This window comes from Tachypleus tridentatus, chromosome 11 (genome assembly GCF_004210375.1).
Source record: "Tachypleus tridentatus isolate NWPU-2018 chromosome 11, ASM421037v1, whole genome shotgun sequence".
Lineage (NCBI taxonomy): Eukaryota > Metazoa > Arthropoda > Merostomata > Xiphosura > Limulidae > Tachypleus > Tachypleus tridentatus.
The window spans coordinates 692,140-756,570 of record NC_134835.1 but is presented as its reverse complement, the minus strand read 5'-3'; the positions used below and the strand labels follow the sequence as shown (position 1 = coordinate 756,570).

The window sequence follows — 64,431 nt, the reverse complement described above, 5'->3', positions numbered from 1 at the left end:
GACGTGCCAATATGTTATTCAAAACGAAACGTTCATCCTCGCCAGTCAGGCCGTTATTGCCTCCTGTAATCGTCGACGGCTTACCGCCGAACCTCACGCCGTACCAAGTCGCCACGTTGATCGCCCGAGCTAAGCCTGGGGCAACCATCGAACCGTCCAGGACCCGTATTTTACGCCGGGGCGGAATCCTCATCCAACCAGCCACTATTGCAGACCAAACCTATCTGTGCCAGCCATGGAACACTGAATTTAAAGTAAGTTGTTCCCCAACGAAAAGTCCAGTCAATCTTTATTCTGTATTCCTCAGGGGCGTCGACCCATCAATTCAACCAGAAGAAATCAGACAAACCATAGAACCCCAAATACAAGCCAAGGTATACGCAGTTCATCGAATTTATTCTAAGAACAGTAATCATCCCACACACTTCATAAAGATAGTGACAACATCGAAGTACAGTGCCGACTGTATTTTACGAGATGGCTGTTATTATCATATATTTCATTTTAGAGCCGAACGCCCACATCGACGACCACTCAAGAATGGTTCAAACCAAGCACCCAGATATCGCAAACAACCAACGGAAATCTTCCAACAGGAAAATACCAAAATACCGCCGAGTCCAGACCGTATTAGAAGAAACATGAAGACAGTTCAGACAACCCGACTCAGAAGACGACAACACCCATTGTTAGCAACACGCCAAGTTCCAGTAGTTCAAGAAAAGAAAAGGACAGTTCCTGCCAGACTTCAATCCTAGTTCCACAGAATTTAACAACCAGCCAGACTCAAACCATTACGAAAATAACCACTGACGTGACAGCACAAACTGAAAAACAATCTACCTCCACGCAGAAAACTCAAACCAAAATCTCGAGAAGAAACAAAGCATCACAGACCAGCGAAGAACAACTCACCGAAGAACAGCCAGTAGTTCCACCACCAAGACCACGTTTCTCAGTTGCACCAATGGGCTTCAAGTGTGGAAACAAGTTCATGATGAAGTTACCACCCGATCTACAAGACTGCAGCTAACAGTTTCCACGTACACCACCAACATAGTTCATCAGTTTTTTTTGTTTTTTTTTTTCCCAGCTACTTCCGGGCACGGTCTGGGTAGATTATTCGGCGCCCAGGCCGTGAAAGTGGGTTTTCTGGGGCACTCCGTTTCCTCCCACAGCAAAATTTCTGGCATTGGACCTGTAGGTCCCTGCCTCATTCTGAAAAGGGCCGTTTTCCCAGTCAAGGGTATCTAATCAATTACAGTAAATTTTAAAAACCAATTCGCCAGCCGCCAGTGTACTCCATCCTCGAGCCAAGGTCTGGCTCACTTCACTTTCGCTGCTTTCGTCCAGTTCTCCCGTCCTTCCTCTCACTCACAAATACACCACTACATTTTTTTTGAAATGTTAAAAATAAAGTAAAAATTCCACGGATATCTTAAAACATTTTCATGTAAGGGGACGAAGAGGAACTACAAAGTTCCTGAACACCCCAGTTCTCTCTTCTGATTTCTCTCTCTCTAAACTGAACCCCTGCCACGTTAGTTTAGTTTAGTTTAGCCCAAGTTTATTTTTCAACATGCCTCCACAACAAGCGTCTGGAAAAGCTGTGAAGAAGGCCGGAAAGGCCCAGAAAGCCGTACGAGCTGGAGACAAGAAAAAGCGAAAGAAGAGGAGGAAGGAGAGCTTCAGTATTTACATTTACAAGGTTCTCAAGCAGGTCCATCCCGATACTGGAATCTCCAGCAAAGCTATGTCTATCATGAATAGCTTCGTGAACGACATTTTCGAGAGAATTGCTGCCGAAGCTTCTCGTCTGGCTCACTACAACAAGCGATCAACTATCACGAGCCGGGAGATCCAAACTGCAGTGCGTCTGCTTTTACCTGGAGAATTGGCCAAACACGCCGTCTCCGAAGGGACCAAGGCTGTGACTAAGTACACCAGTTCAAAGTAATGTGTTCTTCTTCTATTTTCAATTCAAACGGCCCTTTTCAGGGCCACCACATCTTGAAAGGAGAAAGTCACATCGAATCTATTTCACTATTAACAGTTCAAGCATGCTTTCTCTATAACCATGCTTATAACGTGCGAGTAGAAATACACACATTATTAGAGAGTTTTGTTCCATTCCCACCTCTATGCTCTCAGTGAGTATTTTTCGTTTGTAGTTAAGTGAATGAAGACAGACAAACGAACGTATACACACCCAGCCAATACATGTCGTCACCGAAAGGTACAAGATAATTATGATAATAACAAGAAAACAACAGCTACTCATTATTTAAGAAAGCAAAAAGAGAGAATGACAGAGGTTTAATCGATACACGGAAAGAGTTATTTCATTTAGAGTGACATCCATTACATGTTTAATATCCATGCGCTTGGGAGAAAACGAAATAGTGTCTGAGGGACAGAGCAACAGAGAAATTGTCTCTATTAAGGAGCATAAATCATATTAGTTATTAATAACTAGTAAATCTAATAGTAAGGCACACTATTCAGCCGTATATGCATGTGCATACGGAATAGATTTCTCCATTACATTTGTGAAAGGCTCAGTACACTTCACTAACTAGTAAGGAGGCATACAATTTATATGGGTGGCTAGTAGTATAATACTGTTGCGAAAGAGTTAATTAATGAAGGAGCCCCGAGTTATTTTCCTTCGACCAATTGTGATTAAAACTAAAATGTAATTAAATGCAGTACTAATTGAAATTAAACTAAAGTTACGAATCATTAAGTATAATTTGAAAACGAGCATATCTATAACAGCACAGGGGAAGAAATAAATAAAGTCGCACTACATTACTTTCTTTTCTCGAACGTTCGTTAGACTACAAAGTTTATGAAACTTTATGAGCATGAAACGTTTTTAAGAATTTTTTTACCATTTCACTCGCTCGATATAACAAGTGTTGTTACGAGCGGAATGAGTGTTTTGTTTGTTTTTCTGTAACGACTTATATGGCAAACTCTTTATCAGGAGATGGTGGCCCTGAAAAGGGCCGTTGATTTTGTGATATCACACAAAATTGGAAAAGAAGCAGCTTACTTATTTCTTTCCTGCCACCTTCTTGAAGCAGCCTTTTTAGGGTCGGCTTTGGCCTTCTTGGGGGCTTTCGGTTTACTGGTTGCAGGTTTCTTTGCTGGCTTCGCCACTTTCTTTTGGTTTTGCCTTTGCCTTGGGTTTTAGCAGCTGTCTTTGCTTTCTTCTCAGCTACTTTCTTGGGCTTACTCGGGGCTTTACTTTTCTTTGCAGTCGTTCCTTCTTTCTTCTTTGGTTTTTTCACCACCTTCTCTTTGCTCTTTTGAGCACTCAGCTTGAAGGAACCCGTAGCTCCTCTTTCCTTTAGTCTGTGTGAGAATGCCACTATTTACTGCTGATCGAAGATACTTCTTGATAAAAGGGTTCATCCGCTCCACGTCGAGTTTATAGTTGGCAGCAATGTACTTTTTGATAGCCTGGAGAGAAGAACCTCCGCGTTCTTTGAGAGAAGTAATGGCAGTGATTACCATTTCGGATACCTCAGGATGTACGGGTGCCGTTCTCGGTTTTTTTCGCTTTTTGTTTGCTCACCTTCTTAGGAGAAGGAGCCGTGGTAGGCGCCGTCGCATCAGCCATTTTTTAAAGCTTTTTTATTTATTAATCTTTCTACTCGGTTGAAAAATACGAGCACAAGCACGTGAAGACCTTAAGTAAAGAGAGAGCGGCCGTAATTGAGAGCTTCATCTAACTGAGAGAAGTCAGCTGGGGTCGCCATTTCTCGCGTCTGAACGTATCATCCGGCTGTGTTTGTTCACAAAATTCTGGGTTCCTTTTGAGAAGTTTCGAATTTCCAAGATTTTTCCTAAGGTCTACTAAACGAAAGTTCGATCTTTTTTCTATAGATACGTCTATCCACGATTCGTCAATGGTGGCATTTTCTATTCCTTATTCAGAAATTGTTTTCGATCCTTATTATCGTAAACAGTGCATTACAAAGAATATTCAAACAGCAAAACGATTACAGGCCACCCTAAGCCAGTTTGAAAGCAAACTGGTGAGAGTTCGTGACAAATGAGAAACGAAACTAGTGTTCGTCGATACAATCATATAACACATATTCGATTTCAATAAGATGCCTTGAATCGTTAATTTATTTCTTTTTATACTTCCTCTGAAGGTTGATTAATATATATAATATTTATATATATAGAAATAACGATGCAGTTTTGAAACGCAGTGTTCTTGGCTTCGTCGACCTTTCTGACATCATTAATTAAGGAATATTTTATTGTAGAGTCTATGTTTACACACATTTTTCGGAGATAGAAAACTTTAGAGTGGTATTTAATAAGCTTGCAACTTTCATCTTTTGAATAGAAATTAACAATTGAGCAAGACATTCATTCGTCTCTCTAAGTGTATGTGTACTCAATAAGCGTAACGCTTCTTCATTGGCGAGTGTTATTTCTACACTGTTAGAAATTGTTCGTAATTTTACACTGCAATGTAGTAGCAGCAGAGTTGACGCTACACTGGGTGTAATTTTACGGTGCATTGCAAAACAAATCTTGTCATTTAACATGGCAATACACCGTAATTTTCATGCAAATACAGTGTAATTTTACATAGCAAGGTAGTGTAATTTTAATGCTGATAGGAGTAATTTTACATGGAAGGCAGGATAATTTTTATGCTGATGTGGAGTAATTTTACAGTAATATTTAGTGTATAATTTTTACGACCATGGTGGTGTTACTTTACAGAAAGAAATGCTCAATATGATAACATGCGCGGGGCCTGCATTTTAGCATAACATTAATAGAAAGAAAGAGACATATGACTTTTTTCTTGAAATAAAAAAACAGAGACTCCTGTTTATTTTCCATATTTATTGCAAACTGATGATATTTTGTTTTTCAAGAAAACATGAAATAATGGTATACAAGGAATGTCATGCCAATGTTCCTATTTATTAACTGGTTAAATTTCAATATTAGAAACCATAAAGTCTTGCAGTTGTTTAAACTTTTATTGTCCATCTTTTATTAAGCAGAAATAAAATCTCAGTAAATAACTGAGATATCATTATCAAAATCCCTTAGATTGTCTATCAACTTTCTAACTTTGGTACTAAAGGCAGGCCTCCTCTTGTCGGTCTTCCTCACTTTGGAGCCCCTCTGAGGATTTATGCCAAGGAAGATCCTGTTAAAATTGATAAGCATGGTTAAATGAGTCATAATATCCTGGAATTCTGTTTTATATATATATTTTTTTATAACATTTTGACAATTCAAATTATCTGCATTATAACAAAATACAATAAGGCCACAAGGAACAAATCTTTTGTTACTCATCCTTTTATTCCTTCTAGAGTGGGTTACAGGGCACTTTTTTTTTTATTCTGACCAGTCCACTGTTCAATTTGCAACAAAAATCGCTCAATTTTTCATACATGTCAATTCTCTTATAGAAAAAATTGTCATATTCTGCTGCAAATACCATGTACTTCTATTTCTGCCTACTGGTGACATAACTTTTTAAACTGAATATTCAACCAAATACTTCTAGCAAATATACATTTAATGCTGTTAACATATAATATTTTAAAAAATTTTATTCAGTAAAGCCATAAAAATGTTTATAGGGCAGCCAAGACTGGATGCAGATAGCGATGATTCACAAATCTGTATTTCTTGTGGCCTAAGCTTAAGTTTTGTATGGTGAAACAGGGCTGGGACATGTGAGAGAGGACCTGTGTAGTAAGACTAACTAACTACTTCAGCTGGCCTTGCATGTCGGCCAGTCTAAATACATGCAAATTGATTAGTACAAGTTTAAAACTTTTGAAAGACCAACTGTGAGTAGGGAACATTTAACCTTGGTCCTAAGAATGGCTCTATCAAACTGATGGGTAGCAACCAAAGTACCGGTATTCTTTTGCATAGGAAAGAACTATTCATATTTATCATCTTCATTTACAGGTCAAAAGAAATTATGTAAGTAAATACAGGTAAATTAAGAAAGTGCTATTCCAAACCTTTGAATAAATTCAAGAGTGTTGGCAATGGACTCTGGGTAGGTGATGTTCAAGTTATAATAAGCTGCTATGGTCAAACCAACTGCCATCCTTCTACAACTGCATAGCAGTTATTTTCAAATGGATGGTTTCCTACAAAAATATAAAACAACAAGAGTACATTTTGATGTTCTTGTGAGGCATATTGTCTTGTTAATACTGTTATCAAGTTTTCAGCCCTGATAATTCAGGTCAGACCAAAACCACATATGGAACCCTGCAGCCTGTAGTGTGTAGTTTTCTTTTATATATCTCTCCTGATGTTACAAATAAAACAAAGTACTTAGCAAACGGCCTAACAAGGAAATAATTACAGCTGCCCTCTTCTATCAGAGGCAGCTATCATATTTTCAGTGACGTCTGTGTGTCTCCCTGTGTGTGTGAGTTGCCCACATTTTTTGCCATGCAGGACTGTGTAACTTTGACCTTGAATGGTCAAAAATTAAGGTCTAGCAATTCACAGGTCTAAACTCTAAATTTACAGAAACATCAAGGAATTCTGAATATTGTATTATATAATCTGCAGTGGTGCCATATATTTTAAACATATCTCAAACTTTAGGCCTTCATTATCATTTTCTTGTTATTTTTAATATATTTAAAGAAAAACATGACTAATTGTTCTTAATGAAGGTTTTAGAGTTTCAAAAACACAATGAAGTCCATTAAATGGAAAAATAGGCATACAATGTGATGCACATACCCCCCCCCAAAAAAAAAAAAAATCCAAGTACAAAAACAGTATGCATAATAAGTATCTTACCTCTGATGACTACATGGGGGTGAGGTAGGTCATCATGTTGTTCTAAATCAGCAGATGTGATGATATCCTGTTGAAAAATTATATAATCCTATTACATGTATTTATAAATTAGTGTCTAATACTGGAAACATACAGCAGGTCAAGTGACAGCAAAAGTTGATTTGTAATCAGGATTATAATATGAACTTATCTGCAGCGCAGCCCTAATTTGACGGTCACATAAGTGCTTAATTCATTTGTATAAATTCTGCCAACTTCAGTGATCCATAATACAACATTCAAAATGGCTCATTTTGCTGGGGAAAATCTTCAAGGACTGGCAACATTGGTAAGGTTGATGAATATTTTCTTTAGTGAATATTTTCCTGTTTACAGTATAATCCTGTTTCAAATCTTATATAAGCGTTTTATGTTAATTATGTTAATGCTGGATACTGTCAGTCTACTAAATGTTTGTGAAAAGAACCTTGGTACTAAGTTAAATTAGGCAGTAGTATTAAAATGTACAGTACTACAGAGAACAGTATTTCCTTAAATAGTAGCCCTACCACAGGTCTCTGTTTTTTTCAAGCTTATATTTGACATAAATTTGCTAATCCCATTTTCTTATAATTAAACTAGTCAATATTTACAGAAATTAGCAAACATTTAAGAAAGATTTACCAAAATCTCTAAAACAGGAAGAGCATCTGATCACTAGAGCTTGATGTATACAAAGGTATTTTAACTGAAATATGATATCATTTTGCAAAATCTGCCAAAAATAAATTGTTCCTATTTTTCACTCATTATAAAAGCTGTAGTGAAAGCCTTACCTCTGCAGTTTTAAAGAGGTCTTCTTTATCTTCTCCAAAGATCAGAGGAAGCAGCAAGAGGGTGCCATACACCTTGGGACTAACATTTCCAACCACTTCGGCTAGCATTGTCAACTGGGCTGCTGCTGTTGCCACAGTTACATTTGTTTGTGATTGACAGTACCTCAGCATCTTGTCTGCCCTACTGCTCATCTCATGGTCAAGTCTTTCAAATAAACTGAAGTCCATAAGGTATTCAAAATGGCTTAGAAAGTATGCTGGCTGTAAAAGGAAAGGCCAATTTACTCTCACTGCTGACAAGTGAGCACCTTTGTTAATAAGGTAGCGCTGTGACGGGTAGGTGCTGGTCATACTTTGAATCACCCTTGGCGTGTCGGTACTACCACGGTGGTATTCTTCTACAAGCCAGCACCTCTGCTGTTCCTGGCTTTCCTCAGTCTCCCCGTCGGGCAGATCAGGCTGCCACCTGATACAGCCATAGCTATCCTGCTGCAGCACTGAGGCAGACTTTCTCTTAGCACTACCAGTTGTACCTCCATTTTCTTTTTCTTCCAGCAGCTTCCTGCGGAAAGAGTTGCCTCTGCTACAACGATTCAGGTTGTCAAATCTCTCAGAGAGGCGATTTGCGAGAGTAGCATACCCTTTCCCCACCTGGCCATATCGTGCTATAGAATCCATGAAGGTTCTAGGATGCGTATCCACAATCTTCTTGGCAATAGCATTTAAGTTAGCTTTCCCAGGTTTGGGATTTACCTTAGCTATTTCTTGGCACAACACTCTTACTGCAGCAAAGAGATCAGTCTTGGCTGGGGTTGTCCCTTTGGCACAAGCGTCTTGGACTGCATCAGGCAGCTTTTGCCAAGGGATTTCGAATCTCTCTCCCCAGCTTTGCGCCTCCCGTCTATATCCAGAACCTGAGGTGGTTGGTGTGATATTGTCCCTTGACAGTGACAATGGTGGGGGTGTGACACATTGTTCGGCTGGTGAAGCTGCTGCAGCAAGGTTTCTACTTTTTGGAGTCCCAACAACTGATGGGATACTTTCAGTGCCTTAAGAAAGTAGATTACAATAGAAAATTACAATAATATCTAAAGAGAATTAAAGTATTTGAAAAGCACTTGTACATTACCCATCAAACCAAGTTTCACCTGCATTTTGACAATTAAATGCAAAGTTCTGTTTAGCTGTATTTTGACAATTAAATACAAAGTATAGTTATAATATTAAAGTAGTATTGACATTTTCTTGCAAATTCATGCAAGTTAAGTCCCCAACTTGTGCCTCTCATTTTGATGGGTGAGGAAAAACTCTACACCCCTCTCTGACATGCAGAAAGGAAGACATATTAGATAAAGGGGTGGGTACAGGATTGGTCTTAAATCCCTCCCAAGTAAGAGGATTTTTTTACAGCTGGAAGGTAAAAGGGTTGCCTGAATTACTTGAGGGTGGGGAGATGTATATAATATTGTTATTTCAGTAAAAGAATCCTACTTTAGGGCTAAATTTTGCCCCTTCCCTTCCAAACATGTATACTTTACATAAAATTTTCCCTGTCCCCCCAAAAAAACTCCTCCATACATATTTAATCACATAAGTTTATTTCCCCACTTTAGTGAAAAAGGGCCCCAAGTTTGGAAACACAGAATAAACATTAAAATATTGCCTGCCAAAAAGGATATTTAACTAAAGTTATATGCATTTGTTCATTAAACTTAAAGAATACCATTTGCTGTGAAGTGGGCTTTCAGTTTGAGGGCCAGTTTTCTGCAGGCAAGCAGGTTTAGTGTCCCTTCAAGATCTTTCTCAGGATCAAGAAACTCAAAGTCTTCCAGATTTTCCATCCCAAATTCTTGCAGCTTCTCCTCTAGTGCTACCATCTTGTCTGCTGTAAGATGAAGAGCTGCTACAAGAAAGTTCTTCACTTCTTCTGACACAGAGGGCATCCTAAAGTCAAAGGACAACTAAATTAACATCTGATTAGACACAGTGCATATAAATAATGACACCTGTACTATTTTTTGTCCAAAACAAAAGCTTAGAGATGGCAAATAAGTCCCCAGGCTAGACCAGAAGCGGATCCATGGGGCAGAAGGGCTAGGATCCCCTTTCTTGGCTGCAGCAATTTTTTTCGGTTTCAAACCAATTTTGCCACCTGGACTCCTTTCTTGTTGGCACCTGAGGACCTTTCAATTTAGGATGTCTTATTGGTCATCATAGATTGGATCCCCCTTTACAAAAATCTTGGATCTGTTTCTTAAGATGGATGGACAGACAGAAGCTCACTATCTCCAACTTTCAGGCAGGAGACTGAAAAAACACCCAGTGCTAATGTACTACAAAAACAGGGTTTTAATGAAGGCTTACTAATAATTTTTTAGAAATCTTGTTTGCAATTGAATATAATGTAGAGGTTGTATTTAATTTTAATGAAATTGAGGGTGGGGTCAGCTTATACATGGAATACCAGTACAAGTTACAAAGCATAGGGGTGGGGGGGATAGGGGGGTGGATTCGTAACAACTGCCAAATGCTGCTCATGTGCCATTTACATCACACACTGTCAAAAGTGACTGGATTCATGAATGCAAACTGCAACTAAACTCAACTGAAAGGTGCATCCAGCTCAAAGTTGCATTTGCCTATCTTCACTCAACAGAAAATGTGCCTGGCTTCACATGCAGATGCTGCTTATGTGCCACTAGCTTCACTTACTGTCTAGTGTGACTGGCTTAATGCAATATGCTTGTGTACAATATTACAAATGCTGAAATTTGGGCCTGTCCTCTAAAAAATTCTGTAAGAGCAGACTAAGGGAGGTAGGCCAGGTGATTCAATGCACAAAGGAATTGTTAACAGTATATATTACCAGGACCAGGGACTCAAAAGACCAAAGAAGGGCACTGAATTAGAACTTGCGTGCTTGTGGCCAGTACTTATTGTATACACCGTATGCTTCACTTGTCATGACTGTGTATTATAGAAAAAATAAAAATAAAAAATAATTCTCCCCAAACCACTTGTTAGAAACCAGTAAGTTCATGTTGATTGTATTAGATGTAGGATGCTTTGGTACAACTGGGATAGCTCATGGGGTACCCAAAAACTTGGTGGGGGGGTAAAGGGAGGGGTCCTAGCTTCTCAACCAAAATATCATGGGTAGCAGGAAGGTTAATACTTTTTTATCTGATCATGTTATTATAGACCTAACACTGTACAGAACACAAAATAATTGTTTCCATCCCCTGCTAACTGGGTAGGCCTTGAACAGGCAAAATTCTTTGCCTGTTAAACAAAATTTCCACTTTATATTATAAACAGTCTTGTTCTTATTGGGTTCCATGAACAATTTATCTATTAAAAAGAACAATTTATCTATTAAAAAGTGGTTTGGTGCCTCAGGAAATACCACTTCCAACCAAATTTGCCTGAAATTCTGATTGTCTACATCAGTATTTTACACCATGCTGCACCATTTTAAAATGAACAAAAGTACCCAGATGGCACCTTAAGGATGAAGTGGGCTAGGCTGAGAACAGGGGTTATTCTAGGTTTTATAACTTGGGGCCCTTTCTTACTGATGTGGGAATTATTTAACGTGGTTTAATAGGAATGGGGAAATTTATGTTGTTGCAGAGGGGAATTTTGTACAAATAACAAAAAAATTGCCAGGGGGAAGAAATTCGGCCCTATAAAGGGTCTAGAATAATCCCTGGAGAACAAGGGAGACCAATATGAATATAGGCCTCATTGGAAGAATTCATGTCTTTGACATCCAAAAGAACACGTACCTGGATGACCTTAGTTATCCACCACAGCGTGTTTCAGAACAGCAAATACACTGGCACCAAATCTGTATAGCTCCAGGAGCCAGTAATCCAGTAGTTGGCTAAAAGGAACACATGTTGTTTTGAATTTTCAGATTCAAAAATTTTAAGCAATCAGATTCAGTTCTTTGTGTATCCTTATTCTGAACAACAAAATAAATATCAGTATCCTTACTGAGAAGAACCATGGTGATTTCACCACAAACAAGGTGATTATCAGCATCTTTGGACAAAAACACTACTTGTCCTTTATGGTAGTGGACACCATGCACCACCATACTCTGGCAAACTACAGTACTTGAACTATTTCTCAAGTGAGGGAATTTGTCAACAGCCTTCTGGATGTACTCTCCATACAAATCTGCATGGAATGCTAATGCTGACTTGTATGACACCGGTGGTCGAAACAATGATCCAGAACTATACAATGCTTGCAACAACTGATGTTTTTCTGCTAAGGACTTTGTTACATGTATATAATTTTGAGCTGAACGTGCACTCCTCTTGAAATAAGAGTGTTTACTCTCAAATCGTAATGTCCACAATCGAATCAGGGGTCCACATTTCAATGTAAGCTCAGGATAGTGAGTCAGAAAATGGTGTTTTGCTCTTAAGTTAATGTTTGGAAAAAGTTGCATTCTTTTTACAATATATTCTTCTATCAAGTCCAACATTATGGCAACCTGATCCTCAGATATCACTGGGGCACATATAAGTTCAACAATCTGTCTTAGTAATAACAGCAACTGCCACACTTCATTATTATGGTCATCAATTTTTCCATGTATTAGCAGTGGCAAAAATCGGAGCAAAACCCAGACCTGAACTGCATGCCCACTAACTGTCTTAGAGCTCAAAGTAAATGGGGGTTTGTCATTTGCATCAGATCCTTTGAATTTATAAGTCTGAATCTTTTTGTTCAGGTAATCATAATCAAACCACTCTGCTCGTACCAAGTAATTAAGAATCAAGTGTAGATCTTCCTTGACAATCCCTTCAAACAGGTCATGCCCAAGGCAAGGTGGGAGACCAGGGTTTGTAACATGAAAATGTTGCAATTTGTTCAATACTGAATCAAATTTAACCCCACTGTGATGCACCAGACCATTTGTACATACTTCTTGTACTGAGCTATTGTAATTTTCTTGAGTCCTTAAATCAAAGTCCCAAGGAAAAATATTTCCACCTTCAAGGTCATCTTTGGATATCAAACAGTATCTACAATTGTGAGAAACAGAACTGAAGTTTTCAACAAAACCACCTATCATATGACTACCTAAATTGTCCCTAGAACAAAGGCAACAGACCCTTTGCGGTTCCCAAATCTGCCTAAGTCTACACCATTTGCTTCCAGATCAAGCAAATCTGTCATGATAGGAGTCAGAATCTTTTCCTGACCATGTGTCTTAAAGTCCTCTTCCCTACAGAGCAACAATAGCTGCTGTACATCTATTAAAGTCCTGACAGCAGGATGCAGATTACCAATGGTATAGTAAATGGCCAAAATTTTGTGTTTTTTCTTTGCTGACCCAAGTGGATTCACTATTTCAAATGAATCTTGATACAAGAGTAGCTTTAAAGCATCAGGATTTTCTTGAAAGAAAACATTTTCATTGCACACTTTACCATCTGTAAAGTCTGTTAGCACTCCTAAATCTCCATTATTTTCAGATTTTTCAAAGTAGTGACTGATTTTTTCATCTCGAAATAGGGCCTGAAGTGAATCTTTTAAAGGCACATAGTAGCACAATGCCTTTGTATCATTTTTTTTGTGTTTAGGCTCTGGATGTGGAAGTGGTTCAACATAATCAAATTTTTCCTTGTAATACTTTTTTTCTGTAATATTTTGACCTTAAAGTGTCATGTACTGCTTTGAGGTTGTCATGTTCGTACCAGTGTATAATTTCCTGAATACAATCAGCAGAAAGAGTTGTTTTTTCTAGCTTTGCCTTCAATTGATGTTTTTGGAATTTCGCTTGCTCATTATGGAGGGAGCTGAATTCATCCACAATAACCTGAATAGTGCTCACTGGTAAGTGGTGTTTTGTCTGTATTGATAAGAGAAATGTAGCTAATTTTGTTGTCAAGGCACTTTCTATTTCTCGGTCTGATAAGAAATTATTTTCATCCTCATCACTATGGCAAATTTCAGTACATGGTTCTTCATCATTGCCTGTATTATTGTTTTCATTAGTCTGGTTCTCTAAATTTCTATCATGACCATCATGATCACCAATGGAGAGGATGGCTACATGCAGGTGATGAACTGAGGTGTCCTTGTGATATCTGCTCAAGTGAGAACTGAAACTTGACACAACCTCAAATCGCTTATCACATTGTTGGAAGGGACATGCAATTTTAATACCATCCTTTATATGTCCCTTCAAACGAGCAATAAAAGGTTTCAAACCCAAATATTTTGCTAAGCAATGCCTTATCTCACATTGCAGCTGTATACTATCAGAGTCAACATACTGTTTTGAATATTCTCCCTTATGCTGCCTTGAAATGTGTGATTTAAGAGAAGGAAATGTTGGCAAGTTTTCACCACAGTCAGTCACTGGACAAGATATAGTAGGATTTGGTAAAGCTGCATGGAATGAGTTATAATGACTGCCATACGTTCGCAGAGAAGATGTTCTAAAGTGACAAATAGTACAGCGATACATTTTGAGTTTCAGTTAAACTCTAACAAACAAGACCAGAATAGTGAAAAAAAATTGATATAGGAAATGAACTAAGCAGCAGGGCATGGTGAGATCTCCAAGATTAAGTGGATAAGTGATGGGGGGGGGGTATGGCACAGGAATTAAAAATCTTGGCTTTAACCAACACGCCAGGCCTTGTCTGTTGAAAGAACTTGCGAAACAACTGATCAATTCCTGCTCACTTTCACTTACTTTTAGAGAAGCAATTCAAAATTTTTGCATAACTGTTAATTACAGAAGGAATCACCTGCTAAAATGCACCAAACTGGGATTAATCATGTAAACCACTCAGGACCAAAAATGTGCCATGTTATATGATTCGCTCAAAAGTTGGCCCAAAATTTTAACATAATATCTTTATAATTTTGGAATACTCTAAACATCAGTAAAATTCTTGCCCTATAATTTCATGCCCAGCAGCCAGACTGATCATGCCATGTACTTGCTGTAAAACCCTAATATTAGCGAGCCTTTTACTTAGGCAAATTTGGTGACTGGAATATTGTTGCTAAATTAACTGGATGGTAATTTATCTAGCTAAACATACTGAAGAGTGCAATTTCATAAAAATGCTATGGCAGTTTTTAAAGAAAAACGTGAAGTTCAGCCTACCTACGATCTTTAGGCCTAGCTTCCATGCATGACTGAATCTAAGAATATGCTCTCACAAGGTAACCAGACGACCAGATCTGAAGAATCTACACTACTAGGACTTAGCCTATATCTATTATAGTATAAGGTTCATCAGATCATCAATCAGGAACCGTTTATCATCAAACGGTACCCAGGTACCGCCCATTCCCAAATACCTGATACGAATTGACCAGGCCTGACGTTAGATCGCTAGAAAGCTACAATTTTAGGCAACGCAATAGGCCTAGAATATAGTTTGTCATGAAGTAGACATTGGGCTTCACGTTAGTAGATTTATCTATGTACCAGTAATATCAATGGTTATGAATCAAATAAAATACAAACCTGCCTCCTGGAAATGCACAACACAAAGTTAATTTAAATTAAACTGAATCTGGATTGCGTAGGTCTAAACAAGGGGTAAATAAATTGATGAGGTGTAGACTGTTGACTGCTAGACTCTATTCGGAACAAACTGCATCCACGATCCACTGGCACTGCTGATTCCTTTGTGTGAATTCAAAATTCTCGCTTCCGGTGCCGCGAGCGACCTAGTTCATGACTCCGCATCCAGCACTGCGTCAGCAGAGTCCGGCTATAGCTGATAAACACGCGCGTACGCGCATCTAGCCCGCGCTAGCGACTTTGCAATGCCATGTTATTTGCGCCATGGGCTTGAAAGGCGGTGCCTGAGCGGGCCGCAGTGTTGATTACGTTGGTTAGCAGCGTGATTTCACGATGCTTACCAGCGTAGATCAGTAAACATGCGTATGTTCCGTAAAATAACGAGGCATTTCTTTGTTATAAAACGGTTATTTTTTACAGTGTATTAAAACCCAAATCAATCGAGTCAATAACCTTATCCGGCGTCTAATTAACGAACAAAAAAATTGGTCGGAGTTATGTGCGTCATAAGACAATTCATACATTCTGGAGAAAGTTCAAGAGCATAAGTAACGACAGTTCAACTAACAGCATTGCCAACTTAAAACTCGACTGTCTGTACTGTTTGGTCTCTACTTTTCATGTAGAGTCGCCTGAGTTTCCTGCGTTCTTTAATAAGATTATGTATTTCTGGCGTCAATGTCCAGTTTTGCTTGGGAGTATTCTTTTGTCTAGAGGGCATGACTGTATCCACGGCTTTTGAAATAGCATTCGTGACGTCGTTAACATACTTGTATACTTTGTTTGTTTGTAACGCTTGTAATTTCGTCTGGTGAGAGTGTGGTTAAGGTGTTATTGAAGGTTATCCAGTCAGTTTTTTGTATAATTATAAACCTGTGGGAGATCTGTTGGTAAATTCTGTTTGTTTTACGAGATTTTGAAAAAAACTGGAAAAGGGTCAAGGTGAACCTTGAAATTCCGTGAATAAGGTAAAACAGTGATGGCGAACCTTTTAGAGATTGCGTGCCTCAATTGTGACCCAAAATAATTTTGTCTATCCGAACGTGCCAGGATTTTCATAAAAATGACGGTTACTTTCCAATAAAATCCGACTTTTTGATGAGTATCTTTATTTTAAAAAAAAGTCAAATTACAAAAGTTTCAATGAAACTAATAAATAGCCTTGACTTAAAATTTGTATATTTTGTCTTGAATTTTATTAAATCAATGCGATCTCTGCTGTTGTGAACACTTGGATAACTTGTTTTGATGGTTCATATTTTGTTGATTTGAGAGCAACACATGCAGCACTCGGTTCATCTGTAAGCTTGTTTCTTCTGTCTGATTTGATGAAATTCAAAGTTGAAAACAGCTGCTCACAAGCGTAAGATGATCCAAACAAAGTTAGAAGAGCTATTCCAAGTAATTTCATTGACTTAAAATTAATTGGCAAAGAATTCCACACTTTAAGAATTTCATTTTCACAACTCTTTGCAACGTTTTCTTCCAAGATCCCTCCACACACTATTTTCTCAAGTGTTTTACGCAGGGCACAGAATTTATTAGTCCAAGTATAGTTTTTCTGAAATTCTACCAGCTCCATTTCTAGAGTTTTCAAACCCAACCAGTGCACACAGGAAAGATCGAGATCTTCAAATTCAGTTTTATCGGGAAAGGTAAGAAAATACAAAGTTTTTTTTTTCTATCTTTCGAAACTGTATAAATCTGTTACTAAAATTCTCCTTCGCTACTGCGATAATGCTTGAAAATTCTTTGGAGATTTCCTGTTTACTTAAGGAACAGTCTGCAAATGTTGTCGAGTTTTCTAAATGCATTTTCAGATTTGGAAAATATTTGAGTTCCCACCTTCGATGTCTTTTTCAAAACTTGCAATTTTCTCTCAAATGCCTTTATATCCCAGAACATTCTTTCTGCTGTTTTTCCTACTCCTTGTAGTTTTGTGTTCAGTGCATTGAAGTGTGATATAAAGTCTGTAAAGAACATGAGGTTATTAAGCCAAGCCACATCAGTGAGCTGTGGAATGTCTTGTCCATTTTCATGCATAAAAAATCTAATTTCGTTCAAGCAAGCAATAAACCTTTCCAGAAAACGTCCTCTGCTCAACCATCGGATATTGTTATACATAATTAAAGTACTATATTGTGCTTGAACCTCATCAAGAAGTGTTTGAAACTGACGAAAATGAAGCGCACGAGTCATAATGTAATTCACCATTTTTGTAACATCTTTGAGTATATCATCTAATTTTTTGCTACTTTCTTTTGCACAAAGAGCTTCTTGATGTATAATACAATGAAACTGGATGACTTGATGTTTTATTTTGTTCTCAAACAACTTTATGAAACCAGATGTTGACCCAACCATACATGGTGCTCCATCACTAGTGATCGAAACTGTCTTTTCGTGCTTAATACTTTGTGTCAAAAAACATTCCATCACAGCATTGTAAATATCTACTCCTTGTGTTCTTCCGGGTAAAGAAATCAGTTTCACCAATTCTTCCCTCATGGAGTCACCAACAGCATAACGCAAAGTTACTGCTAACTTTGCATGATTATTTATATCCGTACTCTCATCCAAACACATGGAGTAACAAGAAGCCTTTTGTAAATCAGTACTGAGTTGTTGATTGACATCATTTGCCATACGTAAGATACGATCTTTCACGATATTTCTGCTAAGTGGTACCTCACAGATTCGTCGTAAAATTTCACGTTTATTTGAAATCTCCATCAGATAGAGACTTACCATATTTAGCGATACATAATGAAATTTGAAAGCTGGCCTTCGTCAAACGATTAGGTTTAGAAAGAAAGTTTCCAAGAATAAGACAATGAGAATGATATTTCCTCAGTTCGTTTGCAAGAAATTTCTCCTTTTCTGTTTCATCAAGTTCAGCAACATTTTTGTGGTTGGTTTCAAAATGCCGTTTGACACTTGAAGTACGACACACAACACTTTCACCACATAACATACATAACGCTTTTCCGTTGCGTTCAATGGTTCCAAATTGTGTCCAATTTTCTTGAAATAATCGTCCACTATCCATTAGCTTTGCCTTCTTTGCATTCATTTTGGTATAACTTAAACACACAAAAGTAAAGTTTAATGAAACAAACTTTTAAAATTTACTTAAACAAAGAACAGTTAAATATTTAAACAAATTAAATTGGCCCGTTTTGTTACTGTAGCTTTTTTTAATGCCATGGTAATGTGGAGTGCAAAATTTAAAACTAAACACGATTGTTTGAAAAATATTCTCAAGTTAATCAATAGTTTATAATGTTTTGCATTTTTAGCTGCATTTAGCTTGTATTATATTCAAATTTTCAATAAAATTACAAAGAATGATTTATGACAAGTTTTCTGTTTTTTGTATAATTCTTCATGACTGCAGAATAATAAGTAACCGATATAATTATTTATTCATATTGGTTGAAAACCAATACGAATAGATGTAATGACTTACGATGCCACCCCCGTCGTTCAAAAGGTTCGACATGCAACCTGTAGGGATAATATCCCTAATATATCCCTGGGATATATTATAGTATTAATCCAACCCGAAGCAGAGACAAGGGCTGACGTTAAGGCGCATTAAACTGGGAACAACGATTTCCCAGGCTTTACCGATATCCAATCCTTCTCATCGATCCTACCGGGAATATCTCTAGTTCTGGTGTTAGCTACACTTAGGTGCATTGCCTCCTCTGCACCACGAGGAGGCCCTGAAAATCGAAGTACTTGAACCCCAGTGCTCTCAGGTCATGCCACCTCTCATAATTACCTAGCTCGCTACATACTTCTTCGCAAAGATGCGGAAATCCTATCACGTGCCAGCAATCGTGGCCTCGCGTGCCATAGGTTCGCCATCACTGGACTAAAAGATAGTCGGGGACGGTTACAAGGTCAAGTACGTCGTACATGTCTGTGGTTTATGGCGTGCATGTTATTGTTTTCTAACATTTTTAACATTCTTTCATTTGTGTTTGAGAAAATGTTTCTTTCGATTTCTATATATGGGCTGATGTAATACTTAAAATGCATTACAATTCCTTTGGTTTCACTCGTTCTCGGTCTCGAGAATGAGTTGAAACCAGGTAACTTGACATTATAGTTATCTTTTGCCAATGTTTCTGATATAATTATGTTCTTATTATATTCTTTTACTTTGACTCTTTAGGTGAAGGAGTGACGTTGGTCATAATACTGATGAGTGAGACAAAGGTAGCACCGGAGAGACCAGCCAGACCAGATCCCGAAAAGCAGATGTCAAACTAAATATGAACATCAACATAAACGCGAAACGACCCGGTTCGGGGCATGGCAATAATGTTGCCTTGGCTGTGGGGAAAACAGGAGTGCCCCGAGAAAACCCACTGTCACAGGACAGGTGCCGAAAGATTTACCTGTCCTGTGCCCGAGACCTGAAAAGAAAATGCATAATATTTACACGAGTTTTGCCCTTTAAGTACTTTGTTGTGTGATTTGTGATTCCTGAAGTATGTTGTATGGTGAAATAAATTTGGTTGGTGCACTGGTTAATTTACAGAGTGATGCAGTTAGTTTGTTTCTGTGTTCTGCTTTTAAATAGTATTTGTGTGACATTTCTGTTAGTCTGTTTCTTAGCGTTGGTAAGCTACTGATTTGATGTATATAATTGTGTGTGATTGTAGTCTGAATGCAGATCTTAGTATTTTGCTTTGTTGAACTTGGATTTTCTGGAGCGTGTTATTTGAAATATTATGTCTGACTTGACATCCATACTCTATTAGGGGACGTATGTAAGCCTTGTATATTTGGATAATGGTTTTTTGGTGAGCATTTTGAGTGTTTGCTGGTAAGTATCATTAAGTGTGAAATGCGTTTTCTAATTTATGAGTGTATGTTGTCAGCATGCTTTTTCCATGTTAGTTTTGTGTCGAAAGTGACACCAAGGAATGTGACACGTTTGCTCCTGTTAATGGGCGTATTTCAGAGTGATAATTTTACTTTTTTTAGATTTTTTCTGTCTTTTTAGTTTCCTGTAGAAGGTGATTGCTTGTGTTTTGGTTGGATTTAAAACTACTCTCCACTTGTTACTCCAGGTCGAGACGTTGTTAAGTGATTCTTTCACACTAGACATGGCCATTACTGAGTTTCTGGAGGTATTCCAGATAGCGTTGTCGTCTGCGAATTGCGAATTATGAGTATGTATTAAACTGGGGAAAGGTATATCGCTGACAAAAATAATGTACAGTAGTGGAGAAAGGACTGATCCTTGGGGCACTTCTGCAGTTATTTTGAAATATTTGGTCATGTCCGGGGGGAAGTGTTTTTCACGTTTTTAATATTTATTTTTAGTTCAGTGATGGTAATTTTCCTGTTGATTGAACTTGAGTATGCTTACAGTGTCTCGCCAGGGAATTGTGGTGAGAATGAAGCTTGGTTTGTATTTATGAAGTTGTTGACGTGATGTTGGTGTTGTGTGTGTCAAAATCGACTAAAGTTAGGTTGCCGAAGGAGCATTCGCAAGAGTCGGCTTTCTCTACGTCCGTCCTTGCGATTATATTGTTGTGTGCGATATGTTGAAGCATGTGATTTGGGTTTTTGTCTGAAGAAATGCTCTTGAATTTTTTCCAAAATTCTTTATTTTTTTCTAAATTTGTACAAAAGTTTTGCCAATTAGTTTCTTTTGCTATTTTAATTTCTTGTTCAATTTTTGTATTTGTTCTGTTGATGTGTTGTGTTTTAATAGATGGATCACGTGTAATATAGTGTGTTCGTTCGATTATCAGTGCATGAATTTCCGGTGTTAAAGTCCATTGATTATGTGAGTGCTTTCTCCTTGTTTTAGGGATTGTGTTTTTTATGGCTTTATGTATGGCTTGTGTAACTTGATTTTCATAATTGTCTAGTTCTGTTTTGTTGTTAGCGTGTTCAATTGGGTAGGGTAGATATGAGTCCAGTGTAGCATTGAAAGTGAGCCAGTCAGTTTTGGTATAGGTGTATGCAGAGGGAGTCACGTACGCCACAGCAGGGTGGCGCGGGTGAATCATACATGAAATTGGGAAGTGGTCACTAGTGATTTCATCATGCACTTTAAAGTTAGAGATTCTGTTTACCATGTCCTTGGGTGCTATGATGAAATCAAGTACGTCATATGAGCCGTTGGCGGCTGAAAAGTGTGTAGGTGTATGGTCGTTTATTAGGTGCATTTTGTTACTAGAAAGAAATGTTTTATACACAACCTTCTGCGTGTGTTTCTGTTTCCCCTTAGTTCTGTATGCAGAGAATTAAAATCCTCAATAATAATTGGTTTGGGTTTGCGATTAACACATTTTTGAAGGAAGTTACTGTCAATATCTTTAGTTGGTGAGCAATATATGGCTAGAATCGGAATTGTTAGCCGGTTGTTAAAGTGTATATTACAAAAAATTGTTTCATTTATGTTAGATCTAAAGGAATCTTCTATCGAGATTAAATGCGATATTTTCGTACTAAAGTAAGCTATTATACCTCTGTTGTTTTCTGAGTGAGGTATGCTGTGCGTGATGAATCCGGGGATTGTGGTGTTTTGTTTCTCTGTGCAAAGTGTTTCTGAAACGATGATTATGTTGGCGTTCATATGTTTGTTTATGTTGTATATTTCTATCCTTTTGTCTTTGAGATTTCCTTGGCAGTTGATGTGTAAGATTTTAATGTGTTGTATCATTGTGTTGTTTTATTTCCCTTGCATGAATTTTAAGTGAAAGATGGTGTGGTTTGAGGTGAGGAAGGTTAAAATAATAACTTGCAAGGCTACAAACAGATTTGAGTGATTCGTGCCTCGATTCGAATGTAGGGAGATCACTCAATTCTATTAGCATTGCGAGTAAGTTTGTGGTGAATTCTGTGGGGTTGAATGCTTGTGTTGTTTTCGGGCGTGTGACGTCTGCGAAAGTACGTGTTGGTTGAGGTTGAGAGTGTTTGATTTGTGAGTCTGCTGGAGTTTGTAGTAAAGGTTGTTTGGTGATGTAAAGGGTGCCTTGGGTTTGATTGTTATTGTTCGTGGTTTTGAAAATCAATCTATTACGTATTTGAGTGTATTTAGGGCAGCCTTTGTAGCTGGCTGCGTGAGGGCCCTGACAGTTTGCGCATCTCACTTGGTTACGCTCGTTTGGACACTGAGCAACCTCGTGAGGTCCGCCACAACTCGCACATCTGTCCTTGGCCATACAATTGGTTTTCGTGTGTCCGAACCGTTGACATTTGTAGCATTGAATAATGGGCTTTTGGTGTGTTTTTTCCTGTTCGGTCGTGTGTCTCTTGAAAAATAGGAAGCAACCGTTTTTTAATAATTTGTCTTGATCGTCTTTATTGTTACCGGTTACCTTGATCAGTGGCGTTTTTTGTTTCGTTCTAAAGGATATGATTCGGTTTGATGATACAATGTCTTAGCCTTGAGTTTTAATTCATCTGTGATTTCATTATCTTCGATGTCGAAATCGACACCTCTGATAATGACAGTAAATTTTGGCGTGTTGTTTTTTGGTGTACTAATGGTGGCTTGGACCCCGAATGGGCCAAAATATGTGCAAATTCTTGTGGTTCAGAGCATTTTAACATGATTCTTCCTTTAGGAAGACGTTTGATGTCCTTAAACTGGATGCCCGGGTAATAGGCCCTCAGTTGTTTGACTATCTGTGGGATGCGTGTTGTGTTGTTAATTCCTTCAATGAACAGAATTGGGATTCTGTAATGAGGAGAATCGTGTGTTTGTGTGACAGTGGTGGTGTTTTTAGAACTAGTGGCGTTAGCGGTGTTGTTAGTATTCAGGTTAGTTGCGTTATTTTTCTTAGAACTAGTGGCTTTGTCATTATTAACATTGGTTACGTTATTAACACTTGAATTTTTAGTATTGTTAGTAGTGTCATTAAGGTTAAGGTTAATAGTATTGTCCGAAACCATACTTACCTTGTCCTTTTTCTTCTTCAGCCTCCTCTTGTTTGAGGTCGCATTTGCTTCTTGAGATTCTTGTCTCGATAATTCTTCTGCTTCTAAGTATTCGCTTTCAGAACTCTCTGTCGAACTGCTCAAGGATTCTGAGGCTGGTCCTTCGATCGCCTTGTTTAGCATTTCAATGATTTCTTCGTTTGATAGGGCTTTTCCGTTAGATCGCGTTGCGATCTTCCTCCTCTTCATCCTGTTTGTTTTACTAGTCCTGATCAGGACTAAGGGTAAACCTTTTAGAGTAAAACTTGGGAATTATGCACTTCAACAAAGTATACCTTGTCTTTAAAGTACGTGTCTCGCAGCTCTCGACTTACACGTCTACTCTGCTTGACGGCGGCCTTGAAACTCCAGAAACTGTATATTTATTTCATTTACACTTGACAGTAATTTTGGTTTTAAAGACCTTAGGGGACCCCTAAGGCAAACCAGGGGCGCTCAGAAACTTTTGTTTCTCTTCAACCCCGCGCATGATTGAGGGTTCAAGATCTCTCGATGAGCAAACTGGATCATTGGGTAATTTGTAGAGCGTGTTTTGAGATTAGTTGGATATGGTCGAGCAGGAGACAAACGAAGTCGGAGGAGAACGGAAGGGGCGGTACATAAAGTGGAGGAGTGTAGAAAGATACAGGAGAAGTTCGGGATAGGAAGACGTACCTCTTTTCAGGGCCTGGGTATAGGCATACCCAAAAATTTTGCTGTGGGGGAAACGGGAGTGCCCCGAGAAAATCCACTTTCACGGTCAGGGCGCCGAATAGTCTATCCTAATCGTGCCTTAAATAGCAGGGAAAATTTGTAACAAAGGTTTAATGAGGGGATAGGTATTGTTTTTTGACACATAGGCGATGCAGCTTTATTCGGAGCATAGCGGAATTTAGGCACTCTGGATCGCAACGGTGTATTCCAAACAGAGATCTTATTATACTTAAATTGGGGATAGAAACTAGGTGAGTATCTTGGTCGTCATCATCGGTCTAAGGGATGACGAGGCATTTGGCTATCGATATTATACGATTACCCAATTTTACGTCAGGGTCGACGATATCGACAGATGCCGATAGTGAAGACGCATAAAGATCAATTCATTTGCACATTATACCTACATTGGTCTAACGACAAGAGGCTGTTTTAATTTCGTCATGTGTTGTGGGCGGTAATTGCCTTACCAGGCGAGGTGTTTTTCATTGTTCGTCTTCCACAGCACATCTAGGGTGTAAAGCATCGCACGTCGGCACAAGAACTCTTCAAAATATTTAGATCTTATGTCCAGGTCCGCCAGTACTTCCGTGTTTCTCGGATACCAGGCACCGCGGGCACCAATTGGTAAACCGTGGAAAACAATAGAAGTTGCACCAGTTAGATCTTTAATTTGTGGTGCGGGCGACCTTGGAATTGTATGCTTCCTCTAGGGAGCTATACATGAATTCGTATCGGACCGTCACATCAACAACCACCGCTTTATCCTCACGATGGAAGATCAGATCCAGTCTCCGACGCTCACCATTGTCTGTCTCAATGGTGGGCTCTACGAGTACTTTCCACCCTTTACTTACACATTCTTTAACTAAATGGTCACAGATCTTGTTGTGACGCCGTGTCCTCATAGATTTTAATTTAGGACATTGACCACTAAGATGACATATGGTCTCTCTCGGGGCAGAACAACTCCGGCATTTCGCAACTTCTTTGTTCGTACTCAAATTCCCTCGACTGAGGGCTTCCCGTGTGGGATATACATTTGCCCTCAAAGCAAGACACTTCACCCAGTGGTGGTCCTTCATTCCCACTGGTTTAGGTAACCAGTGGTTGGCAGATCTTGAACCTTTGAAGAGACTTACACCGTGCCCTTGCAGGGCAAGACCTTCCCAGCGCTTCCTTTCCATATCCCTCCAATTAGAATGATATGTCCCAAAAGTCTGTTCGGGCTTAGGGATCGGAAGTCCCGCATTTAAGGCAATTCATTGGATGTTATCGAGTACGTTATCAGTTTTGGCTAAATATGTAATAGTTTTCTCCGTTGAATGGACATGCCTTAATCATGTCTTGATCTTAAGAGTAGGAATCGAAGATTCCAACTTGACAAGTGCTAGGCCACTGTCTCGATAACTGGAATAGAGTAACCCGTCGGTCATGCAAGGCGGAAGATGACACCAGCTCTTCACGGCCTTTTTAATTAGATTGTCCATTTCTCTCAATAATGTACCACTCGATGCTCCCAATTCGAGTTGGTAAAGGAGCCGGGTACCGCAAAACGGTTGAGAACGGTTGGTGTGGTTTTAGTGGTACCCTCGAGATGTTACCTATCCACTTCTCGAGGAGAGGAAGTACAGGCTCGCTGTACACCCCGGTTTATGGACAGACATTGGCCCCTAGGTAACGGTAAGATTGTTCGGGTCCAATCATCGGGAGTCCTTCGCCATTAACTGTCCATGGTGAACAATTATTGACGGTAAAGGTCTTACTGGACCCCCTAATCAGCATTCCGGCACTCTTCGAGATGTTCAGTGAGAGGCCGTTACCCAAACAGTAATCGTTCACGGTGTTCAACATTTCCTGTAAGCTAACATGGTCTTTTGCCAGCACTGCCATATCATCAGCATATGCCAAAGTAGAAACTGGATCCAGCTTCTTGTTTAGCGATATGCCTCGGCCAACCTCTTCGATCTTACGGATGAGAGAATCCAGGGCAATGTTGAACAAAATAGGAGACATGGGGTCCCCTTGTTTAACGCCTCTGTAGAGGTGAATAGGTTTGGTATTCTCGATACCAACCCTAAATGACGTTACACCATCTTGATACATGTCCCCTACAAGTCGGACGAAATGTGGGTGGACATGAAATCTGGCAAGGCTGGCTAGAAGATGTTCGTGGCCAACCATATCAAAGGCTTTACACAAGTCTAAAAAGGCCATAGCCAGAGTCCCATTTCGCTTGGCTTTCCTCATGATGGAACGGAGCAGGAAGATGTTGTCTCTGCAATCAGTTTGAGGAATAAAACCACGCTGTCTGGGATTTAACTGCACGGCCTGCTCGAGGCGACGGGCCATAATCCTGGAATATAACCTAAGCACGATGGAGGATATCGTGATAGGTCTCCAGTTTTTGACCTCGTGCAGATTACTCGATCCTTTCGGAAGGAGCATCGACTTATTGATCTTCATGCATTCAGGAATGCGGCCCGTGAATAACCAGATGTTATACAGACTTGCCTAGGAGGCGTCGATACCATACTTAAGGCGGTAGAGTAAGAAAGGAAGAGTGATCTTATCGGGAAACTGGCCCCTCTCTTCATGCCTTGAAGTGCCTGACTCACTTCGGATGATGTTATTGGTTCCAGAATACTGGTGTTGTCTGTCCTGGGTGGAAATGGACAGCCGTCAAAATTGACGTTATTATTCGCAACACTGTAGACATGATCGTAATGGTCTTTCACCTGATCTTTACTGAGGGGACATCTGACAGCATCCTGGCCGTCTAATATCTCCTCAAGTAGGCGTTTTCGTTCAAAATCGAACATTCTCTGGAACATTTTAAAGCGTTCTACCCTGTGGAACCACCTCTTGTATGGCCTTCAAGCATGATTAATGACTTTAAGAGCCTGCGTCGAAGTTCTCTCGTTTCTCCATGTTGTCTGAGAATGGGCGATCTCGTCAACCCATGTTTGGTCACAACTTCGACCTCCTGCCAGGTTGCTTCGTCGAGTCCCTTCTGATCTCTCAGCTGACATATGTACGGACAAAACTTAGAAGTCCAGTCGGAGATATTATTCCCTTCCCAGTCGAGCTCCTCGTACTGAACGACGTCAGCAGGATCTCCACGACTCTTGATGGTGTGTGAAGCAGTGCAGACGGGCAAATTTTGTTTATTAAGATCTCGGCGTTTGTCAGAGATCTGTTTTGGAGTTTTGCCGGGTAGATGTTCTGCACAAAGAACATTGATGTTCTTTTGGCCCGAGTATACTACTACCATCTCTCGGAGGGTTCGTACTTCTTCCTAATTAATCGGTTATTTTTAACCGGGTGCAAGCCTTAGTCTGATTCCGGTCTCCTGGTGAGATCTGCGCCGCGGTTTCGCGCTCTGCTGTCGTTGATTTTTCAGGTAGTCTCCACTTGTAGTATTGGTGCCTGACTGTGTCAGACAGACAGATCTAGGTAGGAATTTTGGTTAAATTATTATTTCGTTCTAGTCGAACGAAAAATAACCAGGGGGCAGTCAGAAACTACAGTTTCTCTTCACCCCACACAAGGCAAGAATAAATTAACGAACTGATTACGGAAAAAGATGATTGGGCTGAAGTGGCGTGTAAGTTGTTCGACTTGCACGATGGTCACAAATTACCTGGAAGTCGATAGTTTACTGAATTCGATTGAGGAGCGTCAGGAGAAACTGAGAAAGAGTTGCCGGCCAGGGAGACAACGAAGAATGACGAGGAAGGTCCAGTATCACATCCACCAAAGTTCGCATAATCACATCGTGAAAGAAGAAGTGGTTTGCGTTAACACAGAGTGAGCGAGCAGAGAGATGCAAGCAGTGCGTCAGCTTAGTTTTATCTTCTGATTTTATAATATACATCTTGAACTTTTAAATTGACTAAAATGTGTTCTGGGAGGCCTCTTTTCAGGGCTGGGATCTATAAACCCAAAGTAAGAGGAATTTTGATGTGGGGGGAAACGGGAGTACCCCGAGAAATCCCACTTTCACTGGTGAGGCGCCAAAAAAACTCAACCTTACCAGTGACAGAAGTCGTGGAAATGAAAAAAGAGAACATGAATGGTTAGACACTTGAGTTTACATTCAGGGCGTGTATGTAATTATAAGGCAAGAGGTATCGCTGCCAAGAGCGTGGGGTGGCTGCTAATCGTGGAATTTGTTTTGTTAATGATGTACGGTTATTTGCTTTTTTATAGTAGTTGGCTGCAAGATAAATGAGTCTCTTCTTAAGAGGCGGGATGGAGCTCGCTTTACTGACGTATGCTAACGGGGTGTATCTGGGCAGGCGAAGCGCAAGACGAATAGCAAGATTTTGGGCCCATTGTAATTTCTTACGATGGGAAGAGGGAGCGTTTACCGTGATCATGCTACCATCTTCAATTATCGGTCGAATGTATGTTCTGTAAATGGCGAGGATCGTGTTGGATCTACATCCTTGGACTATACTACCAATACGTCTGAGGTAGTTGATTCGTTTATAGACTTTAGAAAGTATGGTTTGAAAGTGATTTGTCCATGTAAGTCATCTATTAAATGTAATGCCCAAGAATTTTACAATAGACGAAAATTTAATTTCGGTGTTCATAATTTTAAGTTTAACTTTGGAAATAGATTTGTTTTTTCTCCCAATTTTGCGTTTAAATATTATGGCCTGTGTTTAGTGGCATTTAGTGCAACCCGCCAGGTATTACACCAGGCGGTAATGCTATCTACTGTGGATTGGACTTTCGCGGCGGCGAGGAGGGGATCGCGTGACATGCTCCATACCGCGATATCGTCGGCATATTGCGACGCATGAGTATATTTGAGCTGAGGAAAGGGGATATCATTAACATAGAGAATATACAACAGAGGGCTGAGTACTGACCCTTGGGGAACACCTGCCGAGAGGCGAACAGTGTGAGATATAGTGTTATTGATTCTAACTTTAACTGTTCTATTGTCGAGAAAGCTGGTCCATCTCGTTAGGTTGGCGGAAGAACAAATTGGAGGAGTTTGAATTTAAGCCCCAGGTGCCAGACTGAATCAAAGGCTTGTTTCACGCCTAAAAATAAGCCGAGCGTGGTGTGATTTCTATTAAATCCTTGTGTAACTGATTCGGTTACACTTCAAGAACCTGAGAAAGTAAATCTTAAATTAGGCAATAAAACAATTAAGTTGAATTCTACACAAATTCCTGGACATTACATTCGATAAATGACTCTCCTGCACAACATTTCAAAGTCAAAAATAAATTTGTTAGCAAGAGCATTTACCACTTAAAACTTATCAGAGGAAATGAAAGGATGCACACCTCACGCTACCATAAAAATTCACAAAGCTTTCTCATTGAATATGGTGCTCAAATCACATGATATGCAAAAAAGCATAACTAGAACAACTCCAACAGAACAGTCTGAAGAATGACTTTTACACTACCCAAATTCACTGCAATTAATTACGTGAACGAAGTTTGCAACTTACCTGTACCCTTAGCAACGTTAACTTACAATTATTATGAGAAGGCATTGAAACGTAACCCCTAACTGCTAAATTACACACGATGACAATATCCTCATTCAACATGTACGTGGCCTCCAAGACATAATAAATTAACAATAAACATGCTATGTTGCTGTATTAATCACTGTTAATATTTTTACTCATTTCAGTTTTGGGCACAGGATAGGTAGAACACTGTCTTATGAAACTGAGTTCGCAGAGTACTCTACTTCTCCTCCCCACAGCAAACTCTAAGGTACTTGGATTTATAGATCCCGGCCACTCCATTGCCCTGGTCACAGGACGTTTGATAAATAGTTTGTCGACTTGCTTCTTTCTGTTCTTCCGTAAAGTTCGTCCTTTAAGTCGCGTCATTGGTAATGCAAGGACAGATAACCTTACGCCACTGGCCTTGATTGCTTTCTCTCTGCTACCTTAATATGACTGCACACTTCCATTTGCTCTTCTCTGAAACTACTTCAATTTTAATCGAGTAATACAAAGACATGTCAGACTGAAAACTAAATCCAATTTCTCTATGATCACATCAAAATTCTATTATAAGCCGGGTAAAGATGATATTAATATCCATGAACTCCAACTGGGAAGTTTACCCCGTAAATAACTGTTACGGGACGTTCGTGTTTTTTTGTTCGACAACAAAAAGACACAATAACAGAAACGCACTAATCAAAAGAAAAATATATTGAAAGAAAAATGGTCATCTTTTTGCACATTTTGATAAAAGTAGGAAAAGGCCCAAAGATTTCTGGAAAAAACGTAAATTCTTAACTGTCCAAAAAAAAAAACTACTCCATCATATCAAGCACAATAACATATCAGCTAAAACTGATATCGATAAAACTGGCCTAGCGAAATATTTCACAGCTTCTTTCTTTAATACAGACTTTTTACACTAATACTCAAATTAAACATGAAGTCGATAATTATATTGTCTCTAATCCAGATCTTTTCCATCCTCATTTCCCAATTAACATAAACGCACAAATAACCCTAACCGAAATTAATCCATTCGACAGGAACATTCCAATAGATGGAATAAAAATAAACGGTAAAGCCCTCAAAAATAACTGCTCCAGATCGTGATAAAATACGGAATGTGATCCTTAAGAACATGTCGCTATCTGTCTCTTAGGATATTGAAATAATTATACGATGTAACAAAATTTTTACTCGTTCCTGAGCAGAAAGTTATTTCCCTATTGCTTATGCCTAAAGGGAAGAAAAGAGACCTACTTTTCTCTTCAAACTTTCCTTTTTGTGAACTGAGAGAGTATAACAAAAAACATGATGGGAGATTATTTGGGAGCTGATACGTAAAAGTGATTTACATTACAGTCGCAAATCTCGGAAAACTACTCACTTCTAAACATTCTTCATTTTTGTATGAACTTTAGTATAAATACATGTAAATCTTTATTTTCACATTGATAGTTACATGTTCCACAGAAGCTGAGTTATCCTGATATTGAGGTTTTCACATTGCTTTTGTGAGTTGGAAATTAACCTATTTTTTCTGTGTAAAAACAGCCAAATTTGCAAATTTTTAATTACATAAGGCCTGAATAAAACAAAGTTTGAAAGGAATAATGGCCATTTTCTGTACTTTTACAACATAAGCAATTAAGAAATAACACATACTATCCAGGAACAAAGTTTGTGTTACATAGAGTCATTTCTAACAAACTAATACTATGTTGCGAAAATCACAACCTCCTACCAAAAGATACAAAACTCCTCCCACAAGGGAAGGTAAACCATACACCATCTAAAAAGATTTATGGACTTCATACATAGAACATTTAACAACATTCAAGTAAATATTGCAGTTTTCCTTGATATACAAAAAGCATTTGATTCTGTGGGACATAATGCACTCAGATATCGTTTGTAAACTATGGGAATTAGCTCCACCCTAAGATGGATCTCTTATTTTCTCACAGACAAAACTGCCATGGTTAAAGTTATCAATACCTTCTCTAACACATTAAATATTACAGGAGGTGTAACTCAGGGATCTGCTCACTCTTTCCCCTACTATACATCATATTTGGTAGCAATATCCCCCTTCCCTAGCCAACACTTATTTCTCTCAGTATGCAGGCGACATTGCCGTTTGGAGCACCTTGAAAAATCCTCTAATCGCTGCAGAAAGAGTACAGAAATCTCTAAATATCATTCTCGAGTGGTGCGACAAAGGGAGAGTTACAAATAGTCTACGTAAACGGAGGTCTTTAGTGATGCGTTTATGTAATTCAGGTGTTAGTTGCAAACATTTTGTATCTGCAAATCGATTTCTATTAGAGACAATAGCATCGTTAGCATTTCTGATTACTTTGCTTAGGGATATGTTTATTTCATCTAATGTATCAGGGTTATTGATATGAGATGGAAAATCTCAAAAATATTGTTTAAATAACTTAAATGTTTCCTGTCTGGAATTGGTAAAATCATAAATCGGTAATCTATAATAAATATTGGTAAAATTTTTCTAATACAAGTTGAATGAAATAGAGAGGTGATCACCATCACTATGTTCATTAACTTGAAATTTTGAAATATGAAGAGATGTTTGGAGTAACCAAGGCTAAATCTAGAATATCCTGCGAGTCGTCGGTATGCGTGTGTGTAGATTGATCATTATTAATATAAATCAAATTGTTCCCATTCCGTGTACAAAACCTTTCAGAATGCGACCATTTCTATTATTCGTTTTACAGAAGAAATCCTGGAGTTTTGAATTTAAATTATCTTATGTGATTATACGATGATGATTTGTAATTAAATTCTGCAATAGGTTGGTGTCCGGTGAATGGTTAGGTTTGACGTAAAGTAGGATTAATGCAAAGGTTGGGAAATTATTGTAAATGATATCAGATACAATATTTTATTATTGAGTACTGGAGGCATGTCACGAAATTTTAAATTTAATATTGAGATTGTGTTCATTAAGTAAAGCAATATCTTTTACTCGATGCATTGATTTAATATTATATCCTGGAAAGATAAAAGAATGATTTTGTTTCAGTAAAGTTTCGTTGAATGACATTATATCTGCATTTTATCTATTCAAAACTTCGTATGGAATAAGTCTTTCTGAAAAAATAAAACCATTTTCACTTACTGGAAAGTTGTTCTTGAATGTCTCTTGTCGGATAAGGAAGTAGGGTCAGGATTCTTCAGGACTAAACAGAAAGCAGCAACCGAACAGATTTCCATCTATAATTACAGAACAACTTGCACAGAACCTGAAAAAGTAACTAAAACAACAAGACACTCGATTAGTGTATCATACTTTTCTATAACTTCTGGTTGAAGTGTCTATATGCTGTTGTTACTTACATAAATTGCCGGTAACAAACATTTTACCTATAACTTGACCAAAGTTGTTTCAGTACTCGTAAAGCTAATGCTTCTCCACGTTTTATATTTGCACGTACGACATCCTGAACCTCGCATTAATCTCCGACGCTATACTTTCTCAAACGGTTTAACAAGATTATTTATGGTGGAAGGGAGGGGAGGAATTTTGTAACCTCCGCCCACTTACTTTCATCTATTTTAGGTTTTATAGATCCTTATAAAATTTCAATATTATTTCCTCTATTTCTTTTTGGTCGGTGGTAGTCTGTTCTTCTGAAATTTTTAGTACTACTATGTTGGATTTGTTCAGTCTGTTCTTAAACTGTCTATAAAATTCACTATTAAAAGTTTCTTAACTGTTTAAACCCCTTATACCTGTTCTTATTTTAAGTCCTTCTATTCTTTCGCTATATAAGTCGTCTAATTCATGTCTTAGGATTTCTATAGATTTTAAGAAATTTGGGTCGCCATTTGAAAATCTTGCTAAACTAGTAAGCTGTCTTTCTATTTTATATGTATTTTTTCCTATTGTCTTTTGCTATCGTTTTACAGAGATGCTATTCTGGTTTTAAATCTTCCCACCAGTCGGCATCGTATTCTGTGGTGTCACAGAGCTCCATCAGCAAAGTGCTAACTTTCTCTATGACGTGATCTTTCCTCAACAGAGATACGTTAAGCTTTCAACATCCACTGCCTCTTTGTTGAGTTTCTCCTATTTTACATTTTAAATGTCACAAAATTGTTGTCGCTAACATAATTGTTCGGGCTACCTATCGGACTGTTATTCCGTCTGTCTTCAGGAGTAAAAAAACGTTGGACAAAATCTATCCAATCTACTTCCCACTCCATAACGGCTCCATAAAGTTAAACCTGGGTTATCTTTTTTCTAAATGTCTCCGAGTTGAAAAGCATCAATATATTTTGTACCGGGGTCTATTTTTTCTCTATCACCACCTATTTTATCTATTCGAGAACCTAACACAGTTAAAATCCCCTACTAGAATAATTCCATTCGTTGTACATAGTTATTGTATATAGGGTTGTTTTGTTGTTGTTGTTTTTATATAGAAAACTGCCGTAATTGTATGGTCTGCTGGGGCATATACATTAATTAATCTTATTTTCTAGCTATTATGTTCTATATCTATATATGTTAATCTACCATAATAATCGTGTCTTACAGCTTTAATTTTACCTGTGTAATTTTTACTTATTATAATGCCTGCGCCTGCTTCATTAGGTTTTCCCAATGGCCAGTACGATAGAACATTATGATTCTTATTAAATTGTCTGATCTGATGAACGTTATTGAGATGACATTCTTGTACCACCAGAATGTCAGCCCCATCTCTCTTCATCATATCAATTACCATCTGTTGTTTTAAGATTTTTAGGAAACCTTGAGTATTTAAAAGTTATTATTTTTAGTTGCATTGAAAGTCAATCAAAAATATATTTTATAATAAAACCTGGAGTGAGAAATGGATTAAAAAGAAAAGGAAATTAGGGCTAATTACAATTAAACAATGAGGCTCCTACAACTACATAAGGAATTACCTACTTACATTTCTTCTGTACTTCTTGGTATTCTTTTCGGACGATGTTGCTGACCGTGAACTTTACCGTTCTGGTTTTTTCTTCCATACCTTCCTCGCTGTCCGAAGATGACTCCGACAATAGAAGGTCTTTGGCAAGAAGCTCTATATCCAATACTCGGTTTACTTTGCTTATATTTATCTGTTGACTTGTTTGGCTGTTGTTTTTCTTTTTTTCTTCTTTAGAATCAGCCATTCTTTTCCTGAATAAACTTATGATGCTGGTTTCACTTTCCCATCCTTTTCCCCATTGGTAGTTACTTGTTTTTGTTCCATGTCTGTTTTTCCTGATTTCTTCACCTCATTCACTTGTTTCAACCTCCATGTTGCTACCTTCGTTTTCTAGAACTTTCTCAACCACATCTTTCACGACTTCTTCAACTACTTTTTCTATTTCATCTTTTTCCTCACCCGATTTAAGGGCTGCAGCGAAAGATTTATTTTTACACACTTTGTGGTGGTGATCTCCTCCACATTTTTACACCCTTTTTCACATTCACTGGGTGGATGACTCCGTCGCACTTAGGACACACAATTTCTTTACACTTGGCCGCTAAGTGGTTTTCTTTACATTTTGCACACAGCCTTTTCATTCCTGGGTAGTTTGCCATTACCCTGAACTGGCCGATGTACAAAAAGTTGGGTATCGGGGTCGACATGTCGATCTGTATCATTCTGGCACCGTTGAAAACTTGTGTTAACGTGAATTTCTCTTATCACATTCAACACTTTTCCATAACTCATTAGGGAACTTGCTAAATACTCATTAGGAACTTCGTGTGATAGGTTCCTAATTCTAACTACGGTCACATTAGTACTAGCCGGTACATACTTGTAATCTTTACCTTTAAAAAGGTAAAAAACCCGATACTTAGTCCCTTAACTGTGATGTTATACGATAAAAACGTGCAACATATCTTTTCCCTCTAACGGCTGGAGGCACTCAACCGCTTAGAGGCCTAACTTTTCCTCTACCGCGTTGATGACATCGTGCGGCAGAGCTCCTTCAGGAATATCAGTATAAACCGAATTCCTCCTGTTAATATTAATCTCCTATGCTGAAATGGCACTTAAGTTGAACTCCTACGTCTTACTGGATAAAGTTCTGTCTTATAAAAAATAAATTACTTTTCTTCCTTTGTTACAGCTCTCCTTCGATAAGTTCGTTTTTTCCGTACAATACTACACGCGTATGTAGAACTACAATCTTACTGTACTCTTCGACTTCTATGCTGCGGATTAACAGTTGATTATCAATTGGGGTTTGTTGAGGTAGAGTTAGAGTAGGAAACTGGCTGTTGGGTACTGGTGTGGTTTGTACACGTGGAGTCTTGGAGAGCTTCGCCCTGATAGCAGCAACAAATTGAAATTTGGGGCAGCCTCGGAAACATGCCGCGTGCTGACCTCCACAGTTACTGTACGTGGTGTCGTTTCCATCTTTCGGGCAGTTATTGACGGTGTGATCGCCTGAACATTGAACGCAGCTTGTTTTAGCGGTGGAAGCGTTTATCGTATGTCCAAAACGCTGACAGTTAAAACACTGCAGTATGTTATTTTCTGGAAAGTTGGGTTCTTCGACTCGAAAACGACGGAACCAGAGAATGATTCCGTTCTTTAGGAAGGAAGTGGCTTGGGTGATGTCAGAGATATTGATTTTAATTAGAGGCGTGACTTGCTGAGTTTTAGCTGATCTTATTCTGGAGAAGTTAGAAAATTTAACTTCTCGTAGCCTTTGTTCCTCGTCGATTTCTTGGTCCGAGGTATCAAGAAGTATACCTCGGATGACGATGGTTTTTCCTAGGGGTGTCTGAAGGTACCCCATGAGTTAAGGGGATACCACCGAAGGCATACGTGGGCCATGTTTTAAGAAGAGTAGCGTAATCGTTGGGACATTCACTCTTGATTAGAATTCCACCACGGGGTAATTGGCGAACGTTGTTGAACCTGACGCTTGGGAATAGTTGTCGAAGTTCAGAAGCAATTTGGGGTTGTCTGACGGTCGCGGGGATACCCTCTACAATAATTGCAGGTGGCATCTTAGTGGAAGCGGAGTTAGTGGAAGAATTGGTAGCTTTAGAGTTTTCCGTGGGACGTGTTTCGGGGCACTTGTTGATCTTGACTGAGCAAGTTGAAGTCGCAGTGAGGGTAGACAGAGAATCGCTTGATGTATTCAGGTCCTCGTCGGTTGAGAGTGACACACTAGCGGCGGCTAGCAGTTTCAGGCGCTTGGTGGTGGTTAGGGACGGGCCCTGCGAGCGTGTGGTCGGCCTTGGTTTCTTCTTCTTCATGACCGTTCGGTTTTTCAGTGAGACTCCCAGGGTGGGAGTTTGGCTTAGTGCAAGGCTCAGTAGGGGAAATAACACCTGCGGTATAGCTTTACTTAAGAGTCTAATGTGAACCAAAAGGCAGTTTGTAGCTCTGAAAAGGACTGAAGTACAGTATACCCTCACCTATTCGCGGTTCCCCATTCGCGGCCCCGTATATTCGCGGGTTAGGCTCTTAACCCTATCGCATCGTATGCCGGTATACCGGGCTAGCGTCATAACGTCATAAAAACGAATGCTCGGTAAACCGGGTTTTTGTATGTCATAGAGACTAAAAGCGCTTTTCGGGGGTATGTCTGTATTTACTCTCTCAAGCAGTTTTATCGATTGACGTCTTTATCGAACCAATATTACTGAATTGTACTGTACTGTATTATTATTACCTGAACTGTATTTATCTGTCTAAGTTTGCCTTTAAATTTGTTCCACTTTCTATCAATTCTAATACATGTGTTGTACGCATAGAAAATGACTTTACGGTACAGTAATACAGTATGGGTAACTATACTATGTACGTTTCTTTTTGATTAAAATATTGTTGCAGTACAAAATTAAAATGTGTTTACATTATCATTACTACATTAGTGAAATACATGACTGCATGCAATATTACTACATTATTACTGTATTAATGAGTAAGAGTGTCTTTAGAAAGTGTCTGGGAAGCATTTAGTACCGTATATAATCTCATACATAGAAGTTTTAAAACTGCATCCAATATTCGCGGTTTTTCGCTATTCGCGGGGGTTACGTTCTTTACCCCCCGCGAATAGCGAGGGAATACTGTAATTAGGAATGTAGAAAACGTTCACAAAATTAACTGCTCTAGACGTTAGCTAGTAGCGGTCCCGTGACCCATGTGTCTCATGAGGCTGAGCAGACAAACTTGGTAGGTATTTAGGTTAAATTATTCGTTCGTTCTCCAAAAGTCGAACGAAAAATAACCAGGGGTGGTCAGAAACTATTGTTTCTCTTCACCCCACACAAGGCAAGAATAAATTAGTTAACTGATTACGGGTAAGTTAAGTGGACAGGAGTGGCATGTAAGTTATTCATCCAACGCGATGGTCACGAATGACTTGGAAGTTGATAGTGTGTTGAATTTAATTGAGGAGCGTTGGGAAAAGCTGATAAGCGGTTCAGCTGGTCGGAGAGACCACGAAGAAAGACGAGGAAGGTTCAGCACCAACTCACAAGTGTTCGAAGAATCGTGTCGGGAAAGATGTGGTCGACGTTGACTTGGAGTGAGCAGAGAGATGCAAGCAGTGCGTCAGCTTGGTTACAACTTATGATTTTTATATTAACATATTAAAATTTTGAAATGACTAAGATGTGTTCTGACTGGCCTTTTTTCAAGGCTGGGATCTATAAATCCTAAGTAAAAGAATTTTGATGTGGGTGGAAACGGGAGTACCCCGAAAAACCCACTTTCACTGGTGAGGCGCCGTAAGAAACCAACCCCACCAGTGCCCAATGCTGGAAATGAAAAAAGAACATGGATGGTTAGTCACTTGAGTTTACATTCAGGGCTTGAATGTAATTATATGGCGAGAGGTATCGCTGCCAAAATCGTGGGGTAGCTGCTATTTGTGGAATTTGCCTTGTTAATTGTGTACGGTTGTTTGCTTTTTTGTAATAGTTGGCTGCAAGATAGACGAGTCTCTTCTTGAGAGACGGGATGGAGCTTGCTTTATCGATGTATTCTATCGGGGTGTGCCTGGGGAGTCGAAGTGCAAGGCGAATGGCAAGATTCTGGGCCTGATGTAATTTCTTAAGATGGGAGGGAGTGCGTTTGCCGTGATCATATTGCCGTATTCAATGATCGGTTGAATGTAAGTTCTGTGAATGGCAAGAATCGTTTTAGATCTACATTCTCGGACTATATTACTAATTCTTCTGAGGTAGTAGATTCGTTTATAGACTTTAGAGAGAATGGTTTTAAAGTGATCAGTCCAAGTTAGCTTCTTGTTGAACGTAATGCCAAGGAATTTTATAGTTGAAGAAAATTTAAGTTCAGTGTCCATCATTTTAAGTTTAACTTTGGAGATAGATTTGTTTTTCCTCGTAATTCTACGTTTGAATATTATGGACTGTGTTTTAGTGGCATTAAGCGCTACCCGCCAGGTATTACACGAGGTGGTAATGCTATTTAGTGTGGATTGGACTTTAGCGGCGGCGAGGAGGATTCACGTGACGTACTCCATACAACGATGTCGTCGGCATATTGCGACGCATAAGTATATTTGAACTTAGGAAAGGGGATATCGTTAACATACAGTATGTACAATAGAGGACTAAGTACTGAACTTTGGGGAACTCCTGCTGAGAGGCGAACAGTGTGGGATGTAGCGTTGTTGATTCTTACTTCAGCTGTTCTATTATCAAGAAAGCTATCTATCGATCTATCCATCCAGACAGAATCAAAGGCTTGTTTAACGTCTAAAAATAATCCAACAGTGGTATGATTTCTATTAAGACCTTGAATAACGGATTCGGTTAATCGGACTAAATGATCAGCCATCTGTCTGTTTCTTCGGGAGGAATTTTGTATTTCACAAAGTAGCATATTACTTTACAAATACCATGTAATGCGAGTGGCTAGTATTTTTTCCAGTAATTTGCCAATGTTGTTAATTAAGCTGATGGGTCTATAGTCTTTGGGGTTACTGGATGCAGGGTTTGTTTTAGGTATTACTTTAATTATGGGTGATTTGCATGAAGGCAGATAGTAGCCTGAATAAAAAGAGAGGTTAAATAAGGCTGTTAGGTGTCTTAAGAATGAAGGTGATGCTTTTTTGAGAATGATATTTCGTATACCATCCTCACCTGGGGCACTGTTTTTTAATGTTTTAATTATTAATTTTATCTCAACTAGTGTTATTGGTTTGATTAGTTTTTGAAGAGCAGTAGAGTAGACATTGCTATTGTGGGGAAGACAGCACGGGAAATGCGAACTGAATGCTGTTATATTATTTTGAATAAAATTTTGAATGTTACCCAGATGAGTATGATTAAAGTGCGGCAAGTTAGGAGTGGCGAAAACCTGCTTATAGTAATCAGCTAATAAGTTGGCTTTCTCGAGGTCATTGGTTGCTGAGCTGTTATTATGTTTTAAATTGGGAATCCTATTGGTTGAACTTAGGTCACGGTAGGAATTTTGGTTAAATTATAATTTCGTTCATTACGAACGAAAAATAACCAGGGGCGGTCAGAAACTGCTGTTTCTCTTCACCCCACACATGGCAAGAATAACTAGTGTAAGTGAGAATAGAAGTGATGGAGTAAGGTTCCAATGGCTGGCGAATGGTTTATTTTTCCGAATGTGATGGTCATAGATGACCGCGAGTCTAATATGGTATAAATTTTCATCAGGAGGAGCGTCATGAAGAGCTGAGAGTTAGCATAGTAAGGCCCGCCGAAGAGAGGACGAAGGGAGATCCAGAACCACATCCACAGGCTTACGATGAGATGTGTTTAGATTGATTGACGTGAAGAGAGCAGGGAGATGCAAACACAGTGCGTCGACATGGACAGGAGTTGTTGTCACGAGACGTTATGATTATTTGAAATTTTGAGAACTAAAATGATAATAGAATTTATGTTTGAATACAGTAAGTCAAATGACGTGCCTCTTTTCAGGGCCGGGATCTATAGATCCTATCAAACGGAAATTTAGCTGTGGAGGGAAACGGGAGTACCCCGAGAAAACCCACTTTCACTGGTGAGGCGCCGAAAGAAACCAACCTCACCAGTGCCCGATGCTGAAAAGGAGAACATAAATGGTTATACACTTGAGTTTACATTCAGGGCGTGTATGTAATTATAAGGCGAGAGGTATCGTTGCCACGAGCACGGGGTAGCTGCTAATAGTGGAATTTGGTTTGTTAATGGTGTCCGGTTTTTTGCTTTCTTATAGTATTTAGCTGCAAGATAGATGAGTCTCTTTTTGAGAGGCGGGATGGAGCTAGCTCTATTAATGTATGCTAAAGAAGTATATCTGGGAAGACGGAGCGCGAGACGGATGGCCAGATTTTGGGCTTGTTGCAATTTCTTAAGATGGGTGGAGGGAGCGGATACAGTAATCATGTTACCGTATTCGATTATTGGCCGAATATAGGTTTTGTAGATGGCGAGAATCGTGCTAGATCTACACCCACGGACTATGCTGCTGATGCGTCTTAGGTAAAAGATACGTTTATAAATTTTAGAAAGGATTGACTGAAAGTGATTTGTCCATGTTAGCTTTCTGTTAAATATGATGCCCAGGAATTTAATAGTAGACGAAAATTTAATTTCAGTGTTTGCCAATTTCAGTTTGACTTTGGGAAGGGATTTATTCTTCCGCGTAATTTTACGTTTAAATATTATGGCCTGCGTTTTGGAGGCATTGAGTTCTACTCGCCAGGTATTACACCAGGTGGTAATTTTGTCTAATGTGGCTTGAACTTTCGTGGCAGCGAGGAGGGGATCACGTGATATGCTCCATACCGCGATATCGTCGGCATATTGCGACGCATAAGTATGTTTGAGCGGCGGGTTGAAGTTACAACTACTTTTAAACTTCCTCCAGAATGTGGCCAGATCTTTATAAGAATTATCTAGAGATGCACAAAACTCGGACCAGTTTTGATCTCTTTGTTCGTTAATGCGGCGCTTGATGAGGTTGGTCACCCGGTTAATTTGGGTTTTAATCATAGGGTTTCGGGAAGTTATAAATTGACGTCTCAGTTTGCGCCTTTTGGTGATCAGTAAATGTACTTCTCTAGTTAGTTTCCAAGAATTTGGATGACTAATAATACGACGTTTGGGAATCATTTTGTGTATAGCATCAGTTGTTGCGTTAGTGATGTGAAGTAGATAGTCATCAATAGATTCTGTGTCGTTTGCCTGAGTAATGACTGGAGGTAAATTTCGGTCAAGAAATTCTCAGAAAGAGTTCCAATTCGCGGCCGAGTAATAAAAAAGATTTGGTTGAGTGTTTGGGGTTTGAGGATAGGCACCATTTAAAGTAACAGATATGGGGTAGTGATCACTTCCGATATCATGGTGGACTGTGAAATCTTGAATGTAGGGGGATATTTTTGTCGTGTATAATGCAAGGTCCAGAATGTCTTGGGTCCCATCATGGTGAGTATGAGTTCGGATATTGTTGCCTAATATGAGATCATGCTGAGAAATAAAATTATTAAGAATTAGACCATTTTGGTTGATTGACCTACAGTTAAAATTGCTGTGTTTGGAATTGAGGTCGCCAATAATAATTGAGTACCGAAAGCTATTAACTACATGGAGGAGTAAATTCGTGTTAGGGGTGGAAGAAGGGGGAAATATAGATACCAAGGATTGCTATTTTGATTAGGGTAGATAGATTTATGGAGGCAAGAATGTACTCATTAGTTGTGTCGATACAGAAGTCGGGAAATGATACATTAAGTTGTGTCAAGTGGAGTATGGCGATACCTCTGCGACCTGGACTTTTAGGTTTATTGATACATTGATAGCCTGGTAGGCTGAAATTACTATTCTCATTTAGAAGTGTTTCACTAATGATTATTAAATGGATGCTTTCTTTTTTGCATAATTTAAGTAATTCATATTTTTTGTGTCTGAAGTCGCCCTGAATGTTAACCGCCAAAATTTTTAGGAACTTACCTCAATTTGGTCCGTTGTGATATTATGAAGCATGATCTCTTCAAATTCCTCAGGGCTGAACGGTTGAAACTCAAAATAGTGGGGCATAGAATTTGCAATTCCTCTAAACATTTCTTTCTCGGATTCGTATTGACCTCCCCAAGCTTTACGTATAGTCTCAGCAACAAACCCTACTATACTTATAATGAGTCGTTTATGCATCTCCTTAGACTTGGAAGTTTCACGACTACGGACTGTAGCCTCGGCGTAGGTCCGCTTGCGAGATGAAGGGGCTGAGGTAGCAGCTGGCTGGGGCTGCTGGACTTGCTTCTGGGTTGTTGGCTTGACGGTATTGCTGGTCAGTGTTTAAACGGTCCATGTTAGTCGTTGGGTTAGTCGTCTTAAGATTCGCCGACAAGCTGGAATTGAGGAATTTTCCTCGTTTTAGAGCAAGGACTTGGAAATATTTGGGGCAACCACGATAGGAAGCCGCGTGAGGGCCTTAGCAGTTAGCGCAGCATGTGTTTTCCCTGTTTCTTGGGCAATCTTTTACTGTATGTAATCCACTGCATCTGACGCATCTGGGAGTAGCTTTGCAGGCGTTTTGGCATGACCAAATTTCTGGCAATTGAAACACTGTAGCTACAGCAGGTTGCCTGGACTCTTCAACTCGGAGTTTTAAAAACGACATGGTTATGCCCTTAGCAATTAGTTGATCGGCTAGAGCTATGTCGTTTATGGTAATTCGAACGAGCGGCGTGGGGAGGCCGTTCTTGGCCGATTTTATTCGTTCAATTTTGGATACTTTGATGCCTTGACTGGCTAATTCCTCTTGAATTTCTTGTTGGCTGATGTCACTATCGAGCCCACGAATAACAACTTGCTTAGCGGGAGGTCGGTCACCCGGAACATGTATATTTAACTTGACTTCATTGAAAGCTTCTGGAGGCCGTGGTTTCAGGAGTTTCACGTAATCCTTCGGTTCTTTACTTTTGATGACTAAGCTACCTCGGGGAAGGCGGCGAACCTCAATAAACGTCATGGAGGGAAAAAGAGCTTGGAGGTGTTTCGCGATATCTGGCTGGCGGGTAGTCGCAGGGATTCCCTCCACTATGATTGCCGGTGGCAAAACTGTTTTCTTCGATTGTGCGTGAGCGGTTTGGGAGGCTTCAAGGTCAGACCCTTTCAACTTTTGTCCGCGTTCATTGCCGTCAGACTTGGCTGGAGAGCTCCGGGGGGGGAATTCCGGCCAGTGACCGAAGAGCTGCTTGTGTCAAGATCAGATGACACACTGGGCGATTCGCCTTCGGAGGAAGGCATGTCTGCCACTGTAGACTCGAGGAGTTCTAGTTGGTTACTGTCTGAAAGCGGCGGTCCGGAGGCTCGTGTTCTCATTGCCGAGATGTTGAGACGTTAAGACAAGCCCTGAAAAGGGCTTAAATCTATTCTGAGAAAATACTCTTGGTTTAAGAGTTAAAATACAGACACACGAGATGAGAATAGTTTGACCAAAAAATACTTAGACTGGGACTTACGTAACTTGAGATGCTTGTTATGGAAAAGGAAAGAAGTCGATGAAAGCTCCGTCATCTATCAATCCATCCGATAAACTTCCTAAAACCACCTGACTGTGTCAAAAGCTTTTTGTATATTTAAGAATACCGCTAGTGTAGCTTGGAGTTTATTGAACCCTGTAAAAGTTGTTTCTATTAGTCGCACAAGGTGATCTGTAGTTTGTCTGTTTTTTACAGCCTGCGTTCTGAATATTAGACAGAATGTTGTCGTTTTCTAATTTCCAAAGCAATTTGTTTGTGATAATTTTCTCCAGTAGTTTGCCGATACAATTTAATAAACAAATTGGTCTGAAGTCACTAGGGTGTTGCGAGTGAGAACCTTTCTTGGGGATTAGGATAATAACAGCTGATTTCTATGCATTTGGTAAATAACCAGAAAGAAAGGAGAGGTTAAAAAAAGGTTAGTGAGGTGTAAAAGAAGTTCGTTAAATGAATTTTTAAGTATTATATTTGGTATGTAATCTTCTCCTGGGGTTTTGTTTTTAAGTTTACTTATGTGTTTCTTGATCTCTACTGTAGAGATTGGGGTTGTAATATTATTAGTGGTGCGAATATGAGTAAGGTCAATTGGGAAGTTGACTGAGAAAAAAGTTTGCTATTGTCTGTGATAATAGTTTACTTTAGACTAGTGTTTGTTAAAAGTTTTCCAAAAGGAGGCTGGGTTAGGTTTGAGGCTAGCAAGTTTAATACAAAAGTTGTTCCAGTTTTCTTTTTGTTGTAATCTTATGAGACGTTCTATGTTGTTTTTGACTTGGTTAATTTGTGGTTTAAGTAATGGATTGTGTGTAGCGATAATTCGCGGCGAAGCTTTCTTCTTGTAATGATCAGAGAGTGAATTTTGGGGGTTAGTTTCCAGGTATTAGGTGTGTTCTGTGTAGGTTTGGTTGGGACTACTTGCTGAATAGTTTTTTTATATGGAAGTGGAAATTTTTTGATAATAGCGTTCTATGTCGTCTATAGTGTTTGCAAGTTTTAAGTGTTCGGGGAGGAGTGTCTAAGATGTGGTTAAAGGACAGCCAGTTAATCTTAGAAAAGTTAAAGGAGTTATTAGGGGGTTTTAGTGAATGTAGTTCTGATGGAATTATTCCAGATGGGGTTACTTAATTGGAAGGATAAGGGGTTATGATCTCCTCCGATGTTATCGTGTACCTTGAAGTTATGTACTAGGTGTGTGATTGATGGGGTAGCGATCGCCAGATCAATTACACTTTGTGTTCCATTATGATGTGTATCTGTCGGTGAGTTGTTATTGATTACATTTAAGTTGTGTGTGTGCATGAAGTAGGCTAGAATTCTGCCAGAAGTGTTTACAGTGTATCCGCGGAGTGTAGGATGCGACGCGTTAAGGTCGCCGAGTATAACTACATTATTAAATGTGTTAATAATGGAGTACAGAAATGTAATGTAAGGGGTGAACTGGGGATATATACAGGGTGAGCCAAAAGTAGGTGGACAGTAAAAAAAACATTTATTTAGAGATCACGTATACGTACAACTATATGTAATAAGACAATTATATTAATGAAAATAAAATGTTATTTATTAACGCAAATGCTCAAATTGTTTTCCTTCTTGATTTACACAGATTTGAAGTCTACCTCTTACGCTTCGACAACCATTTTTGCACAAGTCACTCTGGGCATTAATTTCTTGAAATGCATCTCTTATGTAATTTTTTAAATCACCGACACTTGGTTTTTGACTATAAACTTTTTCCTTGAGTACTCCCCGAAAGAAAAAATCCATAGGGGGTCAAGTCCGGTGAACGTGTCGGCCAATCGATTGGACCTCTTTGACCAATCCATTTCAATGGAAATGTTTCATCAAGATACTCACGAACTCCTTTGGAATAATGTGGAGGGGCCCCATCTTGTTGAAAATAAAAGTCATGTAAATTAGGTTGTTGCTGTAACTGGGGAACAATTTGATTCCTTAGAATTTCGAGATACTTATCTCCTGTAATTGTTCCGTCCAAAAAAAAAATGGTCCATAAACACCAGAACTTGAAATACCACCCCAAACATTGACACCAGGCTGATTTAGCTGTTGTTCTAATGTTAAATGCATGTTCTCACTATACCAGTAAACACAATTATGTCTTTTGACATGACCGGATAATTTAAAAGAAGCTTCATCACTCCACACAATGTTATCTAAAATTCCTGGGTTTTCTTTAATCTTGTTCAGCATAATTTCACTAAATTGCAGTCACCTGTCTGGATCATCCTCCAATAAGCCATGAATTAGTTGTGGTCGATAGGGTTTCAACCCAATTTGCGTTATAATTCGCCTAATAGAGGTTTGTGGTATGTTCAATTCCATAGAAGCTCTTCTGGTGGACTTGTTTGGACTTTGAACAAATGCATCGGCAACACGTTGCTTATTATTCTCTGTACAGGCTGTTTTGGGTCGACCAGTTTTAGCAGTATTAAGGATTGAGCCAGTGGCGTTGAATTTGTCACGGATACGGTAAATGGTTTGTCTTTTTGGAGCTGGAGTATCAAATGTTTCAACCCACTTTCTCCTTACGGTTTCAGTATTTTGAGATTTCCAATACTCTTTTAACACCCATATTCTTTTATCTGTATTTAAAGTATTTGACATTATGGGTTCTATTAACAATCTAAAAAAAAAAAAGAAAACAGATTAAGTTAAAACAAATGTAATTATAAAATTGTAATTATATAACACAAATAATATAGTTGCAACATAGTTATAATATACAATTGCATTAATATAACCGATACATAAACCTATTCCAAATGCTGTCCACCTACTTTTGGTTCACCCTGTATAGCCAAAAGGGTTATGTCAGGTAGTGATGGTGATTTGATGTTACAAAGTATATATTCATGGGAAGTTGGTATGTTGTGCTCAATCAAGGTGATGTTTAAGTTCTGTTTGTGTAAAAGTGCAATACCTCTGGTGTGAGTGGTTTTAGGTTTAGAAATAACCTTGTAATGGGGGAGTCGGAAATAGTTGTTATTGGTGAGTAAAGTTTCATTAATTGTAATAATAGAAGCATCTAAGTTAATAGCTAAATCTAAAAGTTCGTATTTTTTGTAATTAAGTCCACCTTGAATATTAATATGTAAGAAGGTGAGGAAATTTTTGGGCTTACCTATTCGGAGGCTTCGGAGAGTCCATCGGTGATGTGTTGGTCGGGGATATCGGGTGATAAACCTCGGATCATAAGATAGTCTTGAGCTGCTTTACATGCCGCTAAGAGGAACTGGTCACGATCGAGATTTTCGTTAGCAGCAGCAACCAGAACTTTAACGATGAATGCGATGACTTGTGAAGGCTTAATGACTGGCTGAATGGCAAGTTGTACTTCAGTTGGCTCTTGTTCCCTGTATCGTGGTTGTGGTGTTTGTTTTACTGTGTCAGCATAACTGCGGGTTTGTTGTTGTTTGCTAGTAGATGGTTGATTGACAAAGGTGGTTTGTTGAGGTAGAGTTGGGAACTTGCCGATAGGTACTGGTGCGGTTTGCACAAGTGGAGTCTTCGAGAATTTTGCCTTGATAGCGGCAACAAACTGGAATTTGGGGCAGCCTCGGAAACATGCCGCGTGTGGACCTCCACAGTTACTACACGTGGTGTCGTTCCTTTCTTTTGGGCAGTTGCTGATGGTATGATCGCCTGAGCATCGAACGCAGCGTGTTTTGGCGGTACAAGCGTTTTTCGTGTGTCCAAAACGCTGACAGTTAAAACACTGTAAGATATTATTATCAGGGAAGTTAGGCTCCTCGAATCGAAAACGACGGAACCACAGAATGACTCCGTTTTTCAGGAAGGAGGGGGCCTGGGTGATGTCAGTGACATTGATTTTGATAAGAGGCGTGACTTGCTGCGTTTCGCTGATCTTATTCTAGAGAAGTTAGAAAATTTAACTTCACGTAGTATTAATTCCTCGTCAATTTCTTGGTCCAAGGTATCGAGAGGTATACCTCGGATGACGATGGTTTTTCTGGGGGAGTCTGAAGGTACCCGTTGAGTTAAGGGGATACCACCGAAAGCATCCGTTGGCCATGCTTTGAGAAGAATGGCGTAGTCTTTAGGACATTCGGTTTTGATAAGTATTCCACCACGGGGTAATCGGCGAACGTTGTTGAACTTGACGCTTGGGAATAGTCGTTTAAGTTCAGCAGCTATTTGTAGTTGTCTTACTGTCGCGGGGATACCCTCTGCAATAATTGCAGATGGCATTTTAGTAGTAGCGGAGTTAGAGGAAGAGTTGGTAGCTTTTGAGTTAACCATGGGGCGTGATTCTGGGCACTTGCTGGTTTTGACCGAGCTAGTTGAAGTCGCAGTGAGGGTGGACAGAGAATCGCTAGAAGTGTTCGGGTCATCATCGGTAGAAAGAGCCGTGCTTGCGGTAGCTTGTAATTTCAGGCGCTCGGCGTTGGTAAGGGACGGGCCCTGCGAGCGGGTGGTCGGCCTTCTTCTTCATGGCCGTTCGTTTTTCCTGTGAGACCCCCAGAGTGGGAGTTTAGCTTGGTGGAAGACTTGGTAGGGAAAATAATACCTGTGGTAGAGCTTTAATTGAGAGTCTAGTAGGATCGAAAAAAGCAATATGTAGCCCTGAAAAGGACTGAGGAAATTCGGATTGTATAGAACCTTCACAAAATTAACTGCACTAACGAAAGCTAGTAGCGTTCACTATCACTCGTTGACAACGTCGTCGTGACTCGTGTCTAAGATTCCACCGCGAGGTAGGTGGCGCATGTTGTTGAAATTGACGCTTGGGAAGAGTCGTCGAAGTTGAGGCAATTTGGGGTTGTCTAACGGTCGCGGGGATACCCTCTATGATAATTGGAGGTGGAATCTTGATGGTAGTGGAGTTAGTGAAAGTATTGGTAGACTTAGAATTTTCCGTGGGACATGTTTTGGGGCTCTTGTTGGTCTTGGCAGAGCAAGATGAAGTGGCAGTGAGGGTAGATATAGAATCACTTCATGTGTTAGGGCCCTCGTTGGTTGAGAGTGCCACGCTAGCGGCGGCTAACAATTTCAAGCGCTCGGTGTTGGTTAGGGTCGGCCCTGTGAGCGTGTAGTCAGTGTTACTTTCTTCTTTTTCATGGCTGTACGGTTTTTCAGTGAGACTCCCAGGGTGGGAGTTCAGCTTAGTGGTAGACTCAGTAAGGGGGGAAAAAGCACCTGCGGTATAGCTTTTAATAAGAGGCTTGTATAAATCAAGAAAGCAGTAAGTAGCCCTGAAAAGGACTGAAGTACTTTGGAATATAAAGAGCGTTTACTAAATCGACTACTATAGACGTTAGCTAGTAGCGGTCTCGTCTGTGACTCGTCGACTGAGCTCGTCTGTGTGACCATCTAACACGCTGTTCACTCACCATTCTTTTGACATTAGTAGGAAGGAAACACTGGATAGGAATTTAGGTTAATTTATAATGTCGTTCACCAAAGGGAACGAAAAATAACCAGGGGTGGTCAGAAGCTACTGTTTCTCTTCACCCCACAAGCGACGAGATAAATTTTACGAAGTACGTGATTAGTGAAGTGAACTTGAGTGGCAAGATATTTGTTTATCTGAAATGGTGATTACAGATGATCCCGAAATTAACATACTTGTGTGACTGTTTAAGGAGCGTCGGAAAGAGCTGCGGAGGAGGCCTCCCGAGTCTGTAAGAGATCAAAGACTGAGACGAGAGACTCAGCAACTCATTCATCTGCTTGAAGGTTTCTTAGACGTAAATGTAGTCGTAAAAAGATGAAATGAGACGAGTAGAGAGATGCAAACAGTACGTCAGCCTGGTTAAAACTCATAATCTAAATTAACCGAAATTTTGATACTAGAATTTGATGATTTAAGATGCATTCTAACTAGCTTCATTTCAGGGTTTGGACCTATAAATCAAAGTATTTTGATGTGGGGGGGAACGGGAGTACCCCGAGAAAAACCACTTTCACAAGACGAAAGAAAACAACCCCACTAGTCCCCAACGCTGGAAGTAAGAAGGCATACATGATTAGTCATTCGAGTTTACATTCAGGGCTTGTATGTAATTGTATGGTGAGAGGTATCACTGTCAAGATCGTGGGGTGGCTGCTTGTTGTGGAAATTGTCTTGTTAATTGTGTTTGGTTGTTTGCTTTTCTGTAGTATTTAGCTGCTAGATAAGTACCGTATTTTCCGCCTAATAAGCCGAATTTCTGGCCCTAAATTTTGGACCTGATTTTTGGGGATCGGCTTATTGGCCGATCACTCCTTTCGGAAATTTCTTCTTCTTAGGAAATGTTTTTCTTTTGAAAATTACCATAGGCGGTAATTTTGTCCCATCAGCAAAGCACGTTAAGACTACAGTGAAACGTTGTTTCTAGAATTTCATTGGTTACCTAATTTCAGTGAGTGGAGCCAATAACGAATGACATATTGATTCCATCTCTGTCTCAATACGACACGTTCTGCTTTACTACAGAACGACAATGATCACACGCAACATGCATGCTGACGCTGAAACGAGACTAAGAAATCATTTTGAAGAAACTTGTCACTTCTTAAAAATGGCTTCGACTTATTGGGCGGTAATAACCAAGAACCCTCATTTTCAGAGCTGAAAATTGGCCTCGGCTTATTAACCAGAAAATACGGTAAGTCTTTTCTTGAGAGGTAGGGTGGTACTTGCTTTATCAAATTAATCAATCGGTGTGTACCTGGGGAGTCGATATGCTAGTTATATGTCAAGATTCTGGGCCTGTTGTAATTTCTAAAGATGGAAGAGGGTGCTTTTGCAGTGATCATGTTGCCGTATTCAATGATCGGCCGAATGTAAATTCTGTATATGGTGAGAATCGTTTTTGTTCTACATCCTTTGACGATACTACTGATTCTTCTGAGGTAGTAGATTCGTTTATAGACTTTTGAGAGAATGGTTTTAAAGTGATCAGTCCAAGTTAGCTTCTTGTTGAACGTAATGCCAAGGAATTTTATAGTTGAAGAAAATTTAAGTTTAGTGTCCATCATATTAAGTTTAACTTTAGAGATAGATTTTGTTTTTCCTCGAGATTTTGCATTTGAATATTATAGCTTGTGTTTTAATGGCATTAAGCGCGACCCTCCAGGTGTTGCACCAGATGGTAATGCTATTTAATGTGGATTGGACTTGAACAGATGTCCAACAGAGGGGATTGGTTTGCCAAGCTTCAGATTTTATGTCTAAGCATTTTTTGATATTTTGGATAACCAGCGTAGGATGCTGCATGTTCACCATTGTAGTTGCTGCATGTGGTTTCTTAACATGGCCTCTGGCAGTTACTGACATGGTGTAGACCTCCGTAATGAACACATCATGGAGAGGCTTTACGGGCAGCGTGAGTATGGCCAAAGCATCGACAATTAAAACGCCTAAAAATGGCATTATTCTGCGAAGATGGAATATTTGGCTAACCATAGGGTTATTCCATTGGTAACAAGGTTGTTGGCTATGGTTTGGTCTTGAAGAGCAAGTTTCACGAGTGGGACTGGTAGTCCAGTCTTGAAAGATTTGATTCTGTCAGTATAGAGAGGGCAGATGTTGGAAGCAGCAAGTTTGAGTTTGATTTCATCCATAGTAGTTTAGCAGAATGCCTTGAATGAAAGCACTTAACTATATAGGTAAAAACGGCTCGTTTGGGTCATTGTCATGACCGAAGAAGGTCGAAACGTTGTTCACTCCTCTACGTAAAAAAAAAGAAAGAAATATCAACCCAAATGAGGCGTTTTTCATATATATTTCTCTACAAGTGGGTTTCCTCGACATCACTGAGAGGACTTAACTACTATTCCCCTTTCGGGATTCTTCCGACTTCAGATTATTCAATATTCTGGAAGTTTTTAAGTATTTTTCGTGCAATATCAGGCTGACAAGTGGCTGGAATGCCTTCAGTAATGATAGCTGGGGGTTTTCAGCATTCCTACAAGTGGTGGAGACTTCCATGGGATAGTATTATCAGGCTTAATATTGGATGGTGCAGGCTTTAGTGGAAGATTGCAAAGAATTCAGTGCAGTTTCAGACGAGTCTTCTGAATTATTAGCGGATTTTCTAGACAACTGATGATGTATTCTTAGTCTTTCTTCATTGGTGAATGGCATGTATACTAAGTTTACTGTAACTGTCATGCTTTCATATGAGGCTCAAAGTGTACATCTGCATAAAGTAGTGCCAAGTTCTTAAACTACTTTATTTTTAATTAAAGTTTTCAGAATAAATAGCAGGAAAAATTTACTAATAGTTTTTCTTTATTACATTTTTGTATTTATTTCAGAATAGTTTTATAATTTGGTATACAAATTTTTTATTAAACCCATTAACTTAATTTTTATATCAGTATTTTAACATTACTAATAAAATATTGTAATTTATTACAAGTCTTACAACTGATGTATAGAAAATCCTATTAGAGTAAGTGAACTTAATTCAGGAATCTTTTCAGTACCCTTTGTGTAACTATGTAATGTTTGCAGGATAGAATAACAGAGCTGTGTAAATAAATGGGGTATTTATCTTTAAGCCATTTATCCCAGGAACTTTGTTTAATGTAAAGGATGAATTAACCTTATCAGTGGTATGCCGTAAGTCAACATACACAAATTTGACTACCAGATTGAAGAAGTTAAATTAAGGATTAGTGGATATTTAGATTGGCTAAAAGTCGTTGCATTCATGGTAAAGGAATTATGCTATCTCATTCGGATTATAAATGTAGGCTCAGACATTAAAGAACTAACAGGCATATCAAAGAATATTCGAGATTTACCTTGTATGAAAGAACTTCAACAGTGTGTAAACTGTTTATCTACGGAATAAATTAGGATAGATGAGTGGAAACGGACTGGTTCAGTGAATATAACATTATGCTTGGTAGGAATACTAGTAAGTATAGTGTTATACACAGTACATGAGGAATTGGCTTTAATGCAATTTTGGAAGCTAGATGGGTTATGTAAATTCAAAATGAAAACCAAAACAGGGCTAGGCAATAATAGAAGGTTGTCTTATTCAGAGGCCACTGAAGTGGTTGCTTTACTTGACGGTGACCCATCTAATTAGGACGAAGATTGATTTGTTAGAGACTGACAAAATTTGAAGTTATTTAACCAATTGATGAGGTCAGCTAATTATAAAGTGAATATTACAAATCAAAATTATGAGGGAAAATTAATAGGATTAAAATCACTGTCACTAACACCACCAACAAAAATGTTCGAGAAGCAAGATGTAAAAAGTTGTTCGAGAATTCAAAGACGATTAGAATGAGAATTAGTTAATTGAAGATGAACATAGATTTAAGAAACAAACGCTAAGAGAGCAGGAATTTGGAATGAGTAACAAGACAGTAGGACTTTCCGGGTTAGTTGTCATCTGTAGGGATACAAGTGAGACATACACCAAAATCTGTCGAAGAGTTTGGAGGTGAGGCTCATCACTTGACTGATTTTGCATGTGTAGACGTTAAACTTCAGTTATTCAGTATAGAGACAATTGACCTACAATAATCATGTGATGTGATTATCGTATTCAACCACTTGAACATTGTGATAAGATAAAGGCTTGTGCATTATACAAATGGATCAGCAACAGTGAGTCGGTGTTTTGTTCTTTCAACACGAATTCTGAAGATGAGAACATAACAAAAGAACAGTGTCTAGAAGACAGGAAGAAAGGAATCACTTGACTGTAAATGATTGTCTTCAATTTGATGTAATAGCTAGATGATATTAACATAATTATGAGATAATGTTAATTTTTTGCTTGTCATATCAAGTGTTTATATAATTATATAGTTTAATGAGAATCAAGCATATAATTGTGGTCTGTAATTGTTATTGTAGTGTGTTAATGTTTATTAGATACAAACACGAGCAAAGTACATATGATTCATGTTTAAAGTTTATTAGAAATGATTGATGTGTGTGTCATATATTTTAAAGATCAATTTAATTATGAGGATAGTTAAAGAATAAAGGAGTAAAAGCAGTAACTTGTTACCCAGTTGAAGATTGACTGACTAAAAATGCAGAATATTAGGGAAAGTATTGAAAATGTCCCAAGATGTCTAAACAGAATGATAGAAATGGAGAAGTTTACTCAGTAAATATTTACCAAGAATAAAATTATCTTAAGGAGGAAAAAATTTGTGCATTTCAAATGCTTCGTGTATTGAGCAGTTATATGCAGTAAGGAGAAGTGTGATGTATATTAACAAAAGTATAAAGTATTATAAAATGGCAATTACCTTAAAAGAGAGATATGTTGAGAAACGTTTCTACTCGTCTATTTATGCAAGTGACGCTCTTAAGGTCTTGAGAAGGGTAACGAAAGTCTCATTCATAAGATGAAACTAAGGTTGTTATACAGAGACTGTCGTCATTGCAGCATGGGAGAAACTGCTGCAAATGCTAAATCCTTCCTTGGCATCACAATGGAAAGTCGCGAATTTGATGCAGTATCCATTTCAGAAGTATATGTATGGATACAAGTAAGCAGGCTGCCAACTTACTGACTTCATCTGTAAACAACGAGCAAGTGATTTTTGATTGTGAAACAATCAAGGAAAATAACCAATTAAGTGTCAGATCTACTTGAGGGCAGTTGTGTACACTATTTGGAATATTGTAATATTGGAAAGAGTTTGTATTAAAACTGATGTTTGAAGCTCAAACGTTAGTTCTTATGAATTCAAAGTAGGTTCTGCAAAACTTGTGTTTGGAGGCCAAAGAGCGAGAAGAAATTGGGTGTTTCAAACCATTGCAGCCATCACCAGGTGAACCTCTGAATCTGAATGATGGTCGTGACCACTCCAGTGATGAGTTTACCAAACGTTTCTCACCTAAACTCTCTAAGTAACTTACTACAATTACTCATGGCATTGGATAACATAGTCGAAGACAGTAGAGTTGATACATTGTAAAGACTTTGTTTTGTTGGTTATACTAAAAGAGCTTTGATTGTGTTTAACACAATCAAAGTAGTCAAAATGCATTGTAATATAGCTTTTCGAAAGTATATTAAAAGTGCTTTATTTTGCAAAACTTAGTGTCTGAATCAGGTTCTTTAAATATAAGTATATCGAGTTAGTGCTTGTGTGCTCTATTGGCCACTGCATTTCTCAGTTAATATGGATAAATTGTGGAGTGGAAGAATTAGCCAAAATGCAACAGCTAGCCTACCCAGACTGTCTGTCTTGTATGTTGTTCATCTTGTGGTAGATGATGCTCTCATTAGGGAGAGTCAACTTTGATTCAAGTATTGGAATTACAATGGTCACTGTTCTAGTTGTGCATGAAATGTGGTTGGTACTGTAAGTGGGTAGATTCAGTGGGTTCCAATGGTGAGTTGCTTTTGAGGGTAGTCTGCTGTTGTCGTTAGACGTTCCATGAGGGAAGTAGTAGGGAAAGTAAGCCAAGAGATAGGTGTGAGAGTTTGGTGTTTTCTAGCAGAAGCTCTGTCCGACTTGATTTTCGGACACATCTACTTTCTACATTAAACAAACTACTAATCTCTTCCTTCTGATAATACATTCTTACAAACACTTCAAACAACCACCATTCCTTCACTTGTTAGCAAATTCACGTTAGAATTGGAAGTACTATAACATTGTTCAATACGTTTATATAGCTGTTTATGCTGTTCTAATGATCTAGAGTATCTGAGGTCAAATAATTCAAAAATATACATTTTTGGATCTTGTGCAATTATATAAATAATGATTAAAATTGAATATTTATAAATGTGCTCCCAACCCAAGGACATGTAAAAACATTGGATATAAATATTTTCTTCTATGCACTGAAATGCCAGATAATTCTCACCACAGTGTACACATCATGGCTTTTACTTATAAGCATCCGACACGTGTTTGCGTCTCTCACAATTGAAGCATTGTGTTACTAAAATGTTAGTGTTTTTTGCCTTCTCCACTGTGTATCTTTGATACTCTGATTGGCTTGTGGAGACACAATAGAGTGAGTAAAGATAACTTTGCCTAAGCTCGATATTTAATATAGGATAGAAATCAAGCTAAACCTCAAAGCTGAAAAAGACAATCAATGTCTCGAGGTCAAAGAAGCCCATATGGATGTCAAGAAAGAAATGGAAATTGTACTCACTACCATCAACCAAGGCAAAATGACAACCTTAATATATCTATTTAGTACAAAATATCACCAATTGATGAAAATGATTTCTATAGATATATCCAACATTTTGAAAAAAAGTGCCCAATACATGGAATGGCCCTCTGAAAAATGGTCAATATTATTGAAAAGTATTTTAAGTGGTGAAGCACAAAAAGGTTATGATGCATTGTCTTTGGCAGGTTGTACATATAATAATGTTAAAGCAACTATTCTCAACCCATATGAATTATATGGAATGTGCCCAAGAAAATGAGGTTTATTTTGGTTGATGATGTAATGCTATACACATTAGCAACAGTTTCGACAAACCAAGTTATTTCTAATGCAGGAACTTAAATGCTATACAAACCTTTCGTGTATGAAAATAAAGTTGAAACACTACAAGAAGCAGGTGCTCATTTTGATTATTACATGAACACATAAAATCATTGTTTTATAAATAAGTGTTCCCGACATTGCAGCAAAAAAACCTATATCTGTTCAACAAACTAAAGTTGGGGAGTCTTCTAACAATCCAGCTCACCTTATGACAATTAGAATAAAATTCCATGAAATTCATCAAGGTCTGTCTGCCATTTGTGTAAAACAACCTCTTCATGTTATGTCCAAAAAGACAGGGAGGCAACACAGAGTGCTTTTGCATCTATAAATGGGCGTTGTTTCACCAAATCATCCAATATTGTTGATTTAGAAAAGATATGCTCAAGATAGTTTTAAATGGTGTGTCCAAGAGAAAATGGAGACCACCAAATGTGCCACATAGAGACGACTGTTCTGTAATTTGTGAAATCGTTGTTTTTAAAGCAAGTCATTCTGAAATATTTAAAGCTGCTTGTGAACTCACCATGGAAGGTTATTTAGGTTTTAACAAGACATGTGACAAAATTATGAGATTTCTTTTGGCCACAAGTTAGGCAAGTTGTTTCTCTGTTTTTTAAAACTTGTCATACCCGTCAAATAGTTACGTTTTCTGACTAAAAGGTTGCTATTGCTCATGTGAAACCTATTCAAACTTTCAAAGCACCCTACAGATGTGTTATTGATTGTGTTGAATATTTAAGAAACTTCGTGATGGAACAAGCATTTATTGACTATCATGTGTGCATCCACACAATTTTCTGAAGCTATCCTTATAAATATTTAAGACAAACATTTCTACTGCTTTGATTAATTTCTTTACTTTTATGTCTCGCCTAAAGAAATTAAGTCTGATCAGATATTAAACTTTGGGTTGTTTCAACAGGCTGTTTACCTGCTTGATGCTAAACAGATCAAATCTAGTGAATACCATCCCGGATTACAGGGGTGCTCTTGAGAAATTTCATTCTACCATGACAACCTGCGATGCAGTCTCGATAATGAGACAGATTTGAATGAAGGAGCTAATTTATTATTTGCTGTTTGATCCATTTCGGTAATAATTATGGTTTAGCTTATTTGAGTTGGTATTTAGCCGTTAAGTGCATGGTGCTTTGAAGGTCCTGAAGGAACAATGGTGGGAGGATGACTCAAAGGAAATACACCTACTGGAATGTGTTTTCAGTCTGTTAGGTGTTCTGAATTGGCTCGGAAGAAATTGAAGTAATCAGAAGCTAAAATGAAAAACATTTACAACCATAAAACTAAAGAGTATAAGTTCTGTCATGGTGACATGGTCTTAGTTACGTTATCCACCATGGGACATTCATTCAAAGATAGGTACCATGTTTGCTGTGAGGTTGTTTGCAAACTCAGTGAGGCATAAGAAGGCTATCCAGCTGTGTCATGTTAATACGTTCAAGCCCTATTACATCTGAGATGCACCTAAAGCATCTTAACCATTGAGTATTCTACTGAAAGACATTCTCTTTGACTCTGGCTCTCGTAAATTTGAAAATATTGTAGATGAACACAAAATCAAATTCCGTAATTCTGATACTCTGGGCAATCTTAATGCAAAACCTCGATCACTTTCCTCCTGTAGAGAAAAATCAACTTGTTGGGTTATTGAATGTAAATTTCCAGATCTTCCTAATCAAATCAACATTGCTGTTCTAAATGTAGATATAAGTGATGCTTCTGTGAAAACAACCTCATTGTGTGGGTTCAATTAAGGCTGATAAGATACATAATGAAATACCTTATGGGCTGGAAAATGGTATTATAGATAAGAAAGATATGATACCACTATTGGGGTTTCCTTACTTCACACCAAACTGAAGCTATACCATATTATGAGATTGTGATGCAAATACTAGCTTTATGAATAAGACTTACACAAACAACACGAAAACAATAATAATCTCGATGCACCTACACACATATACTACGTACACAACAAGATTAAAACAATCTTGTCACACATACACTACTTACATAACAAGATTTGTAATAATATGCTTTACAAATCAGTATATTTGTTTTGTTGAACATTACCTATGTATTACTTCTAAGAATACTCAGTTAAATATACATTGAAGTGTTGTGAAAGCAGATTTGTTTATGTGAAAAAGTATAAAATCGGTCACCAACCTACTACTCCACAATCAGTTACAATAAAACCTTTAAAATTAACTCCAGTGTGCCTCTTAAGAAAGTAAAACTAAACATTCGTTCAATGATCAATTCATAGAAGTATCTGGTTAAACTTACGCCGTATAAACAAGGTATGTAAATTAGGAAATATCGTATATAAACTCTGGACCAATAATTTTAGTTTTTACAATGATATTCACCAAACACTAAATGTACAGTGGCTAGACACAATGTTGCTAAAAGAAGATTGATTAGAATGAAAAGGTTGTCAAATATAGTACAACTATTTTCTTCTGTTATGATTTTAATTTTAAAAACGCCTCTCACACTTTTACATGTCTTCTTCAATAACGTTCATTACAATATATTTCTACATTTCTATCAATATGTTTTACAATACGTTACTAGTAGTAAACCCGGAATTATCGTGGCAATAGGATATCGCCTAACGTTAATAGGCTGCCACAGGGGATGAGAATTGAAGGAGAAACATCAAAGATGGCGAGGTCGTACTTCTAATTGTTGTCAACAGAGGACGCACCATCAGGGACGCGTTGCAGAAACTAGAACAAAATGAAAGATCGATTCTATTGGAATATGTCAGATAACATGATTATCTTAATTATCCTACGTTTAGAAAAATTATTGTTATATATTACATAAATATGTCAAATAATTTACAATGACTAATTGTGATTTCTCAGTATCAATAACTTTATTGTTAATCAAAGACAAAAGAAAGATTTTGTTTGCATAAACATTTCATTTGGGAACACCATGTTGGCATCACTCTTTGCAAAAACAATTTCACATGCATACGTCACAAACTTCGTAACTGTTTGAAAGATTTGTTCAGAAAGCTCCAAAATACGCTATGATACTATTTACGAAATTTTGTTAATGTGTAAAAAAAAAAAATACCAGACTTATTGTTTTATGGTTAAATTACATCCCATGAGTATTAGTTTCTAACACACTTTTATCTTCTATGGAAAAACTCGTGTTTTGTCATAACCTGGTGTAAAATCACATATTTAACAAGCTTAATGGAACATTTGTGAATGAAACTTCAAGATATACTAATATGCTGTTTAAGAAAACTTAAGTTAAAAAATACCGACACACACTTCGATATAATAGTACCTGCCATATATAGATGTTCGAGTAGGTTATCATAAATCAAGCATAATAGGCAAGTAATCTAAGCTCCTTTATTTTAGAAACTATATAAAACCTTTGAAAACTAAACTGCTTATCCCAACATCATTTTGACCTTGATATACCAGTCTTATACATCTTCAAACAGATGTGAGTAAAAGTTTGTGAAGTATCACACAAACATATATATATTGTATATTATTACACAATATACTTTGCAACTAAAACAAACTTTATGTCTACTACACATTAACTCTGACAATGGTTTTATATCAAGATAACTTTATACATTTAGCTTTGTGTAATGTTATCTGAAACGTAAGAATATATATTAATAATGTTTGATGTTTCAATTAGAAATTATTTTCTACTTTTGGGTTACTATTGTCTAGTTTTGATCTAGAACTCAAGTATGTTTCGTTTATATATAACACATATTTATATACATAGTCTAACTTCTTGAAGGTGTAATAATTTAGACGCATATATATATCAGTGTCGTCCATCTTGCAATTTGAACAATTTTTACCTGAGGGTCAAATTCACCTGAGAGTATAATAACCTTTGATATTTATAAATAACACAATGCGTGTGGACTACCCAGATTAAATTAGCTGTCATACAAGTTAGTGTATAAAGTTATATAGGGGGGAATTTAGAAGGTGAAAAGGGCTTCAAAGTAACTTAATTCTACAAAAAAAGTTACTGCAAAATTCCGTATCTTTTTCGCTACATTTTAGTAAAAATAGGTGAAAAAAAAACACCTATATAATGATTAGATAAACATTTGAAGTTATTCAGTAATTTATGGACCAACCGTCAGATAAAATCATTCAATATATATCATCTACGAAGTCCTTACAATATATGAAGATACACTGCTGGCCAAAACTTTAAGGCCAATGAACATAAAGAAAAAAATTGCATTTTGCGTTGTTATACTCAACCACTTATTTGAGTAGAGCTTCGAAAGATGGCAGTGAGAAGAGGGAAAATAAAATAAACAACTTTTAGCATTTAGTAAAGAAAATGTGAACACTATGAAATTAGCCTAACTTCTAGCTGGTCGAAAGTTTAAGACCATACTGAAACGAAGCGTATTTTGGTAAACACATCACGAAATTTAGTCATTTGTATTCAAGCATTAGCGTTGTCAACATCTCCCGCTGACATTTCCTGTGTTACGTTGGGTAAAAACATGGCAAAGGCTAAAAAAGGTGACAGAGTTTGAACGTGGCAGAAATGTCGAGCTGCAAAAGCAAGGTCTTTCTCAACGTGCCATCACTGGTGAGATTGGGCGTAGTAAAACTGCTATTGCAAATTTCTTAAAAAGACCCTGAGGGATATGGAACAATAATTACAAGTGGCCAGCCCAAGAAAATTTCGCCGGCGTTGAGGAGGAAGATTCAACGGGTTGTTGATTGTTGAACCAGATTAAGGCCCTTACGGACGCAGAATGCAATTCAAGAACAATAAGACAGCATCTGCGAGAGAAAGGCTTTAAAATCCGTAAACGTCTTCAAAGGCCACGCCTCCTTCCACACCACGAAACAGCTCGGTTAAACGTTTCTGAGAAGCACCAAACATGGGACGTAGAAAAGTGGAAAAAAATTTAATCTGGATGGTCCAGATGGCTTCCAACATTACTGGCACGATAAGGATATCTCACCGGAGACATTTTCTACACGACACAGTGGAGAAGGCACCATCATGATCTATGGCGCTTTCTCTTTCCATGGAACAATGGAGCTTCAGGTTATAGAGGGGCCTCAAACAGCAGCTGGCTACATTGGCGTGTTGGAGAGAGCATCCATATTGACTAGAAATGGCTGAATATTTCAGCAGGACAACACTGCAATCCACAACGCCTGCAGGACATAGGACTTTTCCATGGCGAATAACCCTGATTCTTTTGGACCATCCAGCGTGTTCACCCAATCTGAACCACATTGAAAATGTTTGTGGGTAGATGACAAGGTAAGTCTATAGAAATGGATGTCAATTCCAAAGAATGCATGATTATCGTAAAACCACCTTCACCACTTGGAATAACATTCAAGCCAGCCTTCGGAAAACACTTATATTGACCATGTCAAAGCGAATGTTTGCAGTTATTAGCAATGATTGCCGTGCAACTCACTGCTGAAACCTCTTGTTGGGCATTTCCTACCCTGTTTAGAACTGCTTTTTGGTATGGTCTTAAACTTTTGACTAAAACAGAAAAATAAAAAACAACCTTAGGAAAAGACACACTAATTCGATTAAAAACCTAAAACAAGACAAAAACATTAAAAGTCTAAAAAACAGGTAAACGAAATGCTATAGTCATAATGAACACAAATGAATACATTCACGAAATGAAGAACATCCTATCAGACACAAACAAATTTAAACCAATACACTTCAGTGGCAAAAGTCACCCACTGCCTCTCCGATAAGAATGTATAATAATGGAAAACAAACTCCATTTGGAAGTGACACAGGTCATATATACAAAAGTTACTTTTGAAAGATATATTTGCAGTCATTAAATACCTAAATCACCTGGAGCTAACAAACTATATTATATATATTACCATCCTCAATACCTCCAAAATTAAGAATTCGCCAATTTATTAATCAGTTGACCATCCTAATTTAAAATCTCCATTCGTCTGTGCTAAATTTAACTTAAATTCCAACCACGTGTTAGTAATACTTTCAATTGCAAGTGTTGCTAAGCCTCCAAGCTTATGCTCTTTATAGATAAATTCTGTGATAAAGATAACCAAAAACAATGCTTTATTACAGATGTGCTAGTGTATCACACATACTGGATACTACATGTTACACATTCAATTAGATAAACAATATTTTATGTCGTGAAAGTTATAAGTTTTGTAATTATGTATTTAACAATCATATGGTCTTCAATTAATATGAACAGTGAGCTTCTTATGGTCAAATATGTTATCGTACTTTATCACCTTCTTCCCTACATTCTGGATTCTTTTCCTCTAACCTGTCAGTTCTAAACTATAGATAACTAGCTTAAATAACCCTTGATCAGTTTTTCATTATTATGTTTTCCCCTTTTAAAAAATTTAAATATTCAAACAAAACTTATTTTTAAAGATTTTTTTATATGCTTGTTTATTCCTTATGATATTTTATATGAATTTCGCCAAAGCTATACGAGGGCTGCCAGCGCTAACCCTCCTTAATTTAGCAGTGTAAGACTAGACGGAAGGCAACCTAGTAATCACTACCAACTTTTGGGCTACACTTTTACCAACAAATAGTGGGATTGACCATTACATTATAACGCCTTTACGGCTGGAAGGGCGAGCATTTTTTGGTGTGACTTGGACTCGAACCAACGACCCTCGGAGCGCGGGTCGAGCACACTAACCCCTGGCCATGTCAGGCCTTATGATTTGATATGTAGCATTAAGAGCTTTCTCTTTTAAATGAGTTAAATTGTCTGTTTATATATTTATATAATAGTTTTTCATATTTGTGTATATAAGTACCTAACTGTATACTGTAAATAAGGAAAACATTTCTTTCAAAATTTGTCTTTGTTCTACTATTTATGCTCGATATATAAACCCCTTTTTAATTTTGTTTAATATTTAAGAAATATCGTCAGGGCGCATTAAGCCTCGATTTTAAGATTTGTTAATAACTCGTAGTCTTAAGATGTCAATGCCGGCATTATCTTAAGCAATACACTGTATTCACGTTTGGCAGATCATAGAGTGATAAGCAAAGCACGTGCTGATACATAATGGACTTTATTTTAAAACTGGAAAGTGGGTGTAGCTTATTATGAAACGGTTACAACACGGGTAAACTATATTGTTCGGCACCTGATCCATGTACAGGAATGTCCGCAGGAAGGACAAGAGCGGGCAGTTGAACATTTGTATTTCACAAAAAGATGCTCGTATTATGATGTAAACTTATCATTGTAGTTAAACTAGATGAACTTAGTATATACAATAAAACTGTCAATCTGTGCTCGCAATTACGCATACAGAAAACACATTGTTTTAGCCAATTGACTTACAGTGTCAAAGCTGAGCCTCTATGTACATGTTTTTCTCTTTGGAATATTTCTGTAGGCCTCCATATTCGAGAAAGTAGGTTTTCTCTGGGTATACTCCGGTTTGTTTTACATAGTAATTTTTTCAGTGTGCATTTCTTCAAGTAATCGATATACGTGTGTGTGTGTGTGTGGATTTATAAATATATACATGTATATTATAACCATACTTTTTTCAAGTCAAAACACATTAAAATACACGCACACACTCGTGTAATGTTGTAATGTCTGTATGTGAGTATCACATCACTAACTCATAATCGATGTTCTTCTTGCCCTCCTATGTCTTCCCAGTTACGTCATCGACCGACCGAACTCCTCTGGATGTCTACAATTCCATACTTCCACGTGTCAATACATCAACATGTGCGGACACTCTCTCTTCCTCGTTTTTAGCTTTGCTCTGACGTCTTACATACTAATATATCAGGTAAAAATTCACCTTTGTTACGCTTCTTAGTTTCCTGCAGGTCTGAAATAATTGGTTTCACAGGTTTGCGAATTTTCACTTCATAAAAATTGTTTAGATTTTAATAAGGAATTTTCCATAACCTAGTTGTGCACATATCGAAAAGTAATATTCTTCTTTTTTCTATTAATTAAGAAAGTTTCATAAATCCGGAATAAAGAAAACATATTACCGTTTCT

The 64,431-nt window shown here is 38.2% G+C and overlaps 1 protein-coding gene across 1 annotated transcript; it reads right to left on the bottom strand.

The window, feature by feature from the left end:
- Positions 1 to 4,866: 4,866 nt before the first annotated feature.
- LOC143231568 (uncharacterized) lies at positions 4,867 to 23,291 on the bottom strand. Its single transcript, XM_076466083.1, has 6 exons — positions 23,152 to 23,291; positions 9,370 to 9,590; positions 7,647 to 8,695; positions 6,832 to 6,898; positions 6,030 to 6,161; positions 4,867 to 5,194 (listed from the first exon to the last, which is right to left on the bottom strand). Exons 2-5 carry the CDS (start codon positions 9,587 to 9,589, stop codon positions 6,103 to 6,105), a joined length of 1,395 nt encoding a protein of 464 aa, XP_076322198.1. The 5' UTR covers position 9,590; positions 23,152 to 23,291; the 3' UTR covers positions 4,867 to 5,194; positions 6,030 to 6,102.
- Positions 23,292 to 64,431: the final 41,140 nt, after the last annotated feature.

What these genes read in the sequence shown, in the direction of transcription:
- LOC143231568 (XM_076466083.1), bottom strand. Translation starts at nt 9,589, where the DNA reads ATGCCCTCTGTGTCAGAAGAAGTGAAGAACTTTCTTGTAGCAGCTCTT. An exon ending in AGCCCACTTCACAGCAAATG is followed by an intron (nt 8,696 to 9,369) that starts GTATTCTTTAAG and finishes TACTTTCTTAAG; the next exon opens with GCACTGAAAGTATCCCATCA. An exon ending in ACCTCTTTAAAACTGCAGAG is followed by an intron (nt 6,899 to 7,646) that starts GTAAGGCTTTCA and finishes ATTTTTCAACAG; the next exon opens with GATATCATCACATCTGCTGA.